This window comes from Dasypus novemcinctus, chromosome 13 (assembly GCF_030445035.2).
Source record: "Dasypus novemcinctus isolate mDasNov1 chromosome 13, mDasNov1.1.hap2, whole genome shotgun sequence".
In the NCBI taxonomy this organism is placed as follows: Eukaryota; Metazoa; Chordata; class Mammalia; order Cingulata; family Dasypodidae; genus Dasypus; species Dasypus novemcinctus.
This window is the reverse complement of record NC_080685.1, coordinates 7375786-7446866: the sequence shown is the minus strand read 5'-3', so window position 1 is coordinate 7446866 and position 71081 is coordinate 7375786. Positions and strand designations below refer to the sequence as shown.

The following is a 71081-nucleotide window of genomic DNA, read 5'->3' as shown; positions in this document are numbered from 1 at the left end:
TCATCAGTGAGGAATAAGTCTTATTTCACATAGCTTATTGCAGAGATTAACTCAGTAGTTATCTCAAGTCTCTTAAACCTCCGGTATAGTAAGCACTCAGTATATGTTCCTTTCCTTTCTCTGCTCCATGCCATGCTAAACTCTGTTGTATTTTAAGAGTAAGGCTATAAATGAGCACTGATGCTGGGATGACATTTACTATCCTGCTGAATGTATTTCCTTCTACCACTTGGTTTCAGTCCATGTATATATCAGAACTTTCTGGTTCATTTTATATCCCTTCTCTTCCCCCATCCCCCTCATTTTGCCTTCCCTCCAAAACCCTTTATTGTTTTATTACTCATTTTCTCCTAGTCTATTGTTGGGTTTAAACATTTTTTTCTTCCTATTTCAAGAGAGTGAAGGCAGAAGAAAGATATGATTGGACTACTTGATGGTGTTTTTAGGAAAGAACCTCTGAATCTTTGGTCTCCATGAGTCAGATTCCTTTTTAGAGCACTGTCAATTTTGTTAACAAATGAGAAAATGTTATCTTTGTTGGCAGATTTGCTTGGCTCAATCTTGCTTTAGTTAGTATTTAATTTTTTCCTGGGTTTTAGTTTATCAGAAAGTAAAGCACTTAGGTAAGTAACAAAATTTTTCTTATGTGGGCTACACGGGTGTGAGAGAATTCTCTAAGAACTATGATTTCATTTGAGAACTGGCCCCAGATCTACCATGAAGTCAGGCTTTATGGAAAGGAACAGGCCTTGCTAATCCACTAGCAGTGAGCACAAGTGCCACAAGAAATACCGCATTCACCTATTGTGTCCTGGAGAACAATCACTTTAGAAAGTCTCATGGCTCAGAGTGTACTGATGGCTTTTAGAAAGGTTTGTGTTGATTGCTAATTATTTCTTCCATGTGGCATATTCAGTTAGCTCTAAAAGAGATCGAGTCTGCAGTTGGAATTGGAAGGTGCACCAGAATTATGTGGTTTCCTAGAACAAGTTCTTGGAAGATTTCTGACATGCTTAAGGCAGCCTGAGATCCTGGGCAGCACTGGAGGTGGGGAACTGGAAAGTGTGCAAGTTAGTCACGAGCATGTCTTCTGAGCAGACTGCAGCCCAGGATGGAAAACCTTGTTTGCATTCACCAGAGAGTGTGTTGAATGCCCTTAGCAGGTTAACTGGTAACTTGCTAAGATAGATGTGTAGAAGTGGCTCTAATCATAAAGTGGAACTCATTTTAGCTTACCAATATCTCACTCTATGTATCTATGTCTAAACTGGGTAGTAGAGGCTATGAACAGTACTTAAATGCACATTTAAATCATTTCCATTTTAGTTTTCCCAATTACACACATTCTTTTCCTTAGTCACTCATCATCCCCCATCCCTTTTTTTAAATGAACTTTTTAATTCTTTAAAGGATAATTAGATTATGTAAATGTTACATAAAAAATATAGGGGATGCCCATATGCTCAGCTCGCCTGTCATATTTGTCAAAAGCACTTTCCCTTCATTGTAGTTTCAACCAGCTACCTTCTAATCCCCAGTGTTCACCTCATTCCTCCCCCAAAACTCACCCCAGTTCCATGGAGAATCCAATCCCCCTCCATGCACCACCCAGCCCAATAGCATCACTGTACAAATGTCATACCCATCTTCTGTTCATCTGCATCCATCCCCTTTATCATAGATTTTGTCCGTGTGCACATTGGCTCACAACTTTCTTCTCCCTTTTTGTCTCTGCTAAACCTATCTCCCACACTTTAGCTCTGTCAGTCTCTCAGTTTCTTTAATTCATATCAGTGAGGTCATGTCATAGTTGTCCTTTAGTGTCTGACTTGGTTCACTCAACATAAGGTCTTCAAGATTTACCCATATTATCCTGTGTGTTAATACTGCATTCCTTCTTACAGCTGAGTGATATTCCATTGTATGTATATACCACAATTAGTCCATCTGTTGATGGTCATTTGGGTTGTTTCCTTCTTTTGGCAATAATGAATAATGCCATTATGAATTTTGGTATGTATGTATCTTTTCATGTCCCTGCTTTCCATTCTTCTGGGTGTATACCCAAAAGTGGGATTGCGCCATCATGTGGCAGTTCTATAGCTAGCTTCCTACACAACTGCCAAACTGTGTTCCTCAATGGGTGCACATTCTACATTCCCACCAGCAGTGGATGAATGTTCGGGTTCAAACAGCCACATTCTCTCCAATGCTCATAGTCCTCAATTTTTTTAATAGCCACCAGTCTAATGGGCATAAGATGATATCTCTTTGTGGTTTTGATCTGCATTTCCTTAATAGGTCATGACGTTGAGCGTCTTTTCATGTGCTTTTTAGCCATTTATATTTCTTGTTTGGAGAAGTGTCTATTCAAATCATTTGCCCTTTTTTAAATGGGTTTGTCTGTTTTTAAGGTGTAAGATTTCTTTATGTATAATGGGTATTAGTTCCCTATCAGATATATTGTTATGAAATATTTTCTGCCTTTGGGCAAGCTGCCTTTCCACTTTCCTGACAAACTCTTTTGAGGTGTAAAATTTTTAATTTTGAGGAGATCCCATTTATCTATTTTATCTTTCCAGCTCATGCTTTGGGTGTAAAGTTCATGAAACCATTTCCTAATACAAGATCTGGAATTCTGTATTATCTTGGCCTAGGCTCTTACATTTAGATCTTTGATCCATTTGAGTTAATTTTTGTATAAGGTGTGAGATGCTGTTTCTCTCTCAGTCTTTTGGATATGTTGAAGGGGCCACTCTCTCCCAGTGAATGGGCTTGATGGCCTGATTGAATATCAGCTGACTGTACATTCAAGGATCTATAGTAGAACTCTCACTTCAGTTCCATTGGTCACTATGTCTGTCCTTGTGCCAATACCCAGCAGTTTTGACCGTGTGGCTTTCTAGTATGTTTTTTAAAGTATATATTTTTCATTTTTAAAAAAGATACCTAGATTACATAAGCATTAAATAAAAAATAGACAGGATTCCATTATGCCCCACTCCTTACTCCTCTCACATTTCCCACATTAACAACCTCCTTCATTAGCGTAGTACATTCACTTCAATTGCTGAACACATTTTGGAGCATTGTACATGGGCATGAATTATTGTTTGCGTTGTAGTTTGCACTGTCTTCTGCACAATTTTGTAGGTTCTGGCAATATTTATAATGGCCTGTGTCTATTATGGCCATGTTGTTTAGGATAATTCCCAAATTTTAAAAATGCCCCATATGGCACCTGTTTTTTTCCTCTCCCTCGTCTCAGAACTTCATGCCCAGTGCCTTTATGTCCATGATAAGAGTTCTTCCATTGGAAAAATAATGTCTACAATAAAATAATAGTAACTCTACTTTAGTCCATAGTTCATTACCCATCCTAAGGATTCTGGAATTGTGGCATCCACTCCACCTCTAATTGAGAGGGTGCTTCAATCCCGTAGGGTAGATTGATGGGCATCTCTTACTTGCAATCGTAGGCTCTCCCTCTCAGTTCCTTGAGATGATCATTATGTATTATTATCTCCTTCTTAGTTGTCCTGGGTGAGTCCATTGACCTCGAGTGTAGGTGTTGCAACTCCGTTGAGATTCAGGGCAAATCTGTTGAAGGGCAGTCCAAAGATTTAAATCTCTTGGACATACACCTATCAAATCCCATACTAATTATAGTTTCAAATAGAAGGGGCAGAAGAATCATGTGTAGGGAAAACACAACTGAGTCCAGCTCTGTCACACTGGGGAGCATAAATTCCAAAGTAGGGCCCACTGGCAGGGCACCAAACTCCTGAGCTACCAGCCCTGACTGTAGTGTCTGGACAGCTCCAGCGTCCGCAGGAGCCCTGGTATTTGAGGCAATATTTATTTTGGCAGTCAATGAGATCCTGCTGAGGTGTGCATAGATGTAAACTCTGTAATGACCTCCCCACTTTGAAATCTTTTATTCATATGAACTAATTTGACTTTACCTTTACCCCCTTTTGTTCAATGTCTTTCTCCAGTTGCATTGAAATTTCAGTTTCAAAAGTAAAGTTTCGTACAATACTAGTGTAAGTTTCTATTTTAAAAGTAATGTCAGCAATATCAAGGGCCCATCAGTCGTCCATGCTCCTTCTGTAGTCACTGTCCCCATTTATTTTCTTACTGTTTTATTAGAGAACATGGCAGAGCTTCCCAGGATGGGAATTCAATATTCTTTCAGTTATTGTGTGAAACTCCCCCTGTGCTTTATAGATATGCCCCAGGTGAACCTCTTCCCATGTATTCCCAATCACTGACACCCTATGCCAAGGCTCCTCCCCTGTCATAGTTGTAACTCTTCTGTGATCCAAAACTTCTTAAAAAATGAAGCCAACAAATAACTAAATACAATTAATAAGGGAAAGAGGTAGATAATAATAATAGTTTTTAAAAAAGAATAAAAATACAAAATACTTAAAAAATTAAAAAGGTGAAACAAGAAAAAACAATGAAAAATATTTTTTAGAAATTTTTGACATTATGTTTTTCATCAGTTTAAGATCTGTTGTTTTGTACGGACAGTGAGATTTTCTTTGCTCTATTCCCCCATGTCTTACTTTTTTCATTTCATCTTCAAAGAAGTTCTATCTTATTGAAAAGTCATGTATAGACTATAGGGGTATCCCAGATACCCAAAATCCTCCCCCTTCCCTCTTTCCCCTATTAATTACATTTTAAATGTGAATCATACATGTATTACAATTGATGTACAAATAGTGAAACATAGCTGTTTCCACTGTGAATCGTTTACGTTATGGTTTACATTTTGGACCATACACTTTTAAATATTGATGATATTTAATATGGCCTGTATCCATCATTGCAAGTTCATGTAGAACACTTCCATCACCCCAAGGTGCTGCATGTTCCATCTATTGTGTTCCTGTCTCCCCCACCCCTCAGAGCCATGGCAACCAACAGGCCCCACTCCTTGAAGAACAAGATTCATAGTTACTTGCAACAACATTGAGTGCTTGACATACTGGTCTGTCCTCCTCTATTAAGCATTCCCTAGGCTCTTGAGAGTCTCCTGCCTCTCTATTTGAGATCATAGCAGGATTCCCCAGGATGGGAGTCCAACACCTTCTTGCTCATTATGTGAGTCTCCACCCACTGATACAACACACTATGCAAAGATTAGCACACACTCCCTGAAGCATGCCCAGGTGCAGCCTGCCCTGAATGCCTCCCACATCCAACACCCTAAACCAGGAACCTTCCACTGCTATGTTGCCAAAAGAACATTCCCAATGTTGTTGCAACCACATACCCACAAGTCACCAGTGTTCATATGTTCTCTCTCTGAAGCCTATCCCCCAGGTCCATGGACTGTTCAACCCACTCTTCCCACCCTACCCCCTAAGAAACTAGCACTGCACAAACCAATAATACAATTGCACCCCTGTCATACCCCTCCACTGCACAACTACACACTTCCACCTTATCATAGATTTTGCCTTTATAGCCATTGGCTCATAACCTTCTTCTCCCGTTCTATCTCCTGTATTCCTATCTTCCAGATTCTAGCTCTGTGAGTCTGCTCAATTAGCTTAATTCATATAGTGAGGTCATGTAGTCTTTGTCCTTCAGTGTTTGTCTTGCTTTCAGCATAAGATCCTCAGGATTCATCCATGTTTCCCTATGTATTAATACTGCATTCTTTCTGACAGGTAAGTAATATTCCATTGCATGTGTATACCACAATTTGTTTATTCATTCATCTGTTGATGGATATTTTGGTTGTTCCCAACTTTTGGCAATAGTGACTAATGCTGCTAGGAGCATCGGTGGGCATATATCTGTTCATGTCCCTGCTTTCAATTCTTCTGGGTATATATCCAGCAGTGGGATTGCTGGATCATATGGCAGTTCTGTAGTTAGTTTCCTGAGCAACAACCAAACTGTCTTCCAAAATGGATGCACCATTCTACATTCCAACCAGCAGTGGATAAGAGTTCTCTACACTTCAAGAATAAAAAGACTACCTATCCTTTTATGAATAGGCAAGTGATTGGAACAGACAGTACTCCAAAAAAAAATACAAATGACTAAAAAACACATGAATACATGCTCAATATCACTAGCTATTATAGAAATGGAAATCAAAACTACAATGAGATATCACCTTATACCCATTAGACTAGTGGTTATTAAAAAAAAGAGGACAAGTGTGGAAGTGGATGTGGAGGAATGGAACCCTCATCTACTGCTGGTGGAAAAGCAAGGACATGAACATATATATGCACACCAGTGTTCATAGATGAATTTTCCATTATTTCCAAAAGTTAGAAACAACCCAAATGCCCATAAACACATGTAGGTAGTATGTTTTAAAATCAGGAATTTGATTCCTCCAATTTCATTTTCTTTTTCCATATGTCTTTGGCTCTTTGTGGTCTCTTGCTGTTTCAATAAATTATAGTTAGCTTTTCCATTTCAGTAAAAAATTCTGTGGTAATTTTTATTGGGATTGTGTTAAATCTGTAGATGAGTTTGGGGACATCTTAATGATAGTTAGTCTTCCTATCCCTGAACAGAGAATATTCTTCCATTTATTTAGGTCCTTTTTTATTTCCTTTAACTGTGTTGAGTACTTTTCTGCATGCATGTTTTTTATATCTTTAATTAAATTTATTCATAGGTATTTGATTCATTCAGTTCCTATTGTAAATGGGATTTTTTTCTTGATTTCCTCCTCAGATTGCTCATTATTGGTGTACAGAAATGCTATTGGTTTTTGCACATTGATCTTAAAACCTGCCACTTTAAGGAAGTCATATCTGAGTTCCAGGTTTCTCAAAGTTTTCTATGCATAGGGTCATGTCATGTGCCAATAGTGAAATATTTACTTATTCCTCTCTAATTTGTATGCCTTTTAGATCTTTTTCTTTTTCTTGCCTAAGTGCTTGAGCAAATACTTCTAACAGAATGTTAACTAAGAACAGTGGGCATGCTTATCTTGATGCAGATCTTGGAAAGCTTTTAGGATTTCACCATTGAATATGATGTTAGCTGTGGGTTTTTCATCTATACACTTTATCATGTTGAGAAAGTTTCCTTCTATTCCTATCTTTGTAAGTATTTTTTAAAATCTTTGTGCCCAGTCTGCTCCTCTGCTCCTGATGGATTCCCAGTGTCATTCCTTTGTGGTCAGGCAAATTACTTTGTATAATTTCAAATTTCTGAATTTATTTAGAGTTGTTTTGTGGCATAGCACATGATCTATCCTATAGAATGATCCATGTGCATGTGAGAAGAATGTCTATCTCACTGTATTTGGGTGTACTGTTCTGTTTATGTCTATTCAGTCCAGATCTGTAATGTATTTTTCAAAGTCTTTGTTTCTTTATTGATCCTCTGTTGAGAAGTTCTCCCTAATGGTAATAATGGTGTATTAAAATCTCCCGCTATAATTGTAGAGGCATCTCTTTCTCCACTTAGTTTTGTCAATGTTTGCCTCAGGTATTTTGGGGCACCCTGGTTAAGTGCATAGGTGATTATGATTCTTCTTTTTTCTTGATAGGGTGACACTTTTATTCACATATAATGTCCTTCTTTGTCTCCTCCAATAGTTGTGCATTTAAAGTCTGTTTTGTCTAATATTAGTATAGCTACTCCTGCCCTTTTCTGATTGTTTGCATGTAGAATTGTTTCCCAACCTTTCACTTTTAGCCTCCTTTCATCCCTGGTTCTAAGGTGAGTTTCTGGCACACAGCATATAGATGGGTCATATTTCCTGATCCCTTCTGACCATCTCTGTCTCTTGATTGGAGAACTTACTCCAGTAACATTCAATGTTATACTGTCAAGGAATTACAGTAGCCATATATTCTTTAGGTTTATGTATACCATGTGTTGTTTCTTATTTCTCTTTTCTCTTTATTTTTACACTCTCTTCCTCCAACTCTCTCTCTCCTGTTTTTCTTTTCAACTATCAAAACTCCCTTTAATATTTCATGAAGGGCAAACTGAAAATCACAGTCCTGGTGGGGATAGGCTTCTGTCTATCCAGATCAGATTTGCAGCTCTAGGCTCAGCCCCAGCCCTCTGGCAGGGAGGAAGCTGGGGGGACCTGTGCCAGTGTCTCCAGGAAATTACTGGCCAAGTCATGGTGGTTGGTGATTGTCCTACTCTGTCAGTGCAAGCCACCCAGGAGCTATTCAGTAGCTGGAATTCGAAGCTCCATTTTCCCAAAACAAGGGAGGAGGAGACAGTTGGCCACTGATTTGGGATGCTGATAGGTAGACTTGGTTGGCTAGGGTATGTCCCTAGGAAAAGCTGGGGTATGAGTCTGTCCAGGTCAGAGGGAGGCTATTTTGACTCTAGCCTCAGCATTAGGGGAAGCCAGGACCAAAAATCACAGTGATGGTAGGATGGGGTTCTTTCGTCCAGATTGGCCTGGAGCCCTAGGCTAAGCTTCAACCTGCTCTGGAAAGGAGGAGGCCGGTAGGCCCTGCACAGCCTACCCACATAAGTGCTAGTATTTTTGGCTGGCACATACTGAATAATTGGAAGTCTACCCAGGCAACTGCAGTCATTTTGGACCCCCATGGCATAGATTGCTGTCCACACCTGCAGCTCCATCCCTGCCTCAGGCAGGGAAGAAAGGAGCATTAAACCTCATCAGTCTCTCTAGGCACCTTCAGTCTAGGCATGAACAACTTGGGTTATTCCACACAGCTGTGACTCTGTCCTACTACTGGCAAAGGTTGAAATTGGGAGAAGCTTCATTGGTCCCTGGGGCAGTGAGGGCAGCTTGACACTCCACAGTTTATAGCACCAACTACATCCTTTGCTCCTACTTCACAACCAGCAAGGGAGAAAATGAGGAAGCCCTAAACCAAAAAAGAGAAACTGCACCCAGAATAAATACTCTAGTAAGCTAGATGCCAAGACACCAACAAAAAATTACAATCCATACCAAGAAACAGGAAGGTCTGGCTTAGTAAAAGGAACAAGATAAGCCTCCAGATAACATAAAGAAGTTGAGACAACTAATCATAGATGTTCAAACAAATCTCCTTAATAAATTCAATGATATGGCTAAAGAGATTAAGGATATTATGAAGACACTGGATGAACACAAAGAAGAATTTGAAAGCATACATAGAAAAATAGCAGATCTTATCAGAATGAAAGGTGCAATAAATGAAATTTAAAAAGCATTGGAATCATGTAAGAGCAGATTTGAGGAGGCAGAAGAAAGAATTGGTGGGCTTTAAGAAATGGCTTCTGAAAGTGAACATACAAAAGAACATATGAAGAAAAGAATGGAAAAAATTGATCAAGATCTCAAGGAACTAAAGGACAGCGAAAGTGTGCAAACATGTTTAACCTTGGTGTCCCTGAAGAGGAAGAGAAGGGAAAAGGGACAGAAGGAATATTTGAAAAAATAATGGTAGAAAATTTCCCAACCTTATTGAAGGACATGGATATCCATGCCTGAGAAGCACAATGTACTCCCATCTGAACAAATCTTCATAGACCAGCTCTGAGACACATACTAATTGAATATCAAATGCCAAAGATAAAGAGGGAATTCTGAGAGCAGTAAGAGAAAAGCAATGCATAACATATAAGGAATACCCAATAAGATTAAGTACTGATTTCTCACCAGAAACGATGGAGGCAAGAAGAGAGTGGTATGATATATTTAAGATATTACAAGAGAAAAACTTCCGGTCAAGAAATTTACATCTGGTAAGATTGTCTTTCAAAAATGAGGGCAGATAAACAGAAACTGAGAGAATTTCTAACCAAGAGACCAGATTTTCAGGAAATGCGAAAGGATGTGCTAGAACCTGAAAAGAAAAGATGGGTGAGAAAGGCCTGGAAGAGAGTCTAGAAATAAAGATTATATCAATAAAAGCAACCAAAAGTGTCAAAAGAGTGGGGAAACTAAAATATGACAGATAAAACTCAAATAGGAAGAAACTTAACCAGTGATGTAAAGCACTTGTATTCAGAAAACTGTAAGTCAATTTTAAAAGAAATCAAAAAAGTTCTAAATAACTGGAAGAACAATCCATGCTCATGGATTGGAAGACTGAATATCTTGAGATATCAGTTCTACTGAAATTGGTATACAGATTCAATGCAATCCCAATAAAAATTCCACTAGCATTTTTTAAAAAATAGAATACATGACTCTCAAATTTATTTAAAAGAGTAAGGGGTTCTGAATAGCCAGAAACATCTTAAAAGGGAAAAGTGAACTCTCATCTCCAGACTTTAAATCATATTACCTGGCTACAGTGGTAAAAACAGCATGGTACTGTCCTAAAGTCAGGCACATAGATTGATGGAACCAAACTGATGGTTCAGAAAGAGACCTTCATATGTATGGTCAAGTCATTTTTGACCAACCTTTCAAACCCACCCAGCTCAGGTAGAATAGTCCATTCAACAAAAGGTGCTGAAAGATCTGGATATCCATAACCAAAAGAAGGAAAGAGGACCAGTATCTCATACCTTATGGAAAAATTATCTCAAAATGGATAAAAAACCTAAATATAAAACAAGAACCATAAAGCTTCTAGAAGAAATTGTCATTAAGTATCTTCAAGTCCTGGTGGTAGGTGGGGAATTAAAGGAGATAAGAGGAGGACTGAGATGGACTACTAATGTTTAATGTATGTAGGAGTTTTAATTAGCTTTAATATAAAAGAGGAAATTATAGAGTGGATGGTAACAAATAGTGAGTAACAACTAGTTTAGAAATGGGCATGTGGCTGAAAATGGTAGAGTAGGGATGTAAATGCTAATTGAGAGAATGCTATCGAATAATCTAGGAACTGAATAGCACAGTAAACCAAGAGCTGGATGAGAATTGCAGTTGATGGTACAGATGCAAAAGTGTCCTTTGTGAGCTAGAGCAAATGTACATCCCTACTGCAGGTAGTGGGAATGTGAAGAGAATTGGGAAAAGGACAACTAGAGTGACCTATGGACTGTGGTTAGCAGTAATAATGTAATAGGCTTGCATCTATGCCAAAGATGTAAATCTTGATAATGGGGTAGTATGGAAAATATGAGCCAAATGCACACTATGAACATGGTAACAATCAGCTGGTATTATCTTATCTGTAACAAATGTTCCCACACAGTTTGTTATGTTGATAGAGGGGTGTTGTTTGGGAATTCTGCACATGTGCATGACTATTCTATAAGTTTACAACTTCTGTCATAAAAATATATTTAAAAATAATAATAGTGTGTCTGGGGGAAAATTTATGAAATGTAAGATAAGGACTATAGTTCACAGTAAGATTTTGAGAGTGTTCTTTCATAATCTCTAACCTATGTCTCATGACAAAGCAAGGTGTTGGTGGACGGTTGAAGTATGGGACCCCAGTATATTATGCATGTTTGCTTTGTAAGTTTACAACTTTTCTATACACTTATATTTTACGTACATTCATATATAAATCATATAAAGATAATAATGATTCATTGGGGAAAATACCTTGATTAGTAGTAATATTTTGACAATGCTCTTTAATCATTAGTTAAAAATGTTTAACAACAATTCAAGGTATTAGTGGTAGGGTGAGTTAGAGAGATCTATATAATGCTATATATATTTGTTTTGTAAGTTCACAACTATTACTATATACTTATTGATTATGTATATTTATGTATGAGTGATATACTTCACTACATTTAAAATAAGGAATAAAATCATAGGAGATACAAGGGAATAAGAGTAAAAACAGGTGGAATAGAAAAATAAAACAAGAAGTAAAAAAGGTTGAAAAAATAGGATGAGGTTGCACAGATGAGAAGAGATTAAAACGGAAGGAAAGGAAAAAAAGGAGAGAGAGAGATAAAGAAGAAAAAATGAACACCAAACAAGAAGCGGTAGAGTGGAAGAAAAGCACAGAAGTCAGAAAATAGGAAGATGAGGGAAAGAAGAGAGATAATTAGGTTGAAAAGATAAGCAAAGAAAGAAAAGGAAACAGAGACAAAGCGACAAACAAGAAATGAAACAGCAACAGAGAAGTGACTGAAGAGAAACAGCCTTCCCTGTTAGGCCCCTAGGGACCTTCTCAGGCTGCTGGTGCTCACCAGTTAATCCCCCCTGCAGGCTGTCCACCCAGGGGATGTATCCAGTTTTAGTGAATGAAAAAAAGGAAAAAGAGTGAAAAACGTCTCCCAAACTGTAAGACAAAAGAATAGAAACTCAGTCTACAAATTCCCTATCGTAAGATGCTAGCTGGGCACCTTCTCTGCTCCCTCCCCCCAGCTGGCTGGAGAGAACCAGCAGGTCCAAAGAGGCTCTTGTCTTGAGGGTAGGGCTTACCTGCCTGCCCTTTCCTGCCACAGGAGGAGCAACTCCTGGTTTTCCCTTGAGCTCTTTATCTGTTTGTCCAGCTCCCTCCAGAGTGATGCCCTGAAGCCTCCTGCTCTGTTGATTCCCAAAACAGCTCACTGGGGTAGGTTTTTGCCCCTTCTCTGATGTTGTTGTGTGTGTGTGTGTGTGTGTGTTTGTGAAAGAGCTGAGCAGTTCCTATCTACATCTACACCAATTTCCTGGAACTCCCTTCCTCGTCACTTCTATGGCCCAATAAATTTTATTCCTTCCCTAGTTTCACAATCCATTTCATTTTTCCAATCATGTCAGAAATGTGTGTGTGTGTAGTATTTTTGTTATTCAATCAACTCCTGCTCTTTGAAAGGAGGTTTTTTTTTTTGTTTTTTGTTTTTTTTAACCAAATCAAGGAAAAGTTACAAGAAGGGAGAGAGAACAGTTGAGAGCATTTAGGAATGACCCTGCTAAAATGTTACAATCTTTAGCAGTAGGTAATCAAAACCAGGAAAGCAGTCTTGGAATACTTGATTCTTAAGTATTAGGAGGACCAAGTTGAAGAGCAGAGGTAAAGGCAGTTCAGGTGTTTAAAGTAAACCTTTGCCTCTAGTATTGTTTGAGCTGATTATTGAATGACACATGTAAATCAGATTAGGTTCAGGTTAGGTTCCTTTGAAGAATTATTCTTTATTGACCCCTTTAAGTTTTTTTTTTTTTTAAATAAAGGCATGCTCTTTATTCAGTGCTTCCAAAAAGAACTCAGATGTCCCAGAGTCAGAATTTTCTATGTACAAAGATATTTTCAAATATAATACCCACTTTTAAATTCAGTATTTCACCAAGTATACCAAGAGGAGTATGGCTTATCTACATCCATTTGGTAGTGGCACTAGGTGGAGGCCTATAATTTTCAATATCTAGTGCTCATACAGTTCTCCACATTAAAATAAGTAATAGGCTTCAGGATTTAAAGTGCTTGAATAGTTTAGAAAGAAATGTAGTCGCAGATCTGTGCTCACTGGTTTTAGCCTTTGTCTCAATGCTTGTTTGTGGTAACACAACAGGTGTAAGGAAGGGTGCACTGAAGATTGTGTTTCTGGTGTTTTAAATGTCAAGAGTATGAAAAGTAACCAAAATTACTTAGAAGCTTGTGGATACACCACCATGATTCATATTTTTGTTGCTGGTTCTCCAATTGCTGGTTTTTTTATGCTCAACATTTCAATCCTCAATTTTTCCCTTTCCTCTCTCATTGCACTCTAAGCAGCAGAGACAAGTGTAGACAGGCTGCACCTTCTACACTTTGCTTAGAATCCTCAGCTAAGTACCCAGGTTGATCACTTTCAAGTTCTCCCTTTCATCTAACACAATTTTTCCAAGTTCTTGGCCACTTTAAAATAAGGATTTCCTTTTCTACAGTTTCCCAGAACACATTCAACACTGTCTTCTAAGGCTTCACCATAAGTAACTTTAAAGTCCACTTTTCTACCAACATTTTCTTCAAAGCAATCTAGGCTTCTCCTGTCAAACACCTTATCATTCCTCCAGTCTCTACCCATTATCCATTTTCAAAGCTGTTTCCACATTTTAGGTATTTTGTGTAGCCTCACTCCACATTCTACTACCAAAAGCTCTTCTTGTTTCCAGGATGCTAAAACAAATACCATACCAGGGGTTGATTTAAACAATGGGAATTGATTGGCTCACTGGTTCAGAGGTGAGCATTCTTGCTTCCCTCAGGATCAGTGTCTTCTTGCTGACTGACAATCATTGGGGGCCCTTGGCTTTTCCATCACGACTGTGCACATGGTGGCATCTTCTCCTTTCTCATCCAGATTCCATTGATTCAAGCTTCTGGGTGCTTCTTGTACCTTCTCCTTTGTGTCCAATTTCCTCTGCTTGTGAAGCCTTCATCCATATGGGCTTAAGGCCCATCCCAGTCACTTTGGGCACAATTTATGACATCTTCAAAGATCCTACTTACAAATGGGTTCACAGCCACAGGACCCAGGGATGGGACCCAAACATGCCTTTTGTGGGGACATGATTCAATCCCCAACAGCCTGGAAATAATGCTCTGTGACATGGGGTCTGCCTGTGACTCATGCCTTCCCATTTGTATTCACGTAATTATCTCTTTCTTCCCACTCCTCTGAATCTTCATTTCATTTCCCATTCCCATACCCCAATCTTCCTTACTGTTTGTCAATGTGTCTTTCCAGCACCAACAAATCTGCCAGTGATGTCATGGATGTGACTGGTTCCTCACAGGGCTTGTGGTCTCACAGTCTACTGGGAGGATCTGTATTGATCTGACTTCTATCATTTATTAATTTCAGCAACACTAGGTAGATTATGAAAAATTGTAGAACAAAAGTCACCCAGAACCAATCTCCCACCTCTCCTTCTCCAATAAGAGAAGAAAATATCAAGTGTCCTGATCCTGAAGTCCGTATGAGCTCCCAGAGCCCCAACAATTAGAGCAGAGGCAAGAAGATGAAAGGCAATGGAAAGCTAAAGGCTTAGACTGGGGTTGCAGGCTCTACCTTATTCCCACTGCATGTAGGCTACCCTCCCCTGGAAAGAAAACAATTCCCTTTGGATGGCCACCATGGTCAAGGGCCCAGCACTGCTCCACCTGAGTAGTTTCTTTGACCTTGAGGCTTTTGGAGTCTCTACCCCAGGCTGTTTGCTTGATGGTGGGGCTTTTACTCTGCAGGAAACCTCTTTGAGAGTTTGTCTGAATTGCTCTTTGTTGGGCTATATCCCCAGAGAGTTTTAAACAAGCACCCCAGTGACAACAGTGTCATTGTTCTTTATCTTTGCAGCTATTACTCAGGAATCAGGGGACCTCTCTGGTGCCTAGTATTTAACTTAATCACCCAGTGCCCTAGTGCTTAATGCTGTCATATCTATTTTATACATGCAGAGAAGAAGATTCAAACATGGTAAGGAAAATGTCCACTAAAATATCCTTGTTGCTTTGTGAAAGTGATATTTCTATCTTGCTCTCCTTTCCTAAAGGCTGCTGTTTTATTGCTTCAACTCTGACCAAGCATAGGATCTGATAGAACTACGCTTGGAAATTGAGGGCATTGGTGAAAGTTGGTTAATCCTAGCGACTTAAGTTCATTACTTTCAGAATTATTTACTGATTGTTTTATATGTCAATGATATGGGGTACATAAGGCAGACAGGCTCCCTGCTCTTGGGAAGACTATTTTCTGGCAGAAAAGGAAGACATGTTCCACATAACCATATAAATAAATACCTGTTCAACTTATTTCTGGTGAGCATTATTGAATACTACTGTGTTCATTGATTCCCTACTATCAGCCAGAGTTTGAACACTGACTGAGTATAAATGTAGGAAAACAGAGCTGTGATAAAGATTTGTCCCAGCAAAGGCCTTTCTGAAATTTCTGTTTTTACTGTGGAAATACCCATGTTTGTTCCAAACTGCCTGATGTTCAGATCAATGGACCCGGAGCATATGTTCGTGTGCTCTGGACAGAGAAACTTGAAGTCAAGCCTACGGATGGGGGCTCTGCTGTCATCCACGAATGTGGGCATTGCAAAAATTCCCTTATTTATTCTTGGCCTCAGTTTCCTCATCAGTAAGTTCAGGTTTCTGTTTTCTTTCTCAGGATTGATTCCTGCATACTTTTTCCCGAGTCTGTGAGGGATTGAGCTACGTGCTTCCAGTGTCCCTGAGACCTGACTTGGTCTCTGCTGTGTATATTTCTTACAGGAACCTGACCTGAGCTCAAGACCTTGTAACAGAGCTGAGGAATCAGATGGAAGAAAGAAAGTCAGCAGGTTTGGAGGATGAGAATACTCCATTGAAGGACCAGGTAATAGTGTCCCCAAGACATGAGCAAATGGTAAACATAGGGGATCAGAATGAGGACAGTCTCCAGACTGGGTTCTCAAAGTTATGGGGAAATGGAAGACTGCCCATGATATCAACAAACCTGTCAAGAACAGCCCTATCTGCCCCATGAGCACTGGAAAAGTCCCTTTACTCAGCTGAGAACTTGCTTACGTGGTTAAGGAAATGCGGAGGACATGCTGAGGGCTGGTTTATGCTGCTGGGAAGCACCAATTTCAAGAGGAGGTGGATGTGACCACTAGGCCTGTCCGTGACTCAGAGGCTTTACCTTAGGGCTGCCCTCACAGTGGATACCATCTAAGTAGGTATGACCTTTGCTGGAGTAAAGAATGCTTGAGGAAGTGTTGGAGATGGCCCCAGGCTTACCTTCAACAGTTTTTCCCTGAGTTCTGCAGAGTCCGGGTAAGGGGATCCTTACATCTAAAGCAGTGATATAATAATAGTCTATTGTGCTAACAGTTGAGATGGACTTTGCACAAACTATGTCAATAATTTCTGATGCTTGGTTTTCCTTTCACTGTGTTAAGCTCTGGGAGGCATATGTCATTAAGACTTCCTGCATGATCTTAAAGCAGTGAGAGAAAAACAGTTTCAACAAATTATGTTATATCCCCTATTTCAAGTGTCATGGCATCTGAGAAGAGGTGTAGGTGGCCAAAGACACCTGTTCCTATTGAGAGGTGTATTGAGTTGAATACTTGAAACAGTCCCATTTTCATCTGAGCTTTCCTGGGTGACTGGCCATAGAGTGTGCATGATAAAGGGATGTGGACTGTGGATTTGCTCCCCTTTGGAGAATGTAGAGCATCCCTGAGAGGATGCTTGGAACAGGAGTGTAGGTGAGATCATTTGAGGTTTGCAGTTACTTCCCTTTTCAGTCTGTGAAGAACTTTATTGTGGGGCTCCTCAGTGCTTGATTCTGTACCTGGACCCATGGATACAGAGATGTGTGTAATATTATCCCCATTCATAGGCCATATCAGTCAGGGCTCAGCAGAGAAACAGAACTGCCAGGATGTATATAAATATTGAGGACTGTTATAGAAATTGGCTCATGTGTCCATGGGTACTGGCAAGTCCCAATTCCATGACATAGGGCAGAAGTAGGAATGACAATGTAAGTTTCTTTTTTACTTCTTGTATTTAAAATTTTTTTACAGAAGCTTTAGATTACATAAATGTAACATCAGAAATATTGGGGATTTCCATACATCCCACCCCACACCCTTCCACACTTTCCCACATTAACATCTTTCATTTAGTGTGTTACATTTGCTGCAGTTGATGAACACATATTGAATCATTGTAAGTTTCAGTGAATTCCCCAGAAGCTGGCTGGCTGGAGTAGAGATAGAAATGGTTCTTTCCTAACTGCTGAAATCATCGGTTCTCCCTTTAAGGCCTTCAAAGGATTGGGTGGGACTTTTCTCCTTGCTGAAGGTAATCTCCTTTGTGGATTGTAGAGGTAATCAACAACAAAGCACAGTTCTGACTAAAGATTAAAATCTGCAAAGGACCCTCCCAGTGACCACCAGGCCAGTGCTTGCTTGGGCAAACCTTTGGACACGTAACTAGCCAAATCACCTATGAACTTAACCAACCCAGGGCGCTCTCGGTCTAGGAAACAGTAAGGCAGGAGAAATTTTTGAAGGTGGCTTGATAGGAGGAACTGATCAGTGCTGCCTGGGGCCTCACCTCAGTACTTTTCCTGGTCCTCCTGGTTATTTCCAACAGCTGGATGACATGTCTTTAACATCAGCCAGATTTCAGCCTTCATCAGCCAGATTTCAGCCTAGTGGATGTAAGCTACACCTTGGCTCCATGGTGTCTTAGGTGTCTCCAGAAGGAACTGCTGATAAAGAACTTCTATCTAGATGATATAAAGAGCTCTCAAAATTCAATAAGGACACACTCAAATAAAACAACTTTTAAATGGACCAAAGCAGTAGAAATATGACAGCATTTTCTCATGAAGTATAAAATGTGCAATACAATACACGGTTACTATTAGGGAGGTATATTGAAAAATATACCAAATGTAAGATTTAGCCCATACTTAGTCATATTTCAATTTTCTTCCATAATAAGTAATAAATGTGCCACAGAAATACAAGGTGGTGGTGAAAGGTTGATGCATGAGAATCTGCACATTGTGCATGAATTTTTTAAGTTTACTCCCCTCTAATTTAAAAAATGCATTCAAAAATGAATGCTGGTACCATTAGAGCTATTATTTTTAAGATCTCCATTATTCATTCATGTACACTTAACAACAGTGAAAAACATTGTCTTTGAAAATCAGACCTTTTTATGGTGAAGTAATTTTCAAATGTTAAACCTGGTTTCTTTTTCAGAAAATAAAAGGAAAAAAAGATGTGTAGATATACTTCAAAAGGAAGATACTCAACAACAAAAGAAGATACTCAGCACCATTAGCATTAAGTAAATGCAAATTTAAACTTCCATGAGGTACTAATAAACAATGTTACGATTATCTCAAACTGGAAAACTGATCACACCAAGTACTGACAAGGATATAAATGAACTTGAACTTCTACCTTGCTAATGGTAAAGTAAAATTGTATAAACACCCAGTAAACAGTTTGACCATCTTTAAGGTTAAATATACACCCATTATGTGATAAAGCCATTCTGCCAGTGAAAAGAAAGCATACATATATATCCATGCAAAATGGAGTTTAGCTGTTTCTATTTAATTCACAAAACCACCCCCAGATCCACCAACATTTGAATGAATAATACAATTTCTTATGTACCTATGTCATGGATACCTCTCAATGATAACAAAAGAGGAAACCAACAAAAATATGGATGAATCACATGATTTTGACTGAAAGAAATCCCCAACAAAAGACTGTGTATAATGAATGATTGCATTTATAAAAATCTTTTAAAAATGCATATGAATCTTTTAGGAGAGTGATTTTTTTTGCAGTTTGGAAATGGAGTGAGGAGGTTTCTAAGGAATATGAAGAAACTTTTGGGGTATAGATGTACCCACACTCTTGATGATGCATGCACATAAATATGTGTCAAATTTCTTAATTTTTTGACCTCAACTTTGAGTACTTTATTGTATGTTAAGTATACCCCTATATAACCAATAGAATAGTTTTAATGCACAAAAATTATAAAACCTGAAATACAGCTTATATTCTTTTATATGTTTAAAATTATCAATGATACAAATTTCATGTTAGTGGAATAAAGGAGGAAAAAACCATGATCATTTCAATCAATGCAAAGAAGCATTTAAGAATATTGTCTTTCCAAGGTAAAAGGAATCACTATTAAATATCAGAATTTTCATAAAACTAGAGAAAGCAAGATAGTGTGTTGTCAAAAGCAAAAACTGTAGCGTACAGATTAATGGAACAGAGAGGTCCAGGCATAGACAGACAAACATGTTCAATTGCTTTTCACTGAAAGTACCAGTGCTATTCAATGGATAATGTTAACTCTTTACAGGAAATGAGGGTAAGAAAGCTAAATGTTGTATTAAAGATAGCAGCCCTTTTCTCACCACATATGCAAAATTCCCTAAACTTGGATTAGAGCAGGTGGAAAAACTACAACTATTAAAATTCTTGAAAGAAAATATAGGAAACTTTTTCATCATTACATTAGGCAATGAATTTTTCCATAAATTATCACACACACAGACACACACACACACATAAATGTTTGTCAAAAAATTATACCATTATGAGAAAATAAGACACGAAATAGGAAAAAAATATATTTATTTCCAAGAAACAATTTGTAGAATATATCATGAAGCCCGATAAGATAATCAATGTAATAAAATAATTGGGTAAAGACTTGAACCGATCTTTACATAGAATATATATAAAGGGCCAATGGCACTTGAATAAATGCTCAATACATTAGTCATCTGGGAAATAAATTAACTCTAAAGTGAAACACCATCACACATCCCTTAGTATAACTAAAACTGAATGACTGAAATTACCAGGTAAGGGAGGTTTTAAAGCAACAGAAAATCTCATCCACTTGTGATCAAGAAAAATGGTATAAGCACTTGAAGAGATAAAATTGTTAAAAATTTAAACATATACCAGTGATATGACCAGATGCTCAAGTTTCAGTGTTCACACAATATACCCTACACAGCAATCTTTTCCTTGATGTTTCTTAGTAGTTTTGTTTATAATTGCCCAAAACTGGAAACTACAAAAATTTATATTATTAGGCAGGGGTGGATGCAGGGAAGAGGATATAGCTCAAGTATTGAGCACTTGCTTCCCTTATATGAGATTCTGGGTTCAGTTCCCAGCACCTCCTAAACAAGCAAAGAATCCAACAAAAAGCTCCTATTGGGGAGCAGATATAACTCATTTGTTCTGTGCTTTCATCCCATGTATGAGGTTCTGGGATCAATGCCTGGTACCTCCTATTTAAAAAGAAAGTGGGGGAAGTAGTTGATCCCGTTCTCCTTTTCCTGACTGCTTTTGTCCTTTTTCATGACTGCTCAAAGGCTCATAGTCACACCCATGTCACCTTCAACTCAGGTAAATCCAGCAACTCAAATGAAGAGAGGCTACCACAGGGGGTTCATCTGTGAGCCAGGCTTACAAAACCCAGGTAGAAAGGGATGACTAGAAAATGTGGGGAGAGTCACCGAAGAATGACCCAGGGGATCAGTATCCTATGCCTGCCTAATGCTCCTTAACCTTCTCTGACACTGAGCCCCATAGTTCACATTCCCTGGGGTTCACCGCCTACCCCAGAGTCATGACTTGGTCTTACCATGTTCTGGTTTTAGTCCAACACGAGCATCCTAGCAAGAAATATTCCTTACACCTGTTCTTGAGTCCTGTTCTATTCAATATGTGGTGTATTAAAAACACGTAAGTAGCATTGGGTTGGCAAGTATTTAAGGAAAGATCAACTATTTTAATCACTTGAACATCTTGGAAACAACTCTTGTGGGGCCTGAATAAAATACAGAATGGAAGAGTACGAAATGTAATGTTTACTGAAGTGTAAAAGCAAAGCTTCGCACTCGTAGAATGAGGGTTACGTGGTAGGCTGACAGTCTGTAGGTGAATTTAATGAAAAGCCAGCCAGGCTTCCCATAGTTAGAAAAGAAATATAGGATACAGAAAAAGAAGGTAAAGTAAACATTTTTAGAAGTATTTAATCATTTACTTTTTATATAATATGTTGCTATTTTTTCTATACTTTTAAGAAGATATATAAAATAGAGGAAACCCAGAGAAGAACAATGTTAATCTGAGAATTTTCCATTTTTGCCAAAGATAAAAATCTGTTTGAATTTTAAAAGGAGGTGGCATGACTTCAGGGAAGCCCTAAAGAAAATAAGGGTTTGGGGAGTGATTGATATTCTTTATCTATACAAGAATGAATAATGAGAAATGCCTAGATTTTTTGGCAAGTGTTAGGTGGGTGGTACCAGCACAAGGCCACACATAAACTGAGAGGGACTGCTGAAGGGGTGGACCCCATGGGTGGTGACCTTTAGAGGGAACCAGTTGACCTCATGTATCAGTTGCCCTAGGCAACTGGAAGGCATAGGTTCCCAACATTCCACAGCACCCCCACCTTCTAATTCTGTTATTGAGCCTGCAGGCAGTTACCTGGAGCACTGGGCCTTCCCTCCAGCTCTCCTGTTGGAGGCTGAGCCCCAGGCAGTGCCTAAGGTTTGGTGCTTTGGCATCTTGAACTTGTTTTGTGTGTTAAGGACCTTCAAGAGCTGTAGAGAATTGATCAAAGTTTTCCTAACAGTAAGTTAAGAATTACAGTATCCTCATCTCTCCTTCCTGATTCAACACTTCATTTCACTTGTTTTTAATCCATCATGTGCTTGACTTTCTCCCCAGTCCTGGCCTCCACTCTTGTGCCACCTGCTTCAGCATGGCAGTCTCTCTCCACACTTCCTGTGCTCCCAGGACAGAAATGAGCATCCAGGAAGTCAACCGGAAGTTGTGCTCCCAGCTGGCCAAAAGCAAACAGGATTTCAGAGACCTCACAGAGAAATTCCTTATATCCCAAGCGACTGCATACTCCCTGGCCAACCAGCTACAGAAATACAGTAAGTCCGATAGGGTCCAGACTCCCAGGGTGGTGATGGACTTTCTGTCTTCCCTGTGATAACATAAAGACCGTCCAGGTTTTATTCTTCTCTACCCTACCTCAAAAAGAACTTCATCCAGGCCACAATCGTTAGGTTGAAATAATATGTATTTTTCTCTCCATTTGCAGAGGGTGGAAAATCTGAGGCACAGGGAAGTAAAACTAATTTTCCAAGTTAGCAGTGAGAGTGAAAGAATAAGAATTCAGATCTCACTTTATGAGTTCTCAGAGGAGGCCCAAAACTGTTATTTTTCTTGGCCATGGGTGACACAATATCTCTAGAAAGCTCTGTTGGATCAGATACTGGAGAAATGACATGACTGTTGGTCTAGATATCCTGGGACTAACGGGCTTCTATCAACTGATCCTTCTATGGAGGCCCCCTTGGGAAAGCACTGTTCCTGTTACCCTGTGGAAATGTCACATTAGGACACCATGCTTGCCTTGAAGGAATTTAAAGAGGAGACTGCTCCTCCCTGAACTTCCTATGCCTCTCTGCCTGGTGAGAAGGAAGTCCTGTGTCTGAGGGCAGTGTCTCCTTCCACTTAAGTCCAAGGAAGCCATTTTCCATTCTGTGGTGTGGTTGAGTGTGAATCTGGGAGAATCAGAGTATCTGTTATTTCCTGCCTGCTTCTCCCTGAACTGGTGAGCCTCCATGCCTCAGAGCAGCCAGGAGCTCTGGGTGGGCTTCAGCATCTGAGCTAGGAGACATGGGCAAGCTGAGAGTGAGGCTAAGTGGAGGAGACACCAAGCCCTGGAAAGCCCAGGTCGCGGTGTCAGGGAAAGCCCCTTCCCTCCCCAAAGTCATCCTTCACATTTGGAAACCCACTGGTCTGAAGGGATAATGAGAACAAGGGGACATGCACCACAGAATGAATCGATGGCATCTTGTCAACGCTGAACCTGAATTGGCTTCATTTTCCTATAGTTATTTTTGTATAAACCAATAGAGGGGATTTGCTTTATTGAAAATGCCTGAAAATCAGGAAAGTGAAACTTAAAGCATGTTACTCAGTGGAACACTTTGAGGAATGGATAAACTGAGTTGCACTGCTGTCCTTTTTTCATATAATATAAATGTTGGGGGGGAAATGCAGTTGAAGAAGAAACATATCTCCCATGAACTGTGAGTGAAGGTAACAGTACAGTGAAGAAGAGCATGGAACCTGGGCCAGAGTTCCTGGGTTCAGATCCAATTTGTTTGTCTTCTGTAACCTTCACTTCCCCACCTATTAAAATAGTTCTACAGTAGTACCTACCTCATTAAGTTTTTAAACAAAGAGATTAGTTAAATTTTGTAAAGCTCTCGCAGCAGAGCCAGGTGTACTGTATAATATTTTACTATTATTTCTTCTACTTGTAATTGAAAGCAAATGTACTAGTGTTTGGTCTCCTTTGTTCTAGGCACTTATGGGCCTTGAGCCTTATACTTTACATAATAGTTTCTAGATAATCTATATTATCTGTGTAATCTTTGAAATTCTTGAAACTCACAGTAGAACAAAAGTGATAGTCTTTGGGGGCCTCCCCAGTCTGCCACAGTTCTCCCCTTTAGCTTTCTGCTTCTCGCTCTACCTGAGGGGTGATGAACCTTGATAAAGGGGCCCAGGGTTCACCATGAGACCTGGGGAACATGAATTTTGCTTGATTCATTGCAGTTGAATCAGCCTTTTCCAGTTACTCTGTGTTTCCATGGGCTAGATTTTCATTTCTCATTTCTCATCTCTGAAATGATCAGGAATCATGCCATGTAGCTGGAGATGGAGGAATTAAAAAATGGAAATCCCAGCGTTGAGTCTCACACTTGGGTTATTTTTCACTAAGGGATGGACCCTACCTCCTCCCTTGAAGGCAGCATGTCCAGCTTCAAGTGAGGCCGTCATGTCTCTCTTTTCTCAGAGCCTGGACAATATAAAGACATCCTGGAATCCGTGCTGGGGGAGAAGCTGCAGTTTGAGGAGGAGGAGCTGGCAGAGAAGCCTGCACCTGCTGTGAGACTGGGGTAAGGAGGGAAGGTGGATAAAGCTCTGCCATGGGGCAGCTCAGCTGAGAGAAAGAGAGCAAGGGCAAGGGCAGAAATGTACAAGCGAAGTACAGCTTGGCCAGATATATATCCAAAAATTAAACAGCTCTATCATAAAATATGGTCTCCATTTCTTACGCAGACCCTCCTTTCTTTTTACTTTACTTCTGACTGATCATGGCTTGTCTTCTTTCGATTGAAAACAATGTTTTCTTAACCCTTCCTTTTGTCTTTTCATCCCTCCAGTTCATGCCAGCTGTACCTCTCCCACCAGTCTGCCTGGCTCTCTGTCCCCTTTCTGCATAATACACTCTTGGTCAAATCATGAAATGGGCTTCTCTGAGGAGAGAAGGTATCAAGCGGAATCCTTAGGAAGCAGAGTCAAAAACCATCTGGTTTTGTTTTCAGAAGAATGAAGTGGGGTTTGGGGCTAGGGATTTTTCACAGACTCTTTTAGGAGAGGCTCTGATAAGGAGGCCATTTTTCTCTTTTTTGTTTTTTTAAACTTTTCGTTCTCTTTGTAAGACACATTTCACCAAACATGATAGAAATTTTGTGGAAAAGTTTTGGGATATTCTCAAAAAAGTCTTTTAAATCATTAAAGCCAGTCAAGCAGGGGAACGATTGTAGCTCAAGTGGTTAAGCGCCTACATTCCAAGTGTGACGTGCCTGGTTTGATCCCTGATACTGTCTAAAAAACAGTAAGCAAAGAAACAAAGAAAGAAACAATCATTCACCTCTTTGCATTTTTAAACTTTCTTTCATGTCCCATCATAGGAAACACGTTTCCCCAATTCATGATCAACTGCAAGAGCTGCTCCAGATGAGGCAGAAACTGCAAGTAGGGAGAGATGTCTCTTACATGCTCCATCAGCTCTTCAGAGACCTACTCACCAACAGCGAACCTGACAGCTCCCAGTGGGAGAACTTTAGAGAGAAACTGGATCAAGGAGGCAAGCTGGCAGAGAGCCTCTATCATGAGCTGCAGTCAGGTAAGTTGGCCACAGGCCCTGAGGACCCAGAGTTGCTCTGATTGCCAGGGTCAAAAGAGAGCCACATCTCCCCACCTCTGGAAAGGACAACTGTTTCTGCTCTCTGCCTTCACAGGGGGCATTTGTGGCCACAAAGCAATCAGGATTGCCTGCACAGGAGCTCAGAAAATAAATAACTAGGTTTTAGGTCACATTATTACATATGTCTCCTTCATTACTCAATAGAACATGGCTTTTGGGGAAGTAAGAAGCACCCAAAGAACTTTAATTGACCAAAGTAAGGTGCTGAGAAGAGGTAATGTGAGACTGAAGGAACTCTGGAGTAGATACGAAACTTTACCCATCCTTTCTGTGTAGGCATCAGGGTTTGATTTCTCACTCAGGAATTTGGGTTTCCACACCAGCAATATGAATCCGAGTGTGTTTCACAATTATGGTATCAGCAAAAATGTAAAATTTATGAATTCACTTCAAAATACTATAAAGACCCTGTGTTTTGTGTAAGTGTACGTATTTGATGTGGTTGTATAGGGTAGTTTATATAAAATGATTTCAATAATAAATTTCCTATATTAACACAGTAGAACCAGACTTCTAGCTCTCCATGAAGGATCAAATGTGTAGAAGTAAGTGCCCCTGAATGACTTTTCCATACATTAAAGACAGAAGGGGTTCAATGCTAGACCTCTGATGTGTCATTGAGCTACCGTCTCTGGAAAACACCAATATCGGAGGATGGAGATGAGCTGGTAAGTTCAAAGAGTTGAAGTAAAGAGCAATTTTAATATTACTCCTATATGAGATACAACACATCATGACAATGGTACACATCGGGAACATTTTACCACATGGATAAGAAACCCATTTGATTGAAATGTCTTTAAATACAACTATGGAGGCTTTTAGTCACTTAGGCTATTGTCTTGATAACAAGCGCAACTCAGGCAGTTCTGTGCATGACCGGGCATTTGTTCATTTGTTTGCAGAAAATCGCGAGGCTGCGGTGGGTGAGGAAGAGCTGCCGCTGGATGCCGGGTAAGAGTGAAAGATCAGGCGAGGGTCCTTAGCGGGGAAACCTCGGACAGTACCTCCCAGAAAGACCAGGCAGAGAAGTCCAGCGTAGTCCCAGATTCTAGTGCGTACGGAACTGATTCCATGCGCGTAACCAGGGCTGGTGTCCTTCTCTCTAGTCAGGCTTCTCTTCTCTTCTCTTCTCTTCTCTTCTCTTCTCTTCTCTTCTCTTCTCTTCTCTTCTCGGTCCTGGCGTGGCCAGTCGGACCTCAGGTGAACTAGTATAACTGGCCTCAGGGGTTGTCTCCACTCACAGAAACCGCCTGTTTTCCCCTGGGTGGGTCAGAGCACGCCGAGATGTCTGTCTGCCTGCAGCACTCTCTGCCTTAGGTTTTGGCAGATTTCTTGTAGAAAAGGATGTAAGTGCAGAAAAGGTATCTCGTACATGTGAAAACGCTCCGAGAAAGAGACGTCGGAGGCGTTGGTCTGAAAGAAACTACAGCACCTCAGGGACAAGTATTCCTTAGGCCTCTGCCCAGGAAACAAGGACAATTGAAGTCCCTCTCCGAGTCGTCCCGGGGTGCTCTGTGCCATCATGGCTGTGGGCCTTCCAGAGGGAGCCGAGCCCCCTCCCTCAGGCAGTCTGTGGCCAGTGTACAGGTGACTCGTCACCTGCCTCTCCCTCGCTCCTGCCCTTCCTTAAGGCACCACGGTGTGCCCTGGTCCCAGGAGGGTGGCTCGCTTCCATGGCGAGTGGCCCTAGCCTCTGCCTGCTCTGGCCTCTCTCTCAAGCCTCCTGTCAGGACCTGGTGGTTCTGTGCCGTGTCATCTTCTGGGTTTCAAGTCTCTCTCGTCAACTCTACCAGGTTCTACCGCCCAGAGGAAGAGGCAGAGACAGTGAAGGAAGTCCTCGAGGACTCCGTGGAGGAGCGTTACCTGGCTCCCTCGAGTCTTCCTGACCTGCCCGGGTCCCTCGGGCCTGGCCGCAGCGGCGGCTTCCTGTTCGACGACTATAAATTGGACTTGGCTCTGGACGAAGCCCGTGAGTACACCGTTTGGAAGAGAATGAACTTGCGCCGGACTCTCAGAAGGCTTCTCCTTCTTTAGGCTCACCATTTCTGTCTCGGCTGAGAGGTGTCTTTGCACATAAGCCCTGTAGACCCATTGTTGATGTGAAAATAATCTCTAGGAACACATGTGAAACTCAGGCATCGGTTGAGCCAGGCGTCTGCACGCCCCCGCCTCACCTTGCGGGCCCGTGGTGGGCGTAGCTCCCGAGGCAGCCCCGAGCGTGGAGTAGCGAGCGGCCAAGGCCGACTCTTAGAGTGACCACTGCCTCACGTGTACAGCCATGGTCAGCAGGAGCTCCTCTCTAAGATGGGGCACCTTGTCTCCCCAGAAATGCTTTTGCCCGCGTTCCTCTAGCGACAATTCCCTACGGCTAGGGAAGGAGGTTGGCCGTCTTGACTCTAATTCTGGGGGTGTTGCTTACGTGAGTCCTGGGCTCTAGGCCCCAGTCTCTCCTCGCCCAGAAGTGTCCCCGTGTAAATCCCATGGCTGTGGCCTGCGACACAGCCCTTGTCCCCAAGCCCGCGAGTGGTCCCAGATCGTAGCGTCTATGAAACCCCAACCCGGGTTTTCCCTTCTGAAAGTTCGTAGAGCCCAGCCATCGGTCTAGAAACCGGCTACGCCCGTCTAGGCCAAGAGCACTCAGGAGAGCTCCACGGGCAAAGCCTACGTCTTGCAGCAAAACTTCCAGACAGCACTGCGTCCAGTTCCTCAGGAACTCTGGGAAGACAACAGATGTTTCACCCTGCCCAAATCAGGGAGGAGGCCCTTGAGGATTTCCCCCCGTCCTTTCTTACTGAGTGCGAGGGGTCGAATTATAATCGTGGATTTGGGTTTCCACAAGAGTAATTTGGCACAGTGCGTGTCACGTGGTTACGATAGACGGGAAAGTGTAATCATCATGGGTCCACGCCAGAAATGCAGAAATAGCCTGGATTTGGCCTCAGTTTCGGCGCCGGGTGCAGTAGTAGCTCGATGCGGTTCACCCTGGGGCACTCTCCATGGTGAATTTTTCCCGGGTGAACCCAGTAGAAGTCGATCGATAAGTGTCTAGCAAGGCCCAGTGTGTAGGGAGAGGCGTGTCAGGATGATTTTTCCATGCCTTCCCAGACAGGAATGGGTCTGTGTTAGAGCCCCGGTGGCCGTGGAGGTGCCGTGTTTGCCGAGGAGATTCATGGCAGGATGGCAGACACGGCTGGAAGAGCTTCAAGGGGTGATTAGAGAACGCGTTTAACATTTGCCCCGTTGGGTAGGGAGCACGGCATGACAAGGATCCAGATCGGGAAGCTTTGGCCTGGAGGGTTAGCAATCCAAGCCCGTTGATTTCGTGGAATACAAAATAATGGGGGCTTTCAGTCACATGCTCTTAGCATCCCGTGAACTCCTCCAAACGTAATTCGGGCTCCGCGATCACTCAGGCTGCGGTCTTGGCAACAAGCGCAACTCAAGCCGTTCCGTGCATGACCGGGCATTTGTTCATTTGTTTGCAGAAAATCGCGAGGCTGCGGCGGGTGAGGAAGAGCTGCCGCTGGATGCCGGGTAAGAGCGAAAGATCAGGCGAGGGTCCTTAGCGGGGAAACCTCGGACAGTACCTCCCAGAAAGACCAGGCAGAGAAGTCCAGCGTAGTCCCAGATTCTAGTGCGTACGGAACTGATTCCGTGCGCGTAACCAGGGCTGGTGTCCTTCTCTCTAGTCAGGCTTCTCTTCTCTTCTCTTCTCTTCTCTTCTCTTCTCTTCTCTTCTCTTCTCTTCTCTTCTCTTCTCTTCTCTTCTCTTCTCTTCTCTTCTCGGTCCTGGCGTGGCCAGTCGGACCTCAGGTGAACTAGTATAACTGGCCTCAGGGGTTGTCTCCACTCACAGAAACCGCCTGTTTTCCCCTGGGTGGGTCGGAGCACGCCGAGATGTCTGTCTGCCTGCAGCACTCTCTGCCTTAGGTTTTGGCAGATTTCTTGTAGAAAAGGATGTAAGTGCAGAAAAGGTATCTCGTACATGTGAAAACGCTCCGAGAAAGAGACGTCGGAGGCGTTGGTCTGAAAGAAACTACAGCACCTCAGGGACAAGTATTCCTTAGGCCTCTGCCCAGGAAACAAGGACAATTGAAGTCCCTCTCCGAGTCGTCCCGGGGTGCTCTGTGCCATCATGGCTGTGGGCCTTCCAGAGGGAGCCGAGCCCCCTCCCTCAGGCAGTCTGTGGCCAGTGTACAGGTGACTCGTCACCTGCCTCTCCCTCGCTCCTGCCCTTAAGGCACCAGAGTTTGCCCTCGTCCCAGGAGGGTGGCTCGCTTCCGTGGCGAGTGGCCCTAGCCTCTGCCTGCTCTGGCCTCTCTCTCAAGCCTCCTGTCAGGACCTGGTGGTTCTGTGCCGTGTCATCTTCTGGGTTTCAAGTCTCTCTCGTCAACTCTACCAGGTTCTACCGCCCAGAGGAAGAGGCAGAGACAGTGAAGGAAGTCCTCGAGGACTCCGTGGAGGAGCGTTACCTGGCTCCCTCGAGTCTTCCTGACCTGCCCGGGTCCCTCGGGCCTGGCTGCAGCGGCGGCTTCCTGTTCGACGACTATAAATTGGACTTGGCTCTGGACGAAGCCCGTGAGTACACTGTTTGGAAGAGAATGAACTTGCGCCGGACTCTCAGAAGGCTTCTCCTTCTTTAGGCTCACCATTTCTGTCTCGGCTGAGAGGTGTCTTTGCACATAAGCCCTGTAGACCCATTGTTGATGTGAAAATAGTCTCTAGGAACACATGTGAAACTCAGGCATCGGTTGAGCCAGGCGTCTGCACGCCCCCGCCTCACCTTGCGGGCCCGTGGTGGGCGTAGCTCCCGAGGCAGCCCCGAGCGTGGAGTAGCGAGCGGCCAAGGCCGACTCTTAGAGTGACCACTGCCTCACGTGTACAGCCATGGTCAGCAGGAGCTCCTCTCTAAGATGGGGCACCTTGTCTCCCCAGAAATGCTTTTGCCCGCGTTCCTCTAGCGACAATTCCCTACGGCTAGGGAAGGAGGTTGGCCGTCTTGACTCTAATTCTGGGGGTGTTGCTTACGTGAGTCCTGGGCTCTAGGCCCCAGTCTCTCCTCGCCCAGAAGTGTCCCCGTGTAAATCCCATGGCTGTGGCCTGCGACACAGCCCTTGTCCCCAAGCCCGCGGGTGGTCCCAGATCGTAGCGTCTATGAAACCCCAACCCGGGTTTTCCCTTCTGAAAGTTCGTAGAGCCCAGCCATCGGTCTAGAAACCGGCTACGCCCGTCTAGGCCAAGAGCACTCAGGAGAGCTCCACGGGCAAAGCCTACGTCTTGCAGCAAAACTTCCAGACAGCACTGCGTCCAGTTCCTCAGGAACTCTGGGAAGACAACAGATGTTTCACCCTGCCCAAATCAGGGAGGAGGCCCTTGAGGATTTCCCCCCGTCCTTTCTTACTGAGTGCGAGGGGTCGAGTTATAATCGTGGATTTGGGTTTCCACAAGTGTAATTTGGCACAGTGCGTGTCACGTGGTTACGGTAGACGGGAAAGTGTAATCATCATGGGTCCACACCAGAAACGCAGAAATAGCCTGGATTTGGCCTCAGTTTCGGCGCCGGGTGCAGTAGCTCGATGCGGTTCACCCTGGGGCACTCTCCATGGTGAATTTTTCCCGTGTGAACCCAGTAGAAGTCGATCGATAAGTGTCTAGCAAGGCCCAGTGTGTAGGGAGAGGCGTGTCAGGATGATTTTTCCATGCCTTCCCAGACAGGAATGGGTCTGTGTTAGAGCCCCGGTGGCCGTGGAGGTGCTGTGTTTGCCGAGGAGATTCATGGCAGGATGGCAGACACGGCTGGAAGAGCTTCAAGGGGTGATTAGAGAACGCGTTTAACATTTGCCCCGTTGGGTAGGGAGCACGGCATGACAAGGATCCAGATCGGGAAGCTTTGGCCTGGAGGGTTAGCAATCCAAGCCCTTTGATTTCGTGGAATACAAAATAATGGGGGCTTTCAGTCACATGCTCTTAGCGTCCCGTGAACTCCTCCAAACGTAATTCGGGCTCCGCGATCACTCAGGCTGCGGTCTTGGCAACAAGCGCAACTCAAGCCGTTCAATGCATGACCGGGCATTTGTTCATTTGTTTGCAGAAAATCGCGAGGCTGCGGCGGGTGAGGAAGAGCTGCCGCTGGATGCCGGGTAAGAGCGAAAGATCAGGCGAGGGTCCTTAGCGGGGAAATCTCGGACAGTACCTCCCAGAAAGACCAGGCAGAGAAGTCCAGCGTAGTCCCAGATTCTAGTGCGTACAGAACTGATTCCATGCGCGTAACCAGGGCTGGTGTCCTTCTCTCTAGTCAGCCTTCTCTTCTGTTCTCTTCTCTTCTCTTCTCTTCTCTTCTCTTCTCTTCTCTTCTCTTCTCTTCTCTTCTCTTCTCTTCTCTTCTCGGTCCTGGCGTGGCCAGTCGGACCTCAGGTGAACTAGTATAACTGGCCTCAGGGGTTGTCTCCACTCACAGAAACCGCCTGTTTTCCCCTGGGTGGGTCGGAGCTCGCCGAGATGTCTGTCTGCCGGCAGCACTCTCTGCCTTAGGTTTTGGCAGATTTCTTGTAGAAAAGGATGTAAGTGCAGAAAAGGTATCTCGTACATGTGAAAATGCTCCGAGAAAGAGACGTCGGAGGCGTTGGTCTGAAAGAAACTACAGCGCCTCAGGGACAAGTATTCCTTAGGCCTCTGCCCAGGAAACAAGGACAATTGAAGTCCCTCTCCGAGTCGTCCCGGGGTGCTCTGTGCCATCATGGCTGTGGGCCTTACAGAGGGAGCCGAGCCCCCTCCCTCAGGCAGTCTGTGGCCAGTGTACAGGTGACTCGTCACCTGCCTCTCCCTCGCTCCTGCCCTTAAGGCACCAGAGTTTGCCCTCGTCCCAGGAGGGTGGCTCGCTTCCGTGGCGAGTGGCCCTAGCCTCTGCCTGCTCTGGCCTCTCTCTCAAGCCTCCTGTCAGGACCTGGTGGTTCTGTGCCGTGTCATCTTCTGGGTTTCAAGTCTCTCTCGTCAACTCTACCAGGTTCTACCGCCCAGAGGAAGAGGCAGAGACAGTGAAGGAAGTCCTCGAGGACTCCGTGGAGGAGCGTTACCTGGCTCCCTCGAGTCTTCCTGACCTGCCCGGGTCCCTCGGGCCTGCCCGCAGCGGCGGCTTCCTGTTCGACGACTATAAATTGGACTTGGCTCTGGACGAAGCCCGTGAGTACACCGTTTGGAAGAGAATGAACTTGCGCCGGGCTCTCAGAAGGCTTCTCCTTCTTTAGGCTCACCATTTCTGTCTCGGCTGAGAGGTGTCTTTGCACATAAGCCCTGTAGACCCATTGTTGATGTGAAAATAGTCTCTAGGAACACATGTGAAACTCAGGCATCGGTTGAGCCAGGCGTCTGCACGCCCCCGCCTCACCTTGCGGGCCCGTGGTGGGCGTAGCTCCCGAGGCAGCCCCGAGCGTGGAGTAGCGAGCGGCCAAGGCCGACTCTTAGAGTGACCACTGCCTCACGTGTACAGCCATGGTCAGCAGGAGCTCCTCTCTAAGATGGGGCACCTTGTCTCCCCAGAAATGCTTTTGCCCGCGTTCCTCTAGCGACAATTCCCTACGGCTAGGGAAGGAGGTTGGCCGTCTTGACTCTAATTCTGGGGGTGTTGCTTACGTGAGTCCTGGGCTCTAGGCCCCAGTCTCTCCTCGCCCAGAAGTGTCCCCGTGTAAATCCCATGGCTGTGGCCTGCGACACAGCCCTTGTCCCCAAGCCCGCGGGTGGTCCCAGATTGTAGCGTCTATGAAACCCCAACCCGGGTTTTCCCTTCTGAAAGTTCGTAGAGCCCAGCCATCGGTCTAGAAACCGGCTACGCCCGTCTAGGCCAAGAGCACTCAGGAGAGCTCCACGGGCAAAGCCTACATCTTGCAGCAAAACTTCCAGACAGCACTGCGTCCAGTTCCTCAGGAACTCTGGGAAGACAACAGATGTTTCACCCTGCCCAAATCAGGGAGGAGGCCCTTGAGGATTTCCCCCCGTCCTTTCTTACTGAGTGTGAGGGGTCGAATTATAATCGTGGATTTGGGTTTCCACAAGTGTAATTTGGCACAGTGCGTGTCACGTGGTTACGGTAGACGGGAAAGTGTAATCATCATGGGTCCACGCCAGAAACGCAGAAATAGCCTGGATTTGGCCTCAGTTTCGGCGCCGGGTGCAGTAGCTCGATGCGGTTCACCCTGGGGCACTCTCCATGGTGAATTTTTCCCGTGTGAACCCAGTAGAAGTCGATCGATAAGTGTCTAGCAAGGCCCAGTGTGTAGGGAGAGGCGTGTCAGGATGATTTTTCCATGCCTTCCCAGACAGGAATGGGTCTGTGTTAGAGCCCCGGTGGCCGTGGAGGTGCTGTGTTTGCCGAGGAGATTCATGGCAGGATGGCAGACACGGCTGGAAGAGCTTCAAGGGGTGATTAGAGAACGCGTTTAACATTTGCCCCGTTGGGTAGGGAGCACGGCATGACAAGGATCCAGATCGGGAAGGTTTGGCCTGGAGGGTTAGCAATCCAAGCCCGTTGATTTCGTGGAATACAAAATAATGGGGGCTTTCAGTCACATGCTCTTAGCGTCCCGTGAACTCCTACAAACGTAATTCGGGCTCCGCGATCACTCAGGCTGCGGTCTTGGCAACAAGCGCAACTCAAGCCGTTCCGTGCATGACCGGGCATTTGTTCATTTGTTTGCAGAAAATCGCGAGGCTGCGGCGGGTGAGGAAGAGCTGCCGCTGGATGCCGGGTAAGAGCGAAAGATCAGGCGAGGGTCCTTAGCGGGGAAACCTCGGACAGTACCTCCCAGAAAGACCAGGCAGAGAAGTCCAGCGTAGTCCCAGATTCTAGTGCGTACGGAACTGATTCCATGCGCGTAACCAGGGCTGGTGTCCTTCTCTCTAGTCAGGCTTCTCTTCTCTTCTCTTCTCTTCTCTTCTCTTCTCTTCTCTTCTCTTCTCTTCTCTTCTCTTCTCTTCTCTTCTCTTCTCTTCTCGGTCCTGGCGTGGCCAGTCGGACCTCAGGTGAACTAGTATAACTGGCCTCAGGGGTTGTCTCCACTCACAGAAACCGCCTGTTTTCCCCTGGGTGGGTCGGAGCTCGCCGAGATGTCTGTCTGCCGGCAGCACTCTCTGCCCTAGGTTTTGGCAGATTTCTTGTAGAAAAGGATGTAAGTGCAGAAAAGGTATCTCGTACATGTGAAAACGCTCCGAGAAAGAGACGTCGGAGGCATTGGTCTGAAAGAAACTACAGCGCCTCAGGGACAAGTATTCCTTAGGCCTCTGCCCAGGAAACAATGACAATTGAAGTCCCTCTCCGAGTCGTCCCGGGGTGCTCTGTGCCATCATGGCTGTGGGCCTTACAGAGGGAGCCGAGCCCCCTCCCTCAGGCAGTCTGTGGCCAGTGTACAGGTGACTCGTCACCTGCCTCTCCCTCGCTCCTGCCCTTAAGGCACCAGAGTTTGCCCTCGTCCCAGGAGGGTGGCTCGCTTCCGTGGCGAGTGGCCCTAGCCTCTGCCTGCTCTGGCCTCTCTCTCAAGCCTCCTGTCAGGACCTGGTGGTTCTGTGCTGTGTCATCTTCTGGGTTTCAAGTCTCTCTTGTCAACTCTACCAGGTTCTACCGCCCAGAGGAAGAGGCAGAGACAGTGAAGGAAGTCCTCGAGGACTCCGTGGAGGAGCGTTACCTGGCTCCCTTGAGTCTTCCTGACCTGCCCGGGTCCCTCGGGCCTGGCCGCAGCGGCGGCTTCCTGTTCGACGACTATAAATTGGACTTGGCTCTGGACGAAGCCCGTGAGTACACCGTTTGGAAGAGAATGAACTTGCGCCGGGCTCTCAGAAGGCTTCTCCTTCTTTAGGCTCACCATTTCTGTCTCGGCTGAGAGGTGTCTTTGCACATAAGCCCTGTAGACCCATTGTTGATGTGAAAATAGTCTCTAGGAACACATGTGAAACTCAGGCATCGGTTGAGCCAGGCGTCTGCACGCCCCCGCCTCACCTTGCGGGCCCGTGGTGGGCGTAGCTCCCGAGGCAGCCCCGAGCGTGGAGTAGCGAGCGGCCAAGGCCGACTCTTAGAGTGACCACTGCCTCACGTGTACAGCCATGGTCAGCAGGAGCTCCTCTCTAAGATGGGGCACCTTGTCTCCCCAGAAATGCTTTTGCCCGCGTTCCTCTAGCGACAATTCCCTACGGCTAGGGAAGGAGGTTGGCCGTCTTGACTCTAATTCTGGGGGTGTTGCTTACGTGAGTCCTGGGCTCTAGGCCCCAGTCTCTCCTCGCCCAGAAGTGTCCCCGTGTAAATCCCATGGCTGTGGCCTGCGACACAGCCCTTGTCCCCAAGCCCGCGAGTGGTCCCAGATCGTAGCGTCTATGAAACCCCAACCCGGGTTTTCCCTTCTGAAAGTTCGTAGAGCCCAGCCATCGGTCTAGAAACCGGCTACGCCCGTCTAGGCCAAGAGCACTCAGGAGAGCTCCACGGGCAAAGCCTACGTCTTGCAGCAAAACTTCCAGACAGCACTGCGTCCAGTTCCTCAGGAACTCTGGGAAGACAACAGATGTTTCACCCTGCCCAAATCAGGGAGGAGGCCCTTGAGGATTTCCCCCCGTCCTTTCTTACTGAGTGCGAGGGGTCGAATTATAATCGTGGATTTGGGTTTCCACAAGTGTAATTTGGCACAGTGCGTGTCACGTGGTTACGGTAGACGGGAAAGTGTAATCATCATGGGTCCACGCCAGAAACGCAGAAATAGCCTGGATTTGGCCTCAGTTTCGGCGCCGGGTGCAGTAGCTCGATGCGGTTCACCCTGGGGCTCTCTCCATGGTGAATTTTTCCCGTGTGAACCCAGTAGAAGTCGATCGATAAGTGTCTAGCAAGGCCCAGTGTGTAGGGAGAGGCGTGTCAGGATGATTTTTCCATGCCTTCCCAGACAGGAATGGGTCTGTGTTAGAGCCCCGGTGGCCGTGGAGGTGCCGTGTTTGCCGAGGAGATTCATGGCAGGATGGCAGACACGGATGGAAGAGCTTCAAGGGGTGATTAGAGAACGTGTTTAACATTTGCCCCGTTGGGTAGGGAGCACGGCATGACAAGGATCCAGATCGGGAAGGTTTGGCCTGGAGGGTTAGCAATCCAAGCCCGTTGATTTCGTGGAATACAAAATAATGGGGGCTTTCAGTCACATGCTCTTAGCGTCCCGTGAACTCCTCCAAACGTAATTCGGGCTCCGCGATCACTCAGGCTGCGGTCTTGGCAACAAGCGCAACTCAAGCCGTTCTGTGCATGACCGGGCATTTGTTCATTTGTTTGCAGAAAATCGCGAGGCTGCGGCGGGTGAGGAAGAGCTGCCGCTGGATGCCGGGTAAGAGCGAAATATCAGGCGAGGGTCCTTAGCGGGGAAACCTCGGACAGTACCTCCCAGAAAGACCAGGCAGAGAAGTCCAGCGTAGTCCCAGATTCTAGTGCATACGGAACTGATTCCATGCGCGTAACCAGGGCTGGTGTCCTTCTCTCTAGTCAGGCTTCTCTTCTCTTCTCTTCTCTTCTCTTCTCTTCTCTTCTCTTCTCTTCTCTTCTCTTCTCTTCTCTTCTCTTCTCGGTCCTGGCGTGGCCAGTCGGACCTCAGGTGAACTAGTATAACTGGCCTCAGGGGTTGTCTCCACTCACAGAAACCGCCTGTTTTCCCCTGGGTGGGTCGGAGCTCGCCAAGATGTCTGTCTGCCGGCAGCACTCTCTGCCTTAGGTTTTGGCAGATTTCTTGTAGAAAAGGATGTAAGTGCAGAAAAGGTATCTCGTACATGTGAAAACGCTCCGAGAAAGAGACGTCGGAGGCATTGGTCTGAAAGAAACTACAGCGCCTCAGGGACAAGTATTCCTTAGGCCTCTGCCCAGGAAACAACGACAATTGAAGTCCCTCTCCGAGTCCTCCCGGGGTGCTCTGTGCCATCATGGCTGTGGGCCTTACAGAGGGAGCCGAGCCCCCTCCCTCAGGCAGTCTGTGGCCAGTGTACAGGTGACTCATCACCTGCCTCTCCCTCGCTCCTGCCCTTAAGGCACCAGAGTTTGCCCTCGTCCCAGGAGGGTGGCTCGCTTCCGTGGCGAGTGGCCCTAGCCTCTGCCTGCTCTGGCCTCTCTCTCAAGCCTCCTGTCAGGACCTGGTGGTTCTGTGCCGTGTCATCTTCTGGGTTTCAAGTCTCTCTTTTCAACTCTACCAGGTTCTACCGCCCAGAGGAAGAGGCAGAGACAGTGAAGGAAGTCCTCGAGGACTCCGTGGAGGAGCGTTACCTGGCTCCCTCGAGTCTTCCTGACCTGCCCGGGTCCCTCGGGCCTGGCCGCAGCGGCGGCTTCCTGTTCGACGACTATAAATTGGACTTGGCTCTGGACGAAGCCCGTGAGTACACCGTTTGGAAGAGAATGAACTTGCGCCGGGCTCTCAGAAGGCTTCTCCTTCTTTAGGCTCACCATTTCTGTCTCGGCTGAGAGGTGTCTTTGCACATAAGCCCTGTAGACCCATTGTTGATGTGAAAATAGTCTCTAGGAACACATGTGAAACTCAGGCATCGGTTGAGCCAGGCGTCTGCACGCCCCCGCCTCACCTTGCGGGCCCGTGGTGGGCGTAGCTCCCGAGGCAGCCCCGAGCGTGGAGTAGCGAGCGGCCAAGGCCGACTCTTAGAGTGACCACTGCCTCACGTGTACAGCCATGGTCAGCAGGAGCTCCTCTCTAAGATGGGGCACCTTGTCTCCCCAGAAATGCTTTTGCCCGCGTTCCTCTAGCGACAATTCCCTACGGCTAGGGAAGGAGGTTGGCCGTCTTGACTCTAATTCTGGGGGTGTTGCTTACGTGAGTCCTGGGCTCTAGGCCCCAGTCTCTCCTCGCCCAGAAGTGTCCCCGTGTAAATCCCATGGCTGTGGCCTGCGACACAGCCCTTGTCCCCAAGCCCGCGGGTGGTCCCAGATCGTAGCGTCTATGAAACCCCAACCCGGGTTTTCCCTTCTGAAAGTTCGTAGAGCCCAGCCATCGGTCTAGAAACCGGCTACGCCCGTCTAGGCCAAGAGCACTCAGGAGAGCTCCACGGGCAAAGCCTACATCTTGCAGCAAAACTTCCAGACAGCACTGCGTCCAGTTCCTCAGGAACTCTGGGAAGACAACAGATGTTTCACCCTGCCCAAATCAGGGAGGAGGCCCTTGAGGATTTCCCCCCGTCCTTTCTTACTGAGTGTGAGGGGTCGAATTATAATCGTGGATTTGGGTTTCCACAAGTGTAATTTGGCACAGTGCGTGTCACGTGGTTACGGTAGACGGGAAAGTGTAATCATCATGGGTCCACGCCAGAAACGCAGAAATAGCCTGGATTTGGCCTCAGTTTCGGCGCCGGGTGCAGTAGCTCGATGCGGTTCACCCTGGGGCACTCTCCATGGTGAATTTTTCCCGTGTGAACCCAGTAGAAGTCGATCGATAAGTGTCTAGCAAGGCCCAGTGTGTAGGGAGAGGCGTGTCAGGATGATTTTTCCATGCCTTCCCAGACAGGAATGGGTCTGTGTTAGAGCCCCGGTGGCCGTGGAGGTGCTGTGTTTGCCGAGGAGATTCATGGCAGGATGGCAGACACGGCTGGAAGAGCTTCAAGGGGTGATTAGAGAACGTGTTTAACATTTGCCCCGTTGGGTAGGGAGCACGGCATGACAAGGATCCAGATCGGGAAGGTTTGGCCTGGAGGGTTAGCAATCCAAGCCCGTTGATTTCGTGGAATACAAAATAATGGGGGCTTTCAGTCACATGCTCTTAGCGTCCCGTGAACTCCTCCAAACGTAATTCGGGCTCCGCGATCACTCAGGCTGCGGTCTTGGCAACAAGCGCAACTCAAGCCGTTCCGTGCATGACCGGGCATTTGTTCATTTGTTTGCAGAAAATCGCGAGGCTGCGGCGGGTGAGGAAGAGCTGCCGCTGGATGCCGGGTAAGAGCGAAAGATCAGGCGAGGGTCCTTAGCGGGGAAACCTCGGACAGTACCTCCCAGAAAGACCAGGCAGAGAAGTCCAGCGTAGTCCCAGATTCTAGTGCGTACGGAACTGATTCCATGCGCGTAACCAGGGCTGGTGTCCTTCTCTCTAGTCAGGCTTCTCTTCTCTTCTCTTCTCTTCTCTTCTCTTCTCTTCTCTTCTCTTCTCTTCTCTTCTCTTCTCTTCTCTTCTCTTCTCGGTCCTGGCGTGGCCAGTCGGACCTCAGGTGAACTAGTATAACTGGCCTCAGGGGTTGTCTCCACTCACAGAAACCGCCTGTTTTCCCCTGGGTGGGTCGGAGCTCACCGAGATGTCTGTCTGCCGGCAGCACTCTCTGCCCTAGGTTTTGGCAGATTTCTTGTAGAAAAGGATGTAAGTGCAGAAAAGGTATCTCGTACATGTGAAAACGCTCCGAGAAAGAGACGTCGGAGGCATTGGTCTGAAAGAAACTACAGCGCCTCAGGGACAAGTATTCCTTAGGCCTCTGCCCAGGAAACAATGACAATTGAAGTCCCTCTCCGAGTCGTCCCGGGGTGCTCTGTGCCATCATGGCTGTGGGCCTTACAGAGGGAGCCGAGCCCCCTCCCTCAGGCAGTCTGTGGCCAGTGTACAGGTGACTCGTCACCTGCCTCTCCCTCGCTCCTGCCCTTAAGGCACCAGAGTTTGCCCTCGTCCCAGGAGGGTGGCTCGCTTCCGTGGCGAGTGGCCCTAGCCTCTGCCTGCTCTGGCCTCTCTCTCAAGCCTCCTGTCAGGACCTGGTGGTTCTGTGCCGTGTCATCTTCTGGGTTTCAAGTCTCTCTTGTCAACTCTACCAGGTTCTACCGCCCAGAGGAAGAGGCAGAGACAGTGAAGGAAGTCCTCGAGGACTCCGTGGAGGAGCGTTACCTGGCTCCCTTGAGTCTTCCTGACCTGCCCGGGTCCCTCGGGCCTGGCCGCAGCGGCGGCTTCCTGTTCGACGACTATAAATTGGACTTGGCTCTGGACGAAGCCCGTGAGTACACCGTTTGGAAGAGAATGAACTTGCGCCGGGCTCTCAGAAGGCTTCTCCTTCTTTAGGCTCACCATTTCTGTCTCGGCTGAGAGGTGTCTTTGCACATAAGCCCTGTAGACCCATTGTTGATGTGAAAATAGTCTCTAGGAACACATGTGAAACTCAGGCATCGGTTGAGCCAGGCGTCTGCACGCCCCCGCCTCACCTTGCGGGCCCGTGGTGGGCGTAGCTCCCGAGGCAGCCCCGAGCGTGGAGTAGCGAGCGGCCAAGGCCGACTCTTAGAGTGACCACTGCCTCACGTGTACAGCCATGGTCAGCAGGAGCTCCTCTCTAAGATGGGGCACCTTGTCTCCCCAGAAATGCTTTTGCCCGCGTTCCTCTAGCGACAATTCCCTACGGCTAGGGAAGGAGGTTGGCCGTCTTGACTCTAATTCTGGGGGTGTTGCTTACGTGAGTCCTGGGCTCTAGGCCCCAGTCTCTCCTCGCCCAGAAGTGTCCCCGTGTAAATCCCATGGCTGTGGCCTGCGACACAGCCCTTGTCCCCAAGCCCGCGAGTGGTCCCAGATCGTAGCGTCTATGAAACCCCAACCCGGGTTTTCCCTTATGAAAGTTCGTAGAGCCCAGCCATCGGTCTAGAAACCGGCTACGCCCGTCTAGGCCAAGAGCACTCAGGAGAGCTCCACGGGCAAAGCCTACGTCTTGCAGCAAAACTTCCAGACAGCACTGCGTCCAGTTCCTCAGGAACTCTGGGAAGACAACAGATGTTTCACCCTGCCCAAATCAGGGAGGAGGCCCTTGAGGATTTCCCCCCGTCCTTTCTTACTGAGTGCGAGGGGTCGAATTATAATCGTGGATTTGGGTTTCCACAAGTGTAATTTGGCACAGTGCGTGTCACGTGGTTACGGTAGACGGGAAAGTGTAATCATCATGGGTCCACGCCAGAAACGCAGAAATAGCCTGGATTTGGCCTCAGTTTCGGCGCCGGATGCAGTAGCTCGATGCGGTTCACCCTGGGGCTCTCTCCATGGTGAATTTTTCCCGTGTGAACCCAGTAGAAGTCGATCGATAAGTGTCTAGCAAGGCCCAGTGTGTAGGGAGAGGCGTGTCAGGATGATTTTTCCATGCCTTCCCAGACAGGAATGGGTCTGTGTTAGAGCCCCGGTGGCCGTGGAGGTGCCGTGTTTGCCGAGGAGATTCATGGCAGGATGGCAGACACGGCTGGAAGAGCTTCAAGGGGTGATTAGAGAACGTGTTTAACATTTGCCCCGTTGGGTAGGGAGCACGGCATGACAAGGATCCAGATCGGGAAGGTTTGGCCTGGAGGGTTAGCAATCCAAGCCCGTTGATTTCGTGGAATACAAAATAATGGGGGCTTTCAGTCACATGCTCTTAGCGTCCCGTGAACTCCTACAAACGTAATTCGGGCTCCGCGATCACTCAGGCTGCGGTCTTGGCAACAAGCGCAACTCAAGCCGTTCCGTGCATGACCGGGCATTTGTTCATTTGTTTGCAGAAAATCGCGAGGCTGCGGCGGGTGAGGAAGAGCTGCCGCTGGATGCCGGGTAAGAGCGAAAGATCAGGCGAGGGTCCTTAGCGGGGAAACCTCGGACAGTACCTCCCAGAAAGACCAGGCAGAGAAGTCCAGCGTAGTCCCAGATTCTAGTGCGTACGGAACTGATTCCATGCGCGTAACCAGGGCTGGTGTCCTTCTCTCTAGTCAGGCTTCTCTTCTCTTCTCTTCTCTTCTCTTCTCTTCTCTTCTCTTCTCTTCTCTTCTCGGTCCTGGCGTGGCCAGTCGGACCTCAGGTGAACTAGTATAACTGGCCTCAGGGGTTGTCTCCACTCACAGAAACCGCCTGTTTTCCCCTGGGTGGGTCGGAGCTCGCCAAGATGTCTGTCTGCCGGCAGCACTCTCTGCCTTAGGTTTTGGCAGATTTCTTGTAGAAAAGGATGTAAGTGCAGAAAAGGTATCTCGTACATGTGAAAACGCTCCGAGAAAGAGACGTCGGAGGCATTGGTCTGAAAGAAACTACAGCGCCTCAGGGACAAGTATTCCTTAGGCCTCTGCCCAGGAAACAACGACAATTGAAGTCCCTCTCCGAGTCCTCCCGGGGTGCTCTGTGCCATCATGGCTGTGGGCCTTACAGAGGGAGCCGAGCCCCCTCCCTCAGGCAGTCTGTGGCCAGTGTACAGGTGACTCATCACCTGCCTCTCCCTCGCTCCTGCCCTTAAGGCACCAGAGTTTGCCCTCGTCCCAGGAGGGTGGCTCGCTTCCGTGGCGAGTGGCCCTAGCCTCTGCCTGCTCTGGCCTCTCTCTCAAGCCTCCTGTCAGGACCTGGTGGTTCTGTGCCGTGTCATCTTCTGGGTTTCAAGTCTCTCTTGTCAACTCTACCAGGTTCTACCGCCCAGAGGAAGAGGCAGAGAGAGTGAAGGAAGTCCTCGAGGACTCCGTGGAGGAGCGTTACCTGGCTCCCTCGAGTCTTCCTGACCTGCCCGGGTCCCTCGGGCCTGGCCGCAGCGGCGGCTTCCTGTTCGACGACTATAAATTGGACTTGGCTCTGGACGAAGCCCGTGAGTACACCGTTTGGAAGAGAATGAACTTGCGCCGGGCTCTCAGAAGGCTTCTCCTTCTTTAGGCTCACCATTTCTGTCTCGGCTGAGAGGTGTCTTTGCACATAAGCCCTGTAGACCCATTGTTGATGTGAAAATAGTCTCTAGGAACACATGTGAAACTCAGGCATCGGTTGAGCCAGGCGTCTGCACGCCCCCGCCTCACCTTGCGGGCCCGTGGTGGGCGTAGCTCCCGAGGCAGCCCCAAGCGTGGAGTAGCGAGCGGCCAAGGCCGACTCTTAGAGTGACCACTGCCTCACGTGTACAGCCATGGTCAGCAGGAGCTCCTCTCTAAGATGGGGCACCTTGTCTCCCCAGAAATGCTTTTGCCCGCGTTCCTCTAGCGACAATTCCCTACAGCTAGGGAAGGAGGTTGGCCGTCTTGACTCTAATTCTGGGGGTGTTGCTTACGTGAGTCCTGGGCTCTAGGCCCCAGTCTCTCCTCGCCCAGAAGTGTCCCCGTGTAAATCCCATGGCTGTGGCCTGCGACACAGCCCTTGTCCCCAAGCCCGCGGGTGGTCCCAGATCGTAGCGTCTATGAAACCCCAACCCGGGTTTTCCCTTCTGAAAGTTCGTAGAGCCCAGCCATCGGTCTAGAAACCGGCTACGCCCGTCTAGGCCAAGAGCACTCAGGAGAGCTCCACGGGCAAAGCCTACGTCTTGCAGCAAAACTTCCAGACAGCACTGCGTCCAGTTCCTCAGGAACTCTGGGAAGACAACAGATGTTTCACCCTGCCCAAATCAGGGAGGAGGCCCTTGAGGATTTCCCCCCGTCCTTTCTTACTGAGTGCGAGGGGTCGAGTTATAATCGTGGATTTGGGTTTCCACAAGTGTAATTTGGCACAGTGCGTGTCACGTGGTTACGGTAGACGGGAAAGTGTAATCATCATGGGTCCACGCCAGAAACGCAGAAATAGCCTGGATTTGGCCTCAGTTTCGGCGCCGGGTGCAGTAGCTCGATGCGGTTCACCCTGGGGCACTCTCCATGGTGAATTTTTCCCGTGTGAACCCAGTAGAAGTCGATCGATAAGTGTCTAGCAAGGCCCAGTGTGTAGGGAGAGGCGTGTCAGGATGATTTTTCCATGCCTTCCCAGACAGGAATGGGTCTGTGTTAGAGCCCCGGTGGCCGTGGAGGTGCCGTGTTTGCCGAGGAGATTCATGGCAGGATGGCAGACACGGCTGGAAGAGCTTCAAGGGGTGATTAGAGAACGTGTTTAACATTTGCCCCGTTGGGTAGGGAGCACGGCATGACAAGGATCCAGATCGGGAAGGTTTGGCCTGGAGGGTTAGCAATCCAAGCCCGTTGATTTCGTGGAATACAAAATAATGGGGGCTTTCAGTCACATGCTCTTAGCGTCCCGTGAACTCCTCCAAACGTAATTCGGGCTCCGCGATCACTCAGGCTGCGGTCTTGGCAACAAGCGCAACTCAAGCCGTTCCGTGCATGACCGGGCATTTGTTCATTTGTTTGCAGAAAATCGCGAGGCTGCGGCGGGTGAGGAAGAGCTGCCGCTGGATGCCGGGTAAGAGCGAAAGATCAGGCGAGGGTCCTTAGCGGGGAAACCTCGGACAGTACCTCCCAGAAAGACCAGGCAGAGAAGTCCAGCGTAGTCCCAGATTCTAGTGCGTACGGAACTGATTCCATGCGCGTAACCAGGGCTGGTGTCCTTCTCTCTAGTCAGGCTTCTCTTCTCTTCTCTTCTCTTCTCTTCTCTTCTCTTCTCTTCTCTTCTCTTCTCTTCTCTTCTCTTCTCTTCTCTTCTCTTCTCGGTCCTGGCGTGGCCAGTCGGACCTCAGGTGAACTAGTATAACTGGCCTCAGGGGTTGTCTCCACTCACAGAAACCGCCTGTTTTCCCCTGGGTGGGTCGGAGCTCGCCGAGTTGTCTGTCTGCCGGCAGCACTCTCTGCCTTAGGTTTTGGCAGATTTCTTGTAGAAAAGGATGTAAGTGCAGAAAAGGTATCTCGTACATGTGAAAACGCTCCGAGAAAGAGACGTCGGAGGCGTTGGTCTGAAAGAAACTACAGCGCCTCAGGGACAAGTATTCCTTAGGCCTCTGCCCAGGAAACAACGACAATTGAAGTCCCTCTCCGAGTCGTCCCGGGGTGCTCTGTGCCATCATGGCTGTGGGCCTTACAGAGGGAGCCGAGCCCCCTCCCTCAGGCAGTCTGTGGCCAGTGTACAGGTGACTCATCACCTGCCTCTCCCTCGCTCCTGCCCTTAAGGCACCAGAGTTTGCCCTCGTCCCAGGAGGGTGGCTCGCTTCCGTGGCGAGTGGCCCTAGCCTCTGCCTGCTCTGGCCTCTCTCTCAAGCCTCCTGTCAGGACCTGGTGGTTCTGTGCCGTGTCATCTTCTGGGTTTCAAGTCTCTCTCGTCAACTCTACCAGGTTCTACCGCCCAGAGGAAGAGGCAGAGACAGTGAAGGAAGTCCTCGAGGACTCCGTGGAGGAGCGTTACCTGGCTCCCTCGAGTCTTCCTGACCTGCCCGGGTCCCTCGGGCCTGGCCGCAGCGGCGGCTTCCTGTTCGACGACTATAAATTGGACTTGGCTCTGGACGAAGCCCGTGAGTACACCGTTTGGAAGAGAATGAACTTGCGCCGGGCTCTCAGAAGGCTTCTCCTTCTTTAGGCTCACCATTTCTGTCTCGGCTGAGAGGTGTCTTTGCACATAAGCCCTGTAGACCCATTGTTGATGTGAAAATAGTCTCTAGGAACACATGTGAAACTCAGGCATCGGTTGAGCCAGGCGTCTGCACGCCCCCGCCTCACCTTGCGGGCCCGTGGTGGGCGTAGCTCCCGAGGCAGCCCCGAGCGTGGAGTAGCGAGCGGCCAAGGCCGACTCTTAGAGTGACCACTGCCTCACGTGTACAGCCATGGTCAGCAGGAGCTCCTCTCTAAGATGGGGCACCTTGTCTCCCCAGAAATGCTTTTGCCCGCGTTCCTCTAGCGACAATTCCCTACGGCTAGGGAAGGAGGTTGGCCGTCTTGACTCTAATTCTGGGGGTGTTGCTTACGTGAGTCCTGGGCTCTAGGCCCCAGTCTCTCCTCGCCCAGAAGTGTCCCCGTGTAAATCCCATGGCTGTGGCCTGCGACACAGCCCTTGTCCGCAAGCCCGCGGGTGGTCCCAGATCGTAGCGTCTATGAAACCCCAACCCGGGTTTTCCCTTCTGAAAGTTCGTAGAGCCCAGCCATCGGTCTAGAAACCGGCTACGCCCGTCTAGGCCAAGAGCACTCAGGAGAGCTCCACGGGCAAAGCCTACGTCTTGCAGCAAAACTTCCAGACAGCACTGCGTCCAGTTCCTCAGGAACTCTGGGAAGACAACAGATGTTTCACCCTGCCCAAATCAGGGAGGAGGCCCTTGAGGATTTCCCCCCGTCCTTTCTTACTGAGTGCGAGGGGTCGAATTATAATCGTGGATTTGGGTTTCCACAAGTGTAATTTGGCACAGTGCGTGTCACGTGGTTACGGTAGACGGGAAAGTGTAATCATCATGGGTCCACGCCAGAAACGCAGAAATAGCCTGGATTTGGCCTCAGTTTCGGCGCCGGGTGCAGTAGCTCGATGCGGTTCACCCTGGGGCACTCTCCATGGTGAATTTTTCCCGTGTGAACCCAGTAGAAGTCGATCGATAAGTGTCTAGCAAGGCCCAGTGTGTAGGGAGAGGCGTGTCAGGATGATTTTTCCATGCCTTCCCAGACAGGAATGGGTCTGTGTTAGAGCCCCGGTGGCCGTGGAGGTGCCGTGTTTGCCGAGGAGATTCATGGCAGGATGGCAGACACGGCTGGAAGAGCTTCAAGGGGTGATTAGAGAACGTGTTTAACATTTGCCCCGTTGGGTAGGGAGCACGGCATGACAAGGATCCAGATCGGGAAGGTTTGGCCTGGAGGGTTAGCAATCCAAGCCCGTTGATTTCGTGGAATACAAAATAATGGGGGCTTTCAGTCACATGCTCTTAGCGTCCCGTGAACTCCTCCAAACGTAATTCGGGCTCCGCGATCACTCAGGCTGCGGTCTTGGCAACAAGCGCAACTCAAGCCGTTCCGTGCATGACCGGGCATTTGTTCATTTGTTTGCAGAAAATCGCGAGGCTGCGGCGGGTGAGGAAGAGCTGCCGCTGGATGCCGGGTAAGAGCGAAAGATCAGGCGAGGGTCCTTAGCGGGGAAACCTCGGACAGTACCTCCCAGAAAGACCAGGCAGAGAAGTCCAGCGTAGTCCCAGATTCTAGTGCGTACGGAACTGATTCCATGCGCGTAACCAGGGCTGGTGTCCTTCTCTCTAGTCAGGCTTCTCTTCTCTTCTCTTCTCTTCTCTTCTCTTCTCTTCTCTTCTCTTCTCTTCTCGGTCCTGGCGTGGCCAGTCGGACCTCAGGTGAACTAGTATAACTGGCCTCAGGGGTTGTCTCCACTCACAGAAACCGCCTGTTTTCCCCTGGGTGGGTCGGAGCTCGCCGAGATGTCTGTCTGCCGGCAGCACTCTCTGCCTTAGGTTTTGGCAGATTTCTTGTAGAAAAGGATGTAAGTGCAGAAAAGGTATCTCGTACATGTGAAAACGCTCCGAGAAAGAGACGTCGGAGGCGTTGGTCTGAAAGAAACTACAGCGCCTCAGGGACAAGTATTCCTTAGGCCTCTGCCCAGGAAACAAGGACAATTGAAGTCCCTCTCCGAGTCGTCCCGGGGTGCTCTGTGCCATCATGGCTGTGGGCCTTACAGAGGGAGCCGAGCCCCCTCCCTCAGGCAGTCTGTGGGCAGTGTACAGGTGACTCGTCACCTGCCTCTCCCTCGCTCCTGCCCTTAAGGCACCAGAGTTTGCCCTCATCCCAGGAGGGTGGCTCGCTTCCGTGGCGAGTGGCCCTAGCCTCTGCCTGCTCTGGCCTCTCTCTCAAGCCTCCTGTCAGGACCTGGTGGTTCTGTGCCGTGTCATCTTCTGGGTTTCAAGTCTCTCTCGTCAACTCTACCAGGTTCTACCGCCCAGAGGAAGAGGCAGAGACAGTGAAGGAAGTCCTCGAGGACTCCGTGGAGGAGCGTTACCTGGCTCCCTCGAGTCTTCCTGACCTGCCCGGGTCCCTCGGGCCTGGCCGCAGCGGCGGCTTCCTGTTCGACGACTATAAATTGGACTTGGCTCTGGACGAAGCCCGTGAGTACACCGTTTGGAAGAGAATGAACTTGCGCCGGGCTCTCAGAAGTCTTCTCCTTCTTTAGGCTCACCATTTCTGTCTCGGCTGAGAGGTGTCTTTGCACATAAGCCCTGTAGACCCATTGTTGATGTGAAAATAGTCTCTAGGAACACATGTGAAACTCAGGCATCGGTTGAGCCAGGCGTCTGCACGCCCCCGCCTCACCTTGCGGGCCCGTGGTGGGCGTAGCTCCCGAGGCAGCCCCGAGCGTGGAGTAACGAGCGGCCAAGGCCGACTCTTAGAGTGACCACTGCCTCACGTGTACAGCCATGGTCAGCAGGAGCTCCTCTCTAAGATGGGGCACCTTGTCTCCCCAGAAATGCTTTTGCCCGCGTTCCTCTAGCGACAATTCCCTACGGCTAGGGAAGGAGGTTGGCCGTCTTGACTCTAATTCTGGGGGTGTTGCTTACGTGAGTCCTGGGCTCTAGGCCCCAGTCTCTCCTCGCCCAGAAGTGTCCCCGTGTAAATCCCATGGCTGTGGCCTGCGACACAGCCCTTGTCCCCAAGCCCGCGGGTGGTCCCAGATCGTAGCGTCTATGAAACCCCAACCCGGGTTTTCCCTTCTGAAAGTTCGTAGAGCCCAGCCATCGGTCTAGAAACCGGCTACGCCCGTCTAGGCCAAGAGCACTCAGGAGAGCTCCACTGGCAAAGCCTACGTCTTGCAGCAAAACTTCCAGACAGCACTGCGTCCAGTTCCTCAGGAACTCTGGGAAGACAACAGATGTTTCACCCTGCCCAAATCAGGGAGGAGGCCCTTGAGGATTTCCCCCCGTCCTTTCTTACTGAGTGCGAGGGGTCGAATTATAATCGTGGATTTGGGTTTCCACAAGTGTAATTTGGCACAGTGCGTGTCACGTGGTTACGGTAGACGGGAAAGTGTAATCATCATGGGTCCACGCCAGAAACGCAGAAATAGCCTGGATTTGGCCTCAGTTTCGGCGCCGGGTGCAGTAGCTCGATGCGGTTCACCCTGGGGCACTCTCCATGGTGAATTTTTCCCGTGTGAACCCAGTAGAAGTCGATCGATAAGTGTCTAGCAAGGCCCAGTGTGTAGGGAGAGGCGTGTCAGGATGATTTTTCCATGCCTTCCCAGACAGGAATGGGTCTGTGTTAGAGCCCCGGTGGCCGTGGAGGTGCCGTGTTTGCCGAGGAGATTCATGGCAGGATGGCAGACACGGCTGGAAGAGCTTCAAGGGGTGATTAGAGAACGTGTTTAACATTTGCCCCGTTGGGTAGGGAGCACGGCATGACAAGGATCCAGATCGGGAAGGTTTGGCCTGGAGGGTTAGCAATCCAAGCCCGTTGATTTCGTGGAATACAAAATAATGGGGGCTTTCAGTCACATGCTCTTAGCGTCCCGTGAACTCCTCCAAACGTAATTCGGGCTCCGCGATCACTCAGGCTGCGGTCTTGGCAACAAGCGCAACTCAAGCCGTTCCGTGCATGACCGGGCATTTGTTCATTTGTTTGCAGAAAATCGCGAGGCTGCGGCGGGTGAGGAAGAGCTGCCGCTGGATGCCGGGTAAGAGCGAAAGATCAGGCGAGGGTCCTTAGCGGGGAAACCTCGGACAGTACCTCCCAGAAAGACCAGGCAGAGAAGTCCAGCGTAGTCCCAGATTCTAGTGCGTACGGAACTGATTCCATGCGCGTAACCAGGGCTGGTGTCCTTCTCTCTAGTCAGGCTTCTCTTCTCTTCTCTTCTCTTCTCTTCTCTTCTCTTCTCTTCTCTTCTCTTCTCTTCTCTTCTCTTCTCTTCTCTTCTCGGTCCTGGCGTGGCCAGTCGGACCTCAGGTGAACTAGTATAACTGGCCTCAGGGGTTGTCTCCACTCACAGAAACCGCCTGTTTTCCCCTGGGTGGGTCGGAGCTCGCCGAGATGTCTGTCTGCCTGCAGCACTCTCTGCCTTAGGTTTTGGCAGATTTCTTGTAGAAAAGGATGTAAGTGCAGAAAAGGTATCTCGTACATGTGAAAATGCTCCGAGAAAGAGACGTCGGAGGCGTTGGTCTGAAAGAAACTACAGCGCCTCAGGGACAAGTATTCCTTAGGCCTCTGCCCAGGAAACAAGGACAATTGAAGTCCCTCTCCGAGTCGTCCCGGGGTGCTCTGTGCCATCATGGCTGTGGGCCTTACAGAGGGAGCCGAGCCCCCTCCCTCAGGCAGTCTGTGGCCAGTGTACAGGTGATTCGTCACCTGCCTCTCCCTCGCTCCTGCCCTTAAGGCACCAGAGTTTGCCCTCGTCCCAGGAGGGTGGCTCGCTTCTGTGGCGAGTGGCCCTAGCCTCTGCCTGCTCTGGCCTCTCTCTCAAGCCTCCTGTCAGGACCTGGTGGTTCTGTGCCGTGTCATCTTCTGGGTTTCAAGTCTCTCTCGTCAACTCTACCAGGTTCTACCGCCCAGAGGAAGAGGCAGAGACAGTGAAGGAAGTCCTCGAGGACTCCGTGGAGGAGCGTTACCTGGCTCCCTCGAGTCTTCCTGACCTGCCCGGGTCCCTCGGGCCTGGCCGCAGCGGCGGCTTCCTGTTCGACGACTATAAATTGGACTTGGCTCTGGACGAAGCCCGTGAGTACACCGTTTGGAAGAGAATGAACTTGCGCCAGACTCTCAGAAGGCTTTTCATTCTTTTTCTCCCCTTTCTCATCTCGTCATTTATATACTCTGTCTTCGCTTTCATTTTAGACACTAAACTTAATTATAAAATATGCCTATGATCAAATCATAAGCTCATGCCTCTGATGTGTCAGGCTTTTTTCCATATATACTAATTTGATTTCACCTATAGTCTGCTAGAAGTGGTGGGTCAAACTTCCAAGGCAGCCATGATGGAGGGTGTGAAGGATCCAAGACTGACTCTCAGACCCTCTTTTTTGTGTGTGTTTATTTTTTTAATATTACCTTCAATATGTGAGGTCCCCTGCACCCGCACCCCCTCTCCCCACTCCTCCCCTCTAACAACAATCTCCTCCATCATCATGAAACATTCATTACATTTGTTGAACCCTCTTGACTCATGTGTGTAGCCTGCGTTGGCGCGAGTTCCCTTTTAAGTTGGGGAATCATGTGTCTCCAGAAGTGTTGTTGCTAATATTCAACTAGGAGCAATGTCCTGGAGAACCTGTGACTGTGCGAGGAGGTTGACAGCCTTGACTCTAATTTAGGAGATATTTAGATAATCCTTGGTACTGAGCCCCATTCTATCCTCGCTAAGAAGTGTCAGGACTTAAAGTCCATGTTCATGGCCTGTGTGAGGGGCTTCACCTCAAGGTTAGCATTGGACATGGACCTTCTCCCCTTCCCCCAAAATGATCACAGATCCTATCCAATATGTAACAAAGCCCTTTGACTCCTTCCTGTTGCCATGGACTGCTTAGCTCCCAGGAACCTCCCAGTAAACTGGCCCTCAGATATAATGAATTGGAAGTCCTCTCTCTTCTAGATCAGGCCCATAGGGAACACTTATGATAGAGAAAAGGTCTCCTACTGGATCTCAGGGAGTCTGTACATTCTTTGTGCCCCACACTTCTGTCAGGCTAAAACACGTGGCTGTAGATGCCCCTTGTCAAACCATCTCCTTTTGAAACTGCCTCTAGAAGAGATTTAACCACAGATATCAGAATCAGCTATCTTCACACTTCCTCATCTCCTGTCTCATACCTGTCACCCCAGCCATCTCTGGGTAATGGAGGGGAGAGGAAACTGGCAGGGTCTGTAGAATGAAAGGATCAAGTGAATCACAGGCACCAGGGCAACACTTGCATGCAGGTGTCTCCAAGAGCTCCCTCTTTAAAATGGGACATCTCAGTTCCCCTGAAATATTCTTGTGAATATTTTTCCCTGAAATGGGTGCCTTGAGCACATATTGCTGTCCAAGGAATCAGCACTCTTGACTCTAATTTTGGGGTCTGTCTACCCCCTTTGTTCCTCAGATCTGCACCAGTCTTTCTCTTTTCTAAGGTGGTTTGTCCTTGGAGCGATGTCACCTGAGTGCCAGACCATATGCTCCACCAGCATGGGCTGTGACAGTGGCATTCATTTGCACACACACCCCCATGCATGCCATTGGATACTGTCCTCTTAGTGGCACTAATTTTCATCTCAGTATCCCCTGCCACCCTATGAAAAGTGACATCTTCACACAGTGGTGCCTGTAATTTTTGCCTAGATATTGAGGATCAGGGTACTGTCACTGGGAGGAAAAAGAAGGGTATTCTGGAGAGAGTTTATCAGAGAAAGAACTTAGATTGATTATCCTAAATACCTCTTCTGCTTTCTGCTCCCAACTGTGATGCCTATCACCCAGGCCCCCTGATTGGACACATGGGCCATCCCATCTCATATATGCAAGGCTTGCAGCTGCAGCTGATGCCAAGCCGTTTGGTTAGCAACTGCCTCCAACTGCAGCTGCAGTGCCAGTGGGATAGTGGGGATTACAGACCTAGGTTCAGTCCTTTCTCCATCATCTGGAGCTTCACAGCCAATACTGAGCCTGCAAACAAATGGTCATCTTTGCCAAGTAGGAAATAAGAGAAGAATAGGACACTCTAGCCAGCCTGTACTTCATGGAAGTGATCTGGGTAAAGAATGGGACCTCTCCCTTGCTTGCGTAAGCTCTCCCTGAATCTCATGATTCTCTAAAACTGCAAGGTCAGTAAGTTCATTGGATTTAGGATCAGATATGGCCTGGGCACTTACCACCCTTTTTACTTGCCCATGTTACTCATGTTTTAGGTCCTTTCATCTCAGTTTCATCATCTGTGAAACCAGAAAAATAATATCCACCTCCTATAGGAGCATTAAGCAAGATAATATTTCGTAATGCATACTTTAATAAAAATTGTTCAGTAAATGGCAGGAGTATGTAATATTAGCATTGTATTTCTCTGGTCCCTTATTTTCTGATTTTACATGTATTATCACATCTGAAGTAACACATTTTTATGGTCGAGACCCTCCCTTCCCTGCATCTCAGAAGGCTGTTTGCTGGTTCTCTTCCTCTTCTCTTATCTTCCCTCATCAAGTGAATTTCTCCTGTTACACACATTGTGTATAGGTGTAAATCCTGGACACACAATTCAGTCTTCTGATAAATCAAGCTTCTTTTTCTGCTCACTGCTCACCCCCACACCTTTATTTTTTTTAAAGATACTTTCATAAAGTAAAGTATGCAAAGCAGCTTATTTTATGGTACTCCATTTAAATAGTCATCTCCACTCACTTTCGGTGGCCATGCCTTCAGTTTTTTTCACATTAGGATCTACTTACTTTTTCTCCAATTTTTGTGACGCTCAGCTTTCAGCACATCACATCTACTTTATCTGTACTGTGTTAATCACTAGGTGCTCAGCTGTACAAGGATTCCCTCTTCTCTGAAATGAGGAACAGACGAACTTCACAAGTGCTCTTTTTAAAAGAAATAAACTTTATTTTTAAAAGAATTTTTAGATGACAAAAAGGTTACATGAAAAGCTCATTAAAAATTCACATTTGTTGTAAGGACTAACCTACATAGAGTAATAATCTAAAAACTCATCATTGTGACAGTATCACTACTTCACACATCTGACAAATACTGGAGGAGGCTACTACCATTGTTATAACTTCTTTATAGACAAAAACTTATGCACAAATCAAAATTTAGAGAAACTTCAGAATATTCACATTTGGATGTCTTTTTGGCTGAATTTTCAAAGATTGCACATATAACAAAACCACAACTTTGAATGAAAATGCATATAAAAAAACATTGAAGCCTTGTAACATACTCTACAGAAGCCAGGGACACAGAGTGAATAGTAAGAGCAGTATATTTCTAGGAGAGAAGGCAATCACTTATTTCCTTTCTCATAAAGCAAAAGTCAATGATTCAACATTTTAATAACACTGACCTAGTTATTACTATTCAAGAATTTGCCTTTCAAGTTGCATTTTCAAAATATATTCATCCATATATTTGGGTTAATTTTACACATCATAAACATTTTGCTCAGAATTCTAATCTTAAGTATAAGCCATTACTTAACAAAGAATTATCCAAATATTGTACACTAATGCTACCATTTAGATTTATATGCTTCATCTGGAAAACTTATCTAACAAACAGGACTTTTGCCCTGTTTCTGCAGAACAAATGTCCCTGTGTCTAAAATTTTAAATGATAATCATGAAAGACAGATTCAAATAATTTATGCTATGCATTTTCCTTCATCAAGCTTTGATGAAAACAGAATCATCTGGTGTTGGAGCACCATCTTCCTTCTCAGTTACAGTCTTCCAGTCCCAGAAGCAGACAGGATAACCATTCTTTACTTGTCAAAGCCGTCTTCAGTTTCTCAGCAATAGATGCACAAACAGCAACAATTTCATCACTTTCAGAGTCATATTCAGGAATTGACTTTGGTGAGAAATCTTACTTCTGCTGCTGTTTCACTCTGTTTAATCCTCTCTGCCACTTTCTGCTACTCCTGGAGTGTTCTTTCCATATTTCAGGGTTCATTGGATAGATGTGAAGGGCTACTTGAAAACTCTGTTTGCCTCATCCCTTTTGTCCTTCATCTTTCTCTTGTTATATTTTTCTATTTTTGTCTTCTTACCCTTTGGTTTACCCTTCCTGATAGTCTTCCTTTCTAAATTCTTCTCCAAATTTCTTATCCTAGTTTTTTTCCCCGATAGGCTGCAGCCTATCCTTTGCAAATCTGGTCCCTTGGTGACATGTTCTGTCAGGTTTTGTTTGTCTGTGAAGGCTTTGAACTCACCCTCATATTTGAAGGACATTTTTGCTGGATACAGAATGTTTGGCTGGCAGTTTTTCACTTTCGGGACCTTAAATACATCGTACCACTTTCATCTCTCTGCCATGGCTTCTGATGAGCGGTCAATTTTCCCTTGTGTCTGATTCTTTGCTTTTGTCTTTTCCTTTCAGGATCCTCTCTTTAGCTCTGATATTTGTCATTCTGACTAGTAGGTGTCTTGGGCAGGCCTATGATGATTTATTCTTTTTGGGGTGCATTGTCCTTCTTGGATGTTGATTTTTATATCTTTCATAAGGGTTGGGATGTTCTCAGTTATATTCTAAAATGATCTTACTTCCCTTTTTGCATTCTCTTCTTCTGGGACATCAATAATGTGAATGTGCATTTTGCTTTGTCATTCAATTCCCTGAGACTCTTCCATTTTTTCTATTCTCTTCTTTCTTTTCCATTTCAGATGTTGTCTTTGAAAACACTAATTGTGCCTTCAAGCAATTCAAATCTGCTCTTAGGTGCCTCTAATATATTTTTAATCTCATCCACTGGGTCTTTTATTTCCATAAGGCATGTTATTTTTCTTTGCAGGCTTTTATATTATTTTTTATTCTCTCCCAGTGTCTTCTTAAGATCCTTGTTTCTTTCATCCTGTTTTCCTTTAATTTTTTTAAATGATTTACAAGAGTTGTGTGTTTATCACTGATTGTCTTAAATCTTGTATACCTTTCAATATTTGGTTCTTCTTTTGGCTGGGCCATTCTTCCTGTTTCCTAGTATGGCTTATAATTTTTTTGCTGATATGTAGGCATCTGAGTACAGTGTTGTGTTTAATCTGATGGGTAATTTCTTTCTCTTGCCTAGTTTTTCCACAGTTCTTCTTAGGTCTTTGGTTCAACTTATTCTCAGTCTTTAAAAATTGCCCATCATAAGTTTACAAAATTGGGTCAGGGCCTCACATTTGTGGTGTAGATCTTCTCCCAGGGGATGGATACAGAGAGCAAGAACAGTTTTTGTTCATACTGTTTCCAGACAGGCCAAGAGATGGTGCTGGCCAATGCATTTTTCCATGGAGGTGTTTCAGTCCTGGCTTTGTGTGTTCCTATGTTGTATCCAGATTAGAGTTCTAAGTGGATTCTTTGGCCAAATCCACAGGAAAAACCATGCAGGTTCCTTTTCTCTTGAGACAGCTGACAGGAAGGACAATGTCTGTTCGAATCTCTTTTGGCTACATTGAGACAGGGGTTTTACCTGAATTTAATATCTTGGGGGTGGGGAGTGGAGCCCTTCCTGGCTGCTAGGGTGGCTTGGGAACTCATGTTTCTTATTTTAGGTTTTCTCTGTTCTGCACCCTCCTGAGAGTTGTGAAGCACTGTCCTGGACTAGTGACTCCCAAAGCAGGTCCCTCAGACCCCTTTTTGTTCTTTCTCCATTGTTTTGTGAGTGCACCCAGCTCTGCCTGTTAGTCTGTCTCCATCTTCCCACAGTCCTCACAAGTGCTATTTTATCTTGAAGTGTTTGATGTTATCTTCTCTTCCCTATAGCCCCTCCTTTCCTTGTTGATTTCTCACAACAGCAAACAAGACTCAAGGCCACCAGCTTGGTTGTTCTTTCTCCTACTCATTTCCTACCCAGGCCATGTCATGAAATCAGACCAAATGCCAGCATTTGCAGAAAGAGTCATTGTAGGTAGGACTCTTAGTTTTATTCTCACTCTCCTCCACCCTGTGATTTCTATCTGGTCCCTAACAGGTCATCATTTTCCCACTCTGATATCTCTCTCTCCTTCTGTTTCTACATTTTTGAATTCCACCTACCAGAAGAGAGATTAGAATGCCATATTCATTATCACTAAAATCCTCATTAATCATATTTTCAATTAGATATATACACACAAATATATATGTACACTCATATCTTATGTCATAGAAATGATATTTATTTTCTATATGTATTATACAAGGGTTATATATAACATATATCATGTATTTAAGCAAGTACCTTAAATCCAGAAGAAGCCTGTGAGTACTCCATTATAAAGAGAATTAACTTCCACTTGAAACTCATAAGTCTTCCACAGTTCTTTTTTCCTATGGGGTTTTCCTTCAATTTTTTATTGTTTTAACTTCACTCCAGTCTCTCCATTTCCAATAACAGTCTGCATCCAGTGTGATTTCCTTGCCTTTGCCCTCACCACCTATGGACGATTCCTTTTTAGTAACTCGACCTTTATTTAATATTCAATATTGGGAGCAGTTTCCTCCTAGCACTCTATTATTGTTGAATGGAAAAGAGATCAACAAGAAGGAAATTACTGAAGTGTCTATACTCACACTGTGTATATTATTGTTTAATGGAACGATGACCAAGAAGGAATTAATATTGAAGTGCTTCTACCAGGCCAGGAATTTCTATTGGCCTTGTTTGTTTCCAGAGACTTATGTTCTTTGATGCTCCCTCTTAGACTGAAAAAATATATCATAGTAAGGCTTTAAACAATGGAACCTGTTTGGCCATGTTTTTATTTTTCATAACTGGGTTTTGATGCTTCCATAGGCATGAAAACCTCTCCCAAGTTAGAGTGTGATTCTCTTGAGAATCCGGCAGCCAACAATCATGGGTGTCAAGTCTTTGGCCACACTGATGCCACCAGTGCCTTGAAAGAGAAGATTTTGAAAAGAAAACTACTGCTCAGTAAGAGGAAGTTATCATGCCGATTCCCTGGCCTTCATGCTCAGACAGAGGTAATCACACATCTGTGGTTCTTTGGGGCATGTTTTCCTTCTTGCTTTTTCTGTGGGATCATTGCTCATTCTCCCACTGCAGTTTTACATCCTTATTTGCTCCAAGAGATGGTATTACCTCATCTAGTTCTGCCTGTTTTTACCTTGAAGTTGGTCCAGGCCACACCCTACCAACTCCATCTTCTGTTCATTTTCTGAACTCTGCTTTGTTTCACAGCTGCTGTCCGGCTGGTCACTCTCCCCTTGCCTCACAATAACAGGGAAACCCTGGGACTTCAAATTTGAGGAGGGTCTGTTTCCTAGCAATGTGCCCTCTCATTCCTACAGCAGTCAGTTTCTGAATTTGCATTTTTGATGTTAAACCCAATCCCAGTCTGGAGGTGTGAAAATCTGATTTTGCTCTACACAAAGGGGACAGGGGTGAAAACTGGCAGCTGAGGAAAGAGTGGTAGGGATCGGACATGGCTTCTGTGCAGTGATGAGAAGGACCATTGCTGGTTCCTAGCATGGGTTGGGCAGATCTCTGTCTTCCTCTATAGGCTGGACTGTATTTTAAGGGGGGCCATATTTCCTTTAATCTGAGGCTGTCACTACCCCTGATTCATTCCACAGCTCCACCATTTAGGATCATAAGTTCAACAGAATCTCAGTACAAGCCTGATCTCTATCATAATTTAGCAGTCAGTCCAGCTCAACTACCAGCAATCACTGACAAGGAATCTCATTTGATTTTTTTTTTTCTTTTTTGTCTTAGATATTAAGATCTGCTGGAAAGATGCTACTAATTTGAATGAAATGATTTTTTTGAAAAGTACCTTCTCTACCTGACCAAAAAAAAAAAAAAAAAAAGTATAAAACAACAGTTCAAGTCAAAGCCCAAACAGACCCTTGGAGCCATTCATCCCTGGGAATCAATGTCACAACTACCAGCCGCTTCTTATTTTTAGTCCAAAAGTGTATATGGATTGGAAAAATCATCTTCTTTCCATCTTCAAATGTGATTACTACTTTGTGGGACCAATGCCAAATTTGACAAACATGAGTGTCCTTAATCCTTGCTCCTTTCCACCCCAACTGTTTGTAACTGGAGGAAGGAGCAGGTGGAAGAAACATGTCAAATTGGACATCTTTTGACAGCAGATGGGATTGCTAGGAAGCACACAGCATTAACTATGCTGTGGCCTTGCTCAACAATTTTAACTTGAATTTAATCTGGAGGAAATTATCAGACAACTACAGAATATATTCCATTCAACAAGACAACCTACTTGTCCTCTTCAAACAGCCAACATCGCAGACAACTGTAATAACACAATGGTGTGGATGTATTTTTGGTTCACAACCAAGGGACTTAGTCTGTAGTACTTTTGAACCAAAAGTGTGTCCTCACTGTTTTGTTGTTCTAGTTCATAGTGATGTTGAATTTTTTGAAGAGGCCAGGTCAGGTTTCTCATGGAATGTTCTGTATTCTGAAGTTGTTTGATTATTTTGCTCAAGACTAAATTCAGATTAACATTTTGGGCAAGATTTCTGAAAGGTTGTGTGCTTCCTAGCACATCCCAGTAGAGGGATGATGTCCAGTGCGTCCACCAGCATTACTGTGGTCCTAGGTCTGGTCACTCGGGTAAGGAGGGGTCTAGCAGAACTCTGCACTGTAGAGATACATTATTTTATATTTATGATGAAGTAATCTGGAGAGAGGTACTTTGAGAGTAGTTAATATCCTGTTCTATAATAATATTTCTCTGAATTTTCCAGCTTCTTTGATCATCTCTGCTCCTTGGCAATTACACTATTTGTGTTTCTATGTTGATAATTTCTTCATTTAGTCATTCTTCTATTGTTTTAATTGCTATTATTCTGCTGTAAAAAAAAAAATAGCTTTCCCAACCCTTTCCTTACTATTAAATTTGTTTTGACTATCACTATGGACTCACGTATTTTTGATTCAATGTGGTCATTATTTTTGGTTTCATATGGATATATATCATCATAAATATAATTTTCCCTATTTATATTTATTTTTACAACTCATGAGCTGTACACTCTCTTAACTATGTATTAGATTATATTACTGCATTTCTCCATGTTATTTCTTTTGTTTGAGCATGTGATGTTTGTGTGTTATTTCTTACTGATGAACAATAGTATACACTATGTTTGCAATTGTTATAAAACCTATTAAGGTATGCAACATCTTTTGTTTGATTTACAAGTTTTAAAAGATATCTCTGCACTTCAAACATCTACCCCTTGATCACTGACCCTATTCTCTTGTTTTACTTCTCTTTTTTCCTACCACTTGTTATTGTGTCAACTCTGCCATCCTAAACATATACCATTTATAGACTATTTTCTCATCTTCTCCCTTCTTTGGTTTTGGATTTAGTTCTACAAGGAGAATACATTGGTTATATCCAGAGTCAAAACCACCCAGGAATGCTGCTCCTAGATTATAGCTCAACAAAAATGTCTGAAATATTAAATGCTCATTATTTTAAGCTGCCAACCTTTCTAGTAATTCATCATAAAGCAAGAGAAAATGAAATATAGAATTTGGCAGTGTGCTGCCATAAAATGTGGCAGTAACTTTGGAACTAGGCTGTGGGTGAAAGCTCTGAGATGTTTGAAGAGGCTTCCACATTTGAAAGCTTCAACCAAAGTGAGAAACACTAGAATCAGGCAAGGGGGCCATGTGTATTCTGTAGCAGCTGTAATTTAACAACAACATTGCCTGTTGTTCTGTGGAAAATGAAAAATATGCATAATGAATTGTGTGGTCTAACTAAAGAGATTTCATCAACAATATTGAAAATATCACCTAAGTGTTCTTGATTTTTGTAAGTGAAGGCTAGCATTATGAGATAAGCTAAATGAGGATCTACCAAATGAAATGGAGTTCAAACTTGCTAAAGTAGTCAAACATAAAGAAATTTACTGTAAAGTAGTAACTAAAGAACAAACAGTAAAGGGAACAAAATATAGTAAGATGGTGGACTGAAACTAAGCCATATCAATAATTTCATAAGATGTCAATAGATTAATGCTGCATAAAAAAGTAAGGTGGCACTATACCTGTTTATAAGTAACTGACATTAAATAGAAGGAACCACACAAGCTGGAAGTAAATAGATGGAAAATTTAATTGCCATGCAAACACTAAGTCTAATTAGGCTGGTATGACTATAAATAAAAATGAAAAATCAAAATGAAAAGTACTATAACCAATATTTAAAAACCTTGCTGGGTGAGCTCTATAGTAGAGATGACAGAAGATAGAATTGGTGAACTTGAGGACAGATCTATAGAGTTTGCTCAATCTGAGTAACAGAAACAGGCTTTTTTTAAAAATGGGAAGAAAATAATCCCTGGGGCCAGTGACACTGAGTTCTGTCATTGGGCTCCTTTGGGCATTGGCAAGCAGTTCAAGTGAGTGCAGGACTCTGGCAATCAAATGCCAGGCCCTTACCTTCCCCACCTCCTCTCTACCTTGAAAGCTGCCCCCAAGGGTGACAACCACAGCCTATCATCCATATCCCATTCTTCACTCTACTTTGCCTGTCATTCTCACCCTGAATCCACAGATCTGAACCAGGAGATGGTCATGGGAAGAAGACAAATTGTCTATCTACACAGTGCTGCCCCTTTTGGTGCCTCTAGATGTGGACCCCATGGGGCAGGGACCTTAGCTTTGCTCCAGATACCACCCCTTATCCACAGCCGATCCTGGTACCTAGTAAGCACAAAATAGGTGCTCAGTGAATGAAGGCATTCTGTCCTAGGATTCAGGGGAAGGGATTTGCCTAACATTTCATGTATATTCAATGTTTTCAGTCCTAAAGTTAACCAAATGGAAGAATGTTAATGGTTTTCAAAAGTGGGAGTTCTTTGGCATTTCCTTATAGATTTTAGAATGAGTGTGTTAGCATCCACAAATGACTTGCTTCGATTTTGATTTGGATTGCACTGAATCTATTAATCGAGTTGGGAAGAACTGACATCTTAGTAGTACTAATTCCTCCTATCCAGGACATAGAATCTCTCTCCATTCATGTAGATCATTTTTAACTTTCTTTACAGTCTTCTAGTATTCCTTCCTTAGATCCTGTACATATTTTGTTAGATTTATGCTTTTTGGGAGGGCTAAAGTAAATATTATATTTTTCATTTCAGTTGTCCACTGCTGGTATTAGGAAAGCAAGTGATGTTTGAATATTATCCTTATAGCCTGTGACCTTGCTACAATCACTTATTACAGGAGTGTCATTTTTTTTTTGTCCTTCCTTTTGGATTTTTCTATATAGACAATCATTTCATCTGCAAACAAAGAAAGTTTTTATTACTTCACAATCTGCATATCTCTCAATCCTTTTTCTGTCTTTTTCTTAGCTAGGATTTCCAGTACAACGTTGAATAGGTTTGTTAAGAGGGAACATCCTTTGCCTTGCTCCTCACCTCAAGGAAAAGCATCTAGTTCTCACCATTAAGTATTATGTTAGCTATAGGATTTTTGTAGATGTATTTTATCAAGTAGAGGAAGTTCCAATATCTAGGTTGCTAAGAATTTATTTTTATCATAAATGAGGGGATTTCATTAAATGTACTACTGTATCTACTTATTTTTGTTTCTTGGCATATTGATGTGATGAATTACATTAATTGATTTTATGTTGAAATAGTCTTGCATACATGGAATGAATACCACTGGGTCACTGTGCATAATTCTTTTTATATATTGTTGTATCCCAAAAATTTCTTTAAAAAATGTATATCCACATCTGTTTTAGAACCAGCTATAGGTCCGGATCATGGGAACCTCTAGAGGGCACCGCTTGGAATGGCTCTAAACTCCCCACTCAGTATGGCGCAGAGGCCTCAAACCTTCAATAGGGGAGACACAAGCACGTGGGGAGGAGGGTGAACTGAGAAAGCTGAAAGGATACACAGAGAGAGAGGAGATGCCCCTCTAGTCCTTGAGGAAATAGCCCAGAAGAAAATGTTGTCTACTTACAAGAGATGGTAACTTACACCTGGCCACACTGGTTCCACCTGTGACCATGGTGTGCCTAGGGACCTGTGTTAGGGCCATGGCAGTTTCTGTTCAAATCCTGATCATAAAAGATGACTCTCTGTCCCCGACTGAGGCCAGCAATGCTGTGTGACACTTAGGACCTGGCAGTGCTCTACATCCTGCTCAGAGTGGACAAGGCCCTCCCGACAAGGAGACTGCTGGGGGACCCTGAGGCCACAAGTTGGCAGTACCCTCAAGAGCATGCGGTGCTGAAGATTCCCCACATCACCAGGAGAACAGAAAGGCGTTGAGAGAAGCTGAAGGTCAGGGGCCATGGGAGACTTCCCCAGGGTGTCAACAGGGCATTAGGTTGGTTTACTTTGGACACGCCCCTGGTCTAGGCAAGATAGGTCCCTGTAGGGACACGAGGGGGTGCTGTGATCCTTCCACTTTAAATCCACTTGCAAAAAGCAAAGGTATTGCCTGGTTTCAATTTCCCTGGACTTCCAAGGACACACAGTAGCCATTCTGGACCAGTGTTTCCTTATGTGGGTCACCCAATCCATGGACAGCATCAGCCAGGGGCATCTCCTCCTGTTGCAGAGGATCCCACGGGGGTCCTGTGTGACCAGGATAGGAAATGTCTGGGAAGGAAGTCCTTGAGAAGGAGACAGCTGGGGAAGAGGCCCACACACCTCCAAAGCATCAGGGGTTAACACTTGCCAGTGGCTCTAGGGTGTAATGGTGAGAACTTTGGACTCTGAAGCCAACATAAGAGTTCACATCTCAGTGGGACCATCCCAGATAATAAAACAACTTGTACTCTGAACCCATACTGGTGGATGTCAATTCCCTTACCTTGCCCACAAAGACTCTAAAGGTTCTAGAACAGGGATAGATGTATTCCTTATCCTCCTCTCATACTCTAGCTGTTCATGTCTATGTTGGAATGCACTGCATTGGGGGAGGAGGTTCCAAGGAAGAGGGAGGTGATGGGGGATAGAAAGGATGGGGAGTGGAAGACAACTGGGGGAACAGTGTTCAGATATCACTGGGACTTTCTCTTTAGTGCAAGGAAACACTTAATTTAATAACTCATTAATTAAAACATCAAGAGACACGGTGAGCTTGGCTGCTGTCAGCTGAGTTTTTAGTATCAACTTAGAAACTTTGATTTTAGATAAGAAAGAGTTTATATGTTTTAAAAAATTGCAAGTGGAACTGGATGATGTTTGAGATGACTTTCAGCTCTGATAGCAATTGATCTTCTAGCCATATTTGGGTTCTGTCTTAGGGTAATATCAAGAATAAAATATCTGCCTTGGAAATTCATCTTTCAGTGCTGTGCCTACTTCTCCAATGCTCCATTTCCCTAATCCTTGCTGTGATGTTACTATATTGGGGGGAGGGGAATTAACATCACTGACCAGGCTCATTTGCAACGTGGTGCCAAAAACTTGACAAAAGCCTCTTTGCTACAGGATATTTCCAGTTTTAGAACACAGCTGGGGGTACCATGGCAATGCTTAACTTAAAGCAATACTGTGATCATAATGAAAGTAACAATAGATTAATATTTATAGTGTTGATGATGTGCCAAGCATTGTTCAAACCCCTATCATTGACACTTATCATTCCCCATCATGACTATATGAAGAGTTCCTGGTACTGTCTTTTCATTTTACAGATGAGGAAACTGGCACAGGAATATTTGGTAATCTGGCCAAGGTCAGATAGCCAGTAAACGGCAGAGCTGGCCTTCAAAGTCCAGTGCCCAAGGTTTTACCTCTACACTTTCAAGTCACAGTACGAGATTCAGATCCTCAATCTTCCACTGACTCAGTTTATGGTTTGAACAAGAGGCATCACTGATGTGAGGCTCAGTTTCCTCATATCAAATTGGGAATGCTACTATTTATTCAGGAGCTTCTTTAGACTATTCAACAAGGTAATCTATATCTACAACCCATTACAGCAGAAAGGCAAGGTAACGTGTCTGTCACATATACTTTCCCACCCTGAGATGGGTTTTCTAATGGTTTTCTGATGTTTTGACCATCTCTAAAGGTTAGGGGTGAAGATATTTCTGGAATACTCTCAAATTCCATCTGCCTAAATGTAGAACTCCCATTGTCAGGTATAAGAGGAGAGGACAGGTGGAACTGTGACTGACCTGTTAATATTTTTGGGAATCAGTTGTAAGAAGCATCACCAGGCATTGAATAATTCTATCCTATTGATAAGCATCCAGAATAAAATCTTTATGGCCTCTCTGGGCATTGCCATGCTTTGGCCATCTCTGGCAATGGCTTTTGATGAGGACCATTTCATCTCAAAGAGTCTTGTTTCCAAAATACATCCTAGCAGCAAAACCACCTCTGCAGGGTGTTCTATTTTTCTGTCTTTCCCCAGTACTGTTCATCATACCAAAGCACTGATTTTCTTTTTTAATGGTCAGTGCTTTGTTCAATGTTTTTTCAGTAGCAGCCAATGCTCCTGGAAAGTCCTTCCCCACTGAAGTGTCAATAAACTCAGGCCCCTTCAAATTCCATGAGAAATTTAGCTTAACCATTACCATGTGAATACACAAACATTTGGCAGTAATCTCTCTCAGCATTCTGAGAATGCTGGACACTCCAGGAATTCCACAAGCCAGCAGAGTTTCATATACATTTGCAGATCCTTAGAATGGAGACTGAAGCCCTGACTGCAGCTTTTGTGAGTGGTGGGTCCTCTAAAAGGCAATCGCATCTCGGGTGCCCGCCAGTCTTCTGTCTGAACCAGTTTGCAGTCTGTGAGGCTGCTGTCTCACGCTGCCCCAGGATCCATTATTTCTCCTACAGGTGGCCACTGGCTCATTTGCAGGGCTTTTCAAAAACTAGATAAATGATACCTCAGAAATTCCTCCAGGACAGTATTGGCTCAACCCTGACAAAAGGTTCTAGCTCTCAGATGGGCCATTTACTTGGAACCCTGCTGCTCCCAACTTTGCAATTTAACAAAAATGAGTGCATCTTACTTTTCCTATTTATAATTTCCCAAGGACTCTATTGCCCCATCCTTGGGGGTCAGAGTCTCTTAGGTGTTCCCAGATTGGTCCTGACATCCATGTACAGAGCTTTGCACCCTGTGAGAAAATCCCTACCAGCTGAGAACAGGATTTATTAGAAAGATGTATTTTGTGTCCTCACCAGGCTATCTGCATCCTGATTCCCTACATCTTTGTGTCTCCTCCAATGGATACCATGAATGTCTGGTTATTTACCAATTTTGCAAACTTTCTCATACCCTGTCTGATTAAGTCTATTCTCCTTAAGGCCACCTGCAATCTCCCTTGGGAGACAAAATCACTCCACCCTCACATGAAAAAGTTTAATTTCACTTTTCTTCAGACTCATTATCTTCTTGTTTTCTTTGCCTCCTCAGCTTCAAGGACTTTGTATAGGTTTCTAGGCAAACTTTCCCACACCCCATTTTATTATTATCTTTTTTAAAGATACATAGATTATACAAAATGTAACCTTAAAAATATAAGAGTCTCCTGCACACTCCACTCCCCACAACCCCGCTCTTCCCACGTTGACAACCTCTTTCATTAGTGTGGTACATTTACTGCATTTCATGAGTACATTTTGGAGCACAGCTATACAGCATGGATTATAGTTTATGTTGTAGGTTATACTCTCTTCCCGCCATTCATTGGGTTAAGGCAGTATATGTAGTGTCTTGCAATTTTAGATTTGTGTATTCGAGGACAGAGGGTTTCATGTAAACACTTAATCACTGATAATATTAGTTACAATATTTGGGCCAGATCACCATCTCTTCCCCTCTGTCCCCTGTCTTGAGTCACAGACTGTGTCCTGAGGCCTGAATTCTCTTGGATGTGCTCTTTTTGAGAAGACATCTCAGGCTTATGATAAAGCATGGCCATTTCTCTCTCTGCTTTTAACAAGAATTCTGCCATGGAACATTTCTTCAGAGCTGGACAATGTCCCTTCAGTAAGTCAAGGCACAGTTTGGTCCTCCTTCCAGATAATCAAAGGTAGGGCCTGAATTAGAATCAGGTGTCCTCAGAGCCTTTGCTCTTACCACATCAAATTAGGAATCAGTGGAGATGGCCATTGAAAGATACGGTATCTGTCCTGCAAAAGTCTAGTCACTGTCACCCTCCACCTCTTCCTTCTCCTCCTCATCCCAGCATCACTTCCACCATCACCACCACTCCATCATCTTCTAAATTTCCTTTCCTCAAACATTCATTCAACGTCTGTAATGACAATTATCAGTTTGCCATGAATGGTAATGAATGGATTTGTGTATCTCCTCTCTAGGCTGCCAGCAGCTAGCAGGCCTCACCACCATCCCAACTAAGTGACTTCTCTCCAGGCCTTTCACAGACAAGACACACAATCGCCAATCCAAACTGACTCCAGCTCTCCTCCCTTTTCACCAGATTTCATTTCCATTGCCTTCTCCACAGCTATTCATTTTCTTCCTCTTTTTCTGTCCATTTCCCCTTTCCCTGTTTCTCCCCCTCCCTTTAGATTTGAGTATTTCCAGGGTGAAGCATTTAGAGAAGAGCTAGACATGAAGAATCAAATGAAGCCATTGGATGGCTGATTAAGAATGGATATGGGGAAAACTTGTTGTGGATTCTTGCTAAACATCTGGCAATTCCCAACTGTAGGAGAAATAAAAATGCCCAAGAGGACCCTGTGCTCTTCTCTTTGTTTACAGTGCTGCTCCTCTGCAACATTCCATGGCTGGTTCCTTCTCATTTAAATCTGACTTCCAATATCTCCTCCTCATAGAAGGCTTTTCCCAACTCACCTAGCTGAACTTACACTGTCCACCTTCCTTTCTAAAAGACTATCCAAATTATTTACCACTATGTGAAATTAGTGTGCTTATATATTTGTTTAATCATTGACTATCCAGCTCTTCCTCTACAGTATGAGCTACATGAAAACAGGGCCCTATTCATCCTACTTTTCTAATGTCTATATTGGCGCTATGCAATAGAGTAGGCACGAGCCTCATGTATGTATTTAAGTTCAAATAGAAATCAGTAAGAATTTAAAAAACTCTTTTCCTTAGTAACACAAGCTACATTTCAAGTGCTCAATAAACACATGCATTTAGTGTCTACCATATTGAACAGCAGAGGGAACATTTATATCATCAAAGATGCTCTATTTGACAGCAGCAGTCTAGGGCAATGCTTGGTACAGAATAGGATACCAATAAGAATTTGTTAAATGAATAAATGAATGAATTCTCCTTTTCATTCTCACTCAATGTAAAGTGACTCTTACAAAGTTGAGTCTTCCAAACTCTAGAAGTGAAATAAACCCTAGAAGAATATCCAGCCTGCAGAGAGGCCTCCAAATGAATGACACAGGAGACAGAGCTGTGGAAGTGGGACCTTCCAGTCTGAAAGAAGATGCATGTGGTGACGTGATTATGCTGCCATAATAGCTGTAGAAATGACCATTGAAAAAGGATTTATACTTGTGTTGTATGATTCAAAGACTGATGGACAGAAGTCAGAGCTCTCCACATATGAACTAGGCTGGATCCTGTGCTAATGAGCTCACTGTTCCTAAAAGTGCTAAAGCTGAGACTGAGTAGTCATGCATTATGGATAGCACAAAAGGAATTATTGGTTCTTGAATAAGAAGAAAGGCTTGGTTGTTGAGAAACCTTTAAACTCTGAGGTGTTTTGATTCTGTGACTCCCTCATGCAACTTCCAAGAGTCAGTGCTAAGTCCCTGCTCTTGCAAGCATCTATTAAACAAGGCAACCCTGTTAGCTATCCAATGGCTGCCATTAATCCAGGGGTACAGTGGAAAAAGCAGAGTTGCTGAAGCAAGAAAGACCTAGGTGTGACCCGGGGCAGAGGCTCTAATCAGCCTGAGCTTCACTTTCTCCTTCTGTAAAGAAGCTGTATCTGCTCACTGGGTGGGAAGGAATATTCAGTGAGAGAATACAAGTAAAGGCCCTGAACACAATCAGGCAGTGTTCACTTCCACGTAGAACGCACTTCTACCTGTCTATATCATCATCGGTCCTCCTATATTGTTGGTATAGGTGGTGTAATTTTGGAGACATGATTACATTGTTTTGAGTAAGTATGAGGAAATTGACAGGGAGAGTGTGTGTTTTCTCTGTATCTTAAAAAAAAAGAATATAAATAATTTTTTAAAAAATGCAATTCAGCCAACAATTACAGAACAACTACTATGTATTGGTCCTGGGGATAAAACAATGACCCCAAGAAGACCATACTGGAAAGGCCAAGATGGATATATATGTAGGAGCTGTAAAACAGGCCAAAGAGAGGCACTAGTCAAAATAGTGTTCCAGATAGAATTATGTGACAGAACATGGGAAAAGGACATTAACCCTGAAGTAAGCTCTTGGGGAAACATCCTGGATGGGTCATTTGAGCTGATGTTGAGATATGGGTAAGTTTTCAAAAACTGGAGACTCAAGGTAAGTTTTGGAAGAAAAAAGGTATTTATTCTTTCCAGAAAACCTGGAATGGAAAACCATGCCAGCAGTGGGGGGGGGGGGGGCATTATTTGGAGAATGGCATTTGAAGACCTGATCTAGTCACATGACTCCCATCATGCTTTTTAATGTGGCTAGCAGGAGTTCAGGGGATACTTTGTTAAGCTCTGGACTTAAGCGCAGGGGTCCCAGAAGAAAAGAGCAGGATATACCTATCCTTAGTGGCTGATCAGCTGATGTGTCCTGGCAAAAGAGAGGATGCACATCAGAAAATGTCTCCCCACTCAACTGAAGGACACTTGGGGCAAGATCTATTCAGGGAAATAGAGGACTTTGTGGTCAACAACATAAATTCTTGCAAGAACTACAAAGGAGAATATGTCTTATTTGGGCTCAAGATGGGGGAGTGCTTTTAGAGTCCCTGGCTGTACCTCTTCAGATATATTCATTGCAGCCTGGGCTGGACTGTCTAAACTCAGCAGGAGCCCAGACGCCGATTCTGAATCTCTGAGCTGGTTCTCCTACATTGAAGGGGATTCACAGCTGCCACTTCTGGGAAGTAAAGAACCACCAGCCACAGAAAAGACTGCATGGCAAAGGCTATGTTGCAGATACGCCTGCAAACCCCGTGCTTCCCAGGGCTGGCCTGTGCTCTGAAACAGGCATCGAGGCGTCGGGAGCACCCTTTGGCATGGGCCCAATTGTGAATTCTCAAGGGCCTGTCACTCACAGGGCTTTAGATGTCCCCTTCCCAGGGGCCACAAGGCCCCGTCTTCCTGTGGGGGATGTCTTTACTCAGAGGCTCAGGATTTGATGGAGAGCTTGCAATTCTCCTCCGGAGAATACAGTAAGTAGGAAAGTTTTCTGGGTCTGTGTGTGAACATGTGTGCGTGAGGTCATGTATGCATGTATGCTTGTATGAGCTCATGTGCCTCCAATATGAATAAACATGTAGGGTGAGATTCTCATTAATATAAAGAAATAAATTAGCCTGAAGTATTGGCATCAGTGGGTGGGAGTCCTCTTTGATGTCTGGAAAGTAAAGCATTCCTTAATAAAGGGGTGAGGCACAGCCCCGATGGTATACAGGACTCCGTCTACCTGTTGTGGTCATATTGAGTACTGGGTCCCTGCTTGTGTGTAATGCTCTGAAGGCACTGGGGAAGGAACATACATTCTGTGTGTGTGTGTGTGCATGGTGTGTGTGTGCACCTGTATGTGTGTGTATGCTTAGTGGGGAGAGAGGTTCAGACATTGGAATGTTTCTCTCCAGAGTCCTGTGTCCAGGTGAGCAGATTTTAAACGCGTCTCTGAAATGAGATGAAATGAGGAAAGACCCGGGGTTGAATTGGGGGGGTGGGGGAGGGGGTGTGGAGGTGGGCTGGGGACAGAGCAGAGCTTAGAGTGGAGGAATGGGGAGGAAACAGCCCTGGCTCTCCGGCCACGTAGGTGCTGGCCCTGGCATGGCACCAACTTGCTAGAGAATGTTGTGGAATTCTCATCCCCTCTCTGGGCCAGAGTCCTGCCTGTGTGTTCTTTCACTTTCCTTCCTGCTTCATTTTTCTATGAATTGAAAATTAATTAGAAAATGAGAACAACTCCTGACATGGGACCTCGTTTCTGATTTCTCACCCCTCCCAAAATGAACTGGGAGCTGTGCTTCGCAGGAGCTTCCTAAGGCAGATTCCCTGTGGCTGTGCATCAGCCTCTGGCCCGAGACTGGGGGTTGTACAAGAGCATGTGGGGAGCTCATCACCCACCTGCCAGGGCAGGTTCCTGCACAAACATTTGACTTTATCTCTCCCCAGAAGATGTACATACACATATATATATATATATATATTGTTTAAAGCCACATCTATAGCTCCATCT

General features: G+C 45.6%; 1 protein-coding gene and 1 long non-coding RNA gene across 2 annotated transcripts; both read left to right on the top strand.

Moving 5' to 3' along the window:
• Positions 1–21916: 21916 nt before the first annotated feature.
• LOC139436364 (NBPF family member NBPF15-like) lies at positions 21917–49730 on the top strand. The gene is made up of 23 exons (XM_071207775.1): positions 21917–22006; positions 22103–22314; positions 24255–24357; positions 25156–25370; positions 26357–26405; positions 27185–27423; positions 28868–28988; positions 29794–30032; positions 31474–31594; positions 32395–32633; positions 34075–34195; positions 35059–35234; positions 36676–36796; positions 37650–37825; positions 39267–39387; positions 40246–40421; positions 41863–41983; positions 42817–42992; positions 44434–44554; positions 45355–45593; positions 47035–47155; positions 47926–48164; positions 49606–49730. Exons 2-23 carry the CDS (start codon positions 22137–22139, stop codon positions 49728–49730), a joined length of 3537 nt encoding a protein of 1178 aa, XP_071063876.1. The 5' UTR covers positions 21917–22006; positions 22103–22136.
• An 854-nt stretch (positions 49731–50584) lies between these two features.
• On the top strand, positions 50585–58542 carry LOC131273126 (uncharacterized). The gene is made up of 3 exons (XR_009180288.2): positions 50585–50760; positions 57495–57682; positions 58437–58542. It is a non-coding gene; the product is annotated as an uncharacterized lncRNA (long non-coding RNA).
• Positions 58543–71081: the final 12539 nt, after the last annotated feature.

What these genes read in the sequence shown, in the direction of transcription:
- LOC139436364 (XM_071207775.1), top strand. Translation starts at nt 22,137, where the DNA reads ATGGCAGTCTCTCTCCACACTTCCTGTGCTCCCAGGACAGAAATGAGC. An exon ending in CTATCATGAGCTGCAGTCAG is followed by an intron (nt 25,371 to 26,356) that starts GTAAGTTGGCCA and finishes ATTTGTTTGCAG; the next exon opens with AAAATCGCGAGGCTGCGGTG. An exon ending in CTTGGCTCTGGACGAAGCCC is followed by an intron (nt 30,033 to 31,473) that starts GTGAGTACACTG and finishes GCGATCACTCAG; the next exon opens with GCTGCGGTCTTGGCAACAAG.